This window comes from Pinus tabuliformis, chromosome 9, assembly GCF_031772625.1.
Source record: "Pinus tabuliformis cultivar Carrire ecotype Pingquan chromosome 9, CPIR1, whole genome shotgun sequence".
Lineage (NCBI taxonomy): Eukaryota > Viridiplantae > Streptophyta > Pinopsida > Pinales > Pinaceae > Pinus > Pinus tabuliformis.
In genome coordinates, this window is record NC_142307.1 from 333,227,551 (window position 1) to 333,299,639 (window position 72,089).

Consider the following 72,089-nt stretch of genomic DNA (forward strand, 5'->3'; position numbering starts at 1 on the left):
ATGTATAGGAGCAATATGGTGCTCAAAAACCGGGTTTTGGCCATAATGAGTAAGGTATAGCTCATGTTAGGATTTTTCCCATTTTCTAATGTGTATGTCTTGGATATCTTTTCCATTTTGATATTCCTTTGTTTTTTCTTTTGTGGCCATTATTTTCTCTTTCCTTTTCTTTTAGTGGCATCAACCTACCAATGCCAAGTTTTGGGCCTTAGGCTAGGTATGAGGATGTATGGGTGACAAATCCTAGAGAAATAATGGTAAATTGAACCCAAAGAATGGAGGTGGAATATAAGGCCTGTAATGTAAGATGGAAAGTGGTAAGTATTAAATTGGGATATATGGAACATGTTATCTCAATCAGGGCTTCCCAAGTAGTGCCCCTCCCATACCCTTTTGGCCACTAGGGTAGGTCCCGCTAGACTAGGATCAAATATTAACCTCCCATTTAAAATGTAGGAACACGATCACAATTAAAATGCCTCCTTCTTCCAGGCCCCCCCATGATCCATATCAAAACCCAAATACAAGAAGCATAAGGACCAGATTGAAAAATGAATAAAGTACCTTTTGATTGAAATCCCACCTTCATCCATGTACTCTTGTTGGATGGGTGAGAAGTCATATGATTGAATAGTGGAACATCATTAGCTAGTGGTGGTTGTCAGAGGCTACAAGTTAGTTGGTTGGATGTGAAATTTGGGAGAAAATTTTTCTCCTACAAGGTCACCCACATTTGGTGGGTAACATGGTGTTTTTTTTTTCTTGTCATCATATTTCTACTCTCATCGATGGAAGTTTTAAATTAATTACCTATGTGTGAACATTGTATTGTCCTGCCTTTTGTCATACATTAATAGAATCCTAATTTGGTTATCTATATCATATCTAGTTGCATTCTAACTATAATAATTGCTTATAATCCGACATGATACATTAGGGTTTCTCTTTCTATCATAAAATTCTATTGTTTTCCCTTTGAAACACACATTTTACATCATGTAAGGCTTGTTAAGAGTATTGTTTTTATAGGCATTAATGATTGTTAATAATTAACATCATGAAATAAAGAGACATTTAAATATTATTTATCCATTGTAGTTAAATACTCATCCAATAAAAATATTTCTATGCATATAGGGAGATTTGAACCTCAGAATATATTGTTATTGGATTTTTTTACCAATACCAAATTGGAATTGAACTCTAAATCCTTAAGTCTTATCAATACCATTTAGAATTCAACTATAGACTAAAATTTCTAGATTTGAATTCATTCAATTCATAATAAGAGGGCATTTGAATCTTAGTGATCTCTTTCATAGCACATATTTAAAGTATAAAAATCCTCCACTACATCCCTTAGTCCTCACCAACAATTTACGAATACTCAAGTCCAAATTTTTGATTGCTTGAATGAGATTTAATTAGCTACATTTTATACCATGAGTTATCATATTGTTTTATAGCCTTTTTGGGTTCATATGTGTAGATATCTCTAATCATGGATACTCATGAGTTACTTATCACCGATGGTAGTGGTTGCAATTATGGTAGATGCCATTTGGATGTGTCTATTGCATGTTGTGTATTGATGCATGATAATTGATTTTAAATTTTCTCAAAGTATATTTTGATTAAACAAATGGGTATTATATGGATTTAAGTTGAATTTTATATACACAATTTGTTATAAAACACTCAGAACTTAACCTACAGTTCATAAATTTCTTGTAGGAATTCCGTCAAACACTTTCTCTACACACAGGTGACTATTCCAATAAATTTTCGAATATTAAATTCCATAGTTGTTAGGATTTAATATGAGTCTAACGAGTTCATGATTATTCATGTAGAAGTGAATGACACCCTTGGGAACAACTAGGGGATCGAGGGGACTAGGGTTTTAAACAGGGGGCGACATGAGCGAGCTGGTAACAATGGAGGGGCACAAAGGGGGGAGCTCCACTCCCTCCTACAGTAATGTGGTTTCAAATAGAAGCAAGGAGGCGAGTCTGAACAATTTCCAGAAACCAATGGAGGCAGAGAAAAAGATGATAGACACTCAAAAGTCGGAAATTAGCAAATCCCTTGAACAGGAAGGGATCCATGAGGAAGTTAGGAGGGAAAGGAAATCAGGAGACAATAGTCAGAGAACCGAGAACACATCTACGACGGGACACTGCAAGCCCAAGAAAAACATTAAACCCCGGGTGGTCTTAAATGATCCTGCACTACAGGTGCACAGAGATCACATGGTGACTTATGCGGTCATATGTAAGTTTATGGGTATATGGCCCGAGAAGGCGCTGTACACATGGATAAGAAACAACTGGAAACCAAAGGGAGAAATAAATCCACATCTTGGGTCCAAGGGTTTTTTCATAGTGGTTTTCACTAACTTAGAGGAAAAATACAGAGTATTCGAAGGAGGACCCTACTTCTATGTTGCCGCAGGCCTTTACATGTGACCTTAGGTGATGAACTTTGTCCCGGAGCGAGAAACGTTCACATTGGTCCCGATATGGATTAGATTATACTCCTTACCTTTAGATTAATGGCTTCCTGAATCCTTAAAAGTTATAGGTAATAAATTAGGGCATTTTATAAAGATTTCAAAGGTGACTTTGCGAGGTAAATATAACTCCTTCACCCGCATATGTGTAGAAATGGACTTATCAGGAGCACTCCCGGATGAAGTTATCCTAGAAGTATATGATGAGGAATGGATATAAGCGGTCGACTATGAACACATCCCATTCAGATGCCGTAAATTTCATGAACATTGGCACCTCTTCAGAGATTGCCCACTCAAAAAAAGGGAGGAAAACCTGAAAACCAACATAGGAAAAGACCCTGAAGGTTTCACCAAAGTGGGAGGCAGAGGGGAAGGAGGGGAAAATAATACCAAAAGAAACCTAGCGAGAATAAGCTACCAAGTCATAAAAGTTTTGAGATTTTAGAAGAAGAGGGGGGAAAAATGGAACGAAGAAGGAACTGGAAGACAATCACGCAGAGAAGGAGAAAGAGGATAGCATGGAAATCATACAGGAAAACAATGAACAAAAGAAGGACCTACCAAGCACTATGGAGCTTGGTAGGGACCATGCGATGACCCCAAGTGAAGGCGGTATGGAGGACCACAACCTACAGGAGATTCTTGAGAGGGAGAATCTTCATCTAGAAAAGTTTCTAGAGAAGGGAACCAACAAAGGGATTGACTCTCTACCACAAGAGGAGTTTGACAGAGTACAACAGCTATTACTCCGAAGGTATCAAACAAATGCTGCAGGAGTCAAAAGGAACCACGACAACCAGAAGAATAGAGGGTTTAAATCAATGGAGATAACATTAGGATACTCCACCAAAAACCCAGGCAAGAAAAGAGGAAGAAAGAGACAGAATGAACTACTGACAGAGTGTGGGAAACTCATGATTAATTCAGGTAAGATGAAAGATCTCACCAGTTACTCTTTTACAAACCCATCATTATGAAGCTTACAACCTAGAACATTAGAGGTCTAGGAAGTAAAAGAAAACAAAGAAATCTCAGTAACATAATAAAAGAAGAAAAACCAGATATGGTGTTTATACAGGAAACAAAATGCTCAGTAGAAAAAATCAGAGAAATACATAGCAAATGGCTTATTAAATATGAGTACCTAGAAGTCAAAGCAAATAATACAGCGGGAGGAATTCTCACTCTATGGAATCCTCAAAAATTTGGAATCCTGGATGCTGAGGCATCCAGAAACCACCTTTCAATGGTTATCCAACCTTTGGGGGACAAGGAATGTTACATGATCACAAATGTCTATGGGCCTCAACATCTTGAATACAAACTCAGGCTCCTCACCTCATTGGAGGAGCTGAGAGAAAGACACCCAAAAATGCCCTGGATTCTGGGAGGGGACTTCAACATGATCAGATCTCTCACAGAGGATAAAGGAGGGAACATAACACTTAGAAGAGACTCAATTTCCTTCCAGAACTTCCTAAACAACATGAGACTGGTGGATATGGAAACAATAAATGGTACCTTCACATGGAATAATAAGAGAGGAGGAGCTTCTCAAGTTTCTTTGAAACTAGACAGATTCATAATCTCGGAGGACCTCCTTCTCATTGGCCGTATCATGATAGATTTTATCCTCCCTTTCGGAGGCTCAGACCACAGGCCCATTCAGCTAGAAGCTTCATTCATTGGCACTCCAAGGAACAGACCTTTCAGGTTTGAAAATTTCTGGCTCACTCACCCTGACTTCATCACTAATATTGGAAAATGGTGGGTGGAAGACATGCCCACTCAAGGATAAAAAATGTTCCTCTTGCAACATAGACTCAAACACATCAAGCTAAGGCTTAAAGAATGGAACAAAAATGAGTTTGGCAATATTTTTAAAGCCAAACGAGAAGTGGAAAAAAAATTACAGGAAACTAGCCAAATTCTCATCATAGAAGGCTTCACAGAGGAAAGGAAAATGCAAGCGGACTCTCTTCAACAAGAATGGGACAACAGATGCCAGCAGGAGGAAATATTTTGGAGACAGAAATAAAGAGTGCAATGGATTAAATAGGGGAAAGAAATACTAGGTTATTTCACAAGTCTACCATGGAACATAGGGCACATAATCGGATCACAAAACTCATAGATCCTCAAGGGAAAGAGCTAAATACTCACAAGGAAATGGAATCTGTTCTAGTACAAAATTTTCAAAGCATAGCAGAGGAGACCATTGCAAACAGATCTCAATTTATTAACAACTTCACTTAGCATATTCCAAAACTGGTAACCAAGGATGATAATTATAATCTCAACAGGCCAGTGACGGAAGAAGAGGTTAACGAAGTAATCAAAGAGATGCACAACGGGAAAGCTCCAGGCTCGGATGGTTTCAATGTAGACTTCTTCAAAACATGCTGAGAAACAGTCAAACATGATATTCTTGATGTGGTGGAGGATTCGAGAAAATCAAGAACAATTCTAAAAGTGCTTAATGCATCCTTTATAGCATTAATCCATAAACAGGAAAAAGCCATGACACCAGACAAATTTAGACCCATAACTTTATGCAATGTGGTGTATAAAATCATTTCCAAAGTTATTGCTAACAGACTCAAACCCCTTCTTCCAACGCTCACGTCAGAGGAGTAGACTGGATATGTGGAAGGTAGACAAATTCTCAATAATATCATTCAAGATCACGAAGTGGTTCATTCCCTCAAGACTAATAAGAAAGCAGGTATGATAATACAACTTGACATAGAAAAATCTTATGATAAGATAAACTGTTCGTACATCAGGAAAGTTCTAAAAGCGTATGTCTTTGACCACAACTGGATAAGATGGGTCATGGCCCTAGTTACCACAGCTAGTTGTTCAATCCTTCTTAATGGCTCTCCATCCAGAACCTTCAGGCCATCGAGAGGTCTCAGGCAAGGAGATCCGCTCTCCCCCTTCCTCTTCATTCTCATGATGGAAGGATTGGGCAAAGCGATCAATTCAGCCAAGGTGGAAGGAAGAATCCAGGGACTCAAACTAACTGAGAATGGGGACACATTGACTCATCAACAATTTGTGGATGACACTATGTTGCAGAGCACACCCATAGTCAAGGAAGCCAAAGATTTCAAACAAATCCTACATGATTTCATGATGGATGCTGGCACAGAGGTAAGCCTCACAAAATCAAAAGTTTTCTTTTTTAATACTGATATTTCTATTCAAAGAAATCTCTCCAGAATTCTTGGCTTTCAAAGAGATCATCTTCCCTCCAAATATCTGGGATTGCCTCTCACTGACAAACCTCTGAGTAAGGAAGTTTGGGAGCCAGTAACTAATAAACTGAAAGTCAATAATTGGACAAGCAAATCTTTGAATTTACCAGGCAAGCTAGTTCTCACAAAGGTTGTCCTACAAACCATTCCAATTTTCATGTTTTTAGCTCTTCCTATCCCAATAGCAGTTTCACAACAAATTAGGAACATCCAAAGAGATTTTCTTTGGGGTAAAGGGGAAGAGAAAAAGAAATGGGCTCTGGTAGCTTGGGACAAGCTATGCAAACCCAAAACCCACGGTGGTTTGGGTCCCCATGATCCAGAAACTCTTAGCAAAGTTTTGGGGGAAAAAATTTGGTGGAGACGGCTAAAGGAAACGAGAAACCCCTGGGCTAAGCTCTGGAAACATAAATATGCAATGGACTGGAAAGAAAGGGACCACATTCGAATGACAGGACACATCAGGGGTTACCATATTTGGAACAATTCTTGGGAGAACAGAGCCTTAGTTCAGAAACATAATTTCCGGGAGATCAGAAATGGGAATCTAGCCTTGTTTTGGGAGGATAACTGACAGCAAGAACCTAACCTATGCAGAGAAGGACCAGAAATTATCAAAAATGATACCATCAATAAAGGACTGAAAAGGGTAAGTGACTTCTGGGATCAGACAAGGGACAATGGTAAATGGAGAATATGGAAGGTACTAGTTTACAGTGAAGATACCCCTTTGAAGGCCCAAGCTGAAGTTCTTGAAGCGATTCTGGAAAAGAGAAAAAAATTGACTTCAACCTCGAATGACCAACTAAGATGGGGGAGTAACAATGAGGGCATATTCAACCTTAAAGAAGCCAAAAGAATATCCACTAGACTTAACTATCCAAGCCCTGATAAGATATGGAAGGACCTATGGCACAACCCACACTGGATGAAGATCAAACTGTTCATGTGGCTGGTACAACATAAAAAGATTCTGACTTGGGAAAATCTTAGAAAGAGAGGTTTTGCTAGTCCATCAAGATGCTAGTTATGTGGTCTACAGGAAGAAACTATGGATCACCTTCTCAACCTCTTCTCATTCACCTCCACCTTATGGAACTGGGTGGCCTCACTCTTAAATCAAATGGATAGGAATGAAAATGACATCACTGAAACTTTAAAGAATTGGAGGAAAGACTTCTCAGATAATGAGACAATCAACACAACCTGGACTCTAATTCCAGGATTTTTGATCTGGGATGTTTGGAAAGAACGTAACAACAGGATTTTCAAGGACAAATCTGGCTCAACCCAAAGCATCATGGCATAGATCTTAAAACAACTCAAAGAAACTGTTAATGCCCTTCTGAAGCAACCCCCTGAGAAACCCCCTTGTTACCAGGATACTCGCATTCTTGGACTATTGGGGCTCCAGCCACCTGTTCCTCAGGGAATAAACAAGATCACAAGGCACACATCAGAAGGAAATGCTTTCTGGCAACCCCCTCCCCATGGATTTTTGAAATTCAATATAGATGGAGCCTCAAAAGGAAACCTTGGGGATGCTGGTTATGGAGGAGTCATAAGAGATGAAGAGGGAAATATAAAATTCATCTTTCACAGTCATTTGGGGAATGCCACTAACAATATGGCGGAACTCATGGCCATTGAGAAATGCTTAGAAATTCTGATTGATTACAATTTACATAATACAATCATAGAGGCAGACTCGAAATTAACAATTAATTCGGTCAAAAAGATAGGCACTGGCACAACACTAGATAAAGTTTCGAACCACTGGAGACTTTTGCAGGTCTATCACCGAATTCAATCTCACCTAAGAATACTAAGAACACTTAGATTTGTTCATGTGCACAGAAATGCAAACAGAGTGGTGGACCGACTGGCTAATGAAGGGGTGCTCTATACAAGAGACAACAAGAGTTGCTCGTGGGAGTCGGTACCCGCAGGGAAACTGCGTGAGGACTGCCACACTCTGGCTAGCACAGACAGGGAGCATTATCAGTGCATGAAGGAGAAGCAACCAGTTGAAAATTAAGCAGATGGATGATAAGGTTCCGACAAACAGAAGACCCGAGAATTGGCACAATAGGGTCTCGCAGTTGGATGGTTGGCAGTGGGGGAAGAGCGTAAAGTTAAATCGCGGCACCAAGAGTTTTGCTACAATTTAAGTAGTTTTTGCTACAGTTAAAGTGGTTTTCAGGCATCCTCAATACCCCAAGTGGTTTAATAGAAATGCTCCCGATGCTACTAACCGTTCAACACGTGGCTTAAGGAAGAGAGAGAATACCGCCTTCATCGGACGGGTATTCCTCGCTCTTCTTTCCAGCCCGATATCCTTTACAGCCGTTGGATCTAGTATATGTAGATCTACGGCTAAGGTTTGTTGTGCAAGTTGGCGGGACTGGGATATCTTCCTTGCACATTTCTCCTCAGGGTTGGAATCAGGGAATTTCAGGCGGAACACCTGCTCGAGGGTTATCCCCCTAGCGGACCCAAAATCTTTTCACCACAGTCTCTATTTCCTCTCTGGGTCCACTTAAAGATTTCTTGAGTTTTTTTGATTTCATTTAGATTTAGATCCTCGTCCATTAGATAGATCGAACGGTTTAGAAGGTTGTTATTTTTTGTGAGCCCTTGGCCAAGAGCTCAATGTTGGGTTGTGTTATATTCTTTCAACGACTAGCCCACGTAGTTAACCAGGGGTTAGAGGGGGGGAGGTCATAGGGGGTTTGAGGGGTACCTGTAACCCCACTTTATGGGGTCCGGGGCAGCGCCCCGGAAAATTTTGGTTTTGGATCTTATGTTAGGATGGACGGACCCACCTATGGTTCTGTGCATGATTTTTGCACATGTTTTTAGACACGATGGTTTTCGGTCCATGGTATTGGACGCGATGGTTTTCGGTCCATGGTATTGGATGCATTGACATGTATAAATATGTATTATAACATTGAAAGGAACATAATGAAAAATCAAGTTAGTAGTCCCGCTTTTGGGATCCAGGGGAAAATCTCTGTGTATATGTGTTTTGTGTTATGCTCTCGCATCGTTTATTTTATGTGTTTTAGAATTCATATGCAGGTAATTTTTGTACGGGGTTAAAACCTACATTTGGTATTAGAGCTGTTGCGGCTTCAAGGGGATGCCTTTGTTGCTGAGGGGTTTCGCTCGGGCCTATGGTAGACCTTGTTCAGTGGGAGATCTGCGAGTTCAATTTTGTTGGTGAAAGAAGATGGCGAGCAGTGGAAAGATAGAGATCGAGAAATTTAATGGTCAGAGTTTTGAGTTGTGGAAACTCAAGATGGAGGATCTGTTGGTGGATAAAGATCAGTGGATCGTGGTAGATCTGGATACTAAACCAACGAGAGTGTCCGATGAAGAATGGAAGAAGTTGGATTAGAAGGCAAAGAGCGTAATACGATTGTGTGTCTTAGATTCAGTATTGCTGAATGTATTTGGGGAAGCTACGACAAAGGCTTTGTGGGACAAGTTAGGGACTTTGTACCAATCTAAGTCTCTGGTGAATAAACTGTTCCTGCGGAAAAAGCTGTATAACTTGAGGATGAAAGATGGAGACTCGGTGACAAAGCATCTGAATGCATTTAATACTGTGATAAGTCAGTTAGCATCTGTTGATATTAAAATTTCAGATGAAGATAAGTGAATCAGTTTGTCGTGTTCTCTACCAGATTCATGGAATAGTCTGGTTATTGCAATAGGTAGCAATGCAACTACCTTGTAGTTTGATGAAATAGTCTCATCCTTGCTGACGGAGGAGATGAGACAGAAAAATATGGAGAGCCAGAATGGTGATTCCTTGTCTGTATGAGGACGGTCCCAAAACAGAAACAAAAATAAGTCATCGAGTGGGAGATCTAAATCTAGAGGGAGATCTCAATCTCCAGGAAAACCTGTAAAGGTGGTGTGCTGGAAATGCGGAAAGGAAGGGCACTACAAAAGGGACTGTAAATCTAAAGCTCCCGACAAAGGAAAGGGATCTGATGATGCTCCTTCTGCAGAGCCAAAAACCACCTCAGATGAAGGTGGGGATGTGTACTTGGCTTCTTCAAGTACACATGTAGATCATGAGGCATGGTTGATTGACTCAGGTGCATCCTTTCACTTCACTCCCCATAGAGAGTGGTTTTGCGAGTATGAGAAATATGATGGTGGTGATGTCTTCTTGGGGGATGACAGGAAGGATAGAATCGTTGGTCATGGAAAAGTAAAGTTGAAGTTGCAAGGTGGAAGGGTTAGAACGCTTCCAGGTGTTCTACATATTCTTGCATTAGCCAGAAATCTGATTTCTGTAAGCAAGCTGGATGATGTAGGTGTAAAAATAGTGTTCGAGAAGGATACCTGCAAAATGGTTCGGGGAGCACTGGTATTGATGCGGGGAGTTTGAATTGGAACTCTGTACAAGCTGCAAGGTAGCACTGTTATTGATGGGTGCAACAGTTCTGTGGTTCTTGAAAGTGGAGCAGAAAATCTAGTGGTCTCTAGAGAGAAGACCATGTTGTGGCATCAAAGGCTTGGACATATTGGAGAGAAAGGCATTCAAATACTTCATGGTAAAGGTATGGTAGAAGGTATGAGTAATATCTCTATGGATTTTGATTTCTGTGAAAATTGTGTATATGGGAAGCAGGATCGGGTGAGTTTCCCCTCTGGTGGTAAGAGGGCGAAACATATATTAGAGCTTGTGCACAGTGATGTGTTTGGACCTGTGAAGGTTCCATCACTAGGTAAGTCTATGTACTATGTATCGTTTATAGATGACTTCTCAAGGAATACATGGATATATTTCCTTAAGAAGAAATCTGGAGTCTTTGACAGGTTTAAAGAATTTAAGGCTCTGGTGGAAAACCAGACAGAGAAGAAGATAAAGGTGCTGAGGACAGATAATGGTGGAGAGTTTTGCAGCAACGAATTTGAAGAATTTTGAAAGAAGTGTGGTATATCACGACAAAAGACTACTCCATATACACCTCAACAAAATGGAGTTGCAGAAAGAATGAACAAGACATTGATGGAAAGGGCAAGAAGCATGCTCAGTGGTGCCCGATTAGGACAAGAATTCTGGGTAGAGGCGGTGGATACTGCAGGTTACCTGGTCAACAGGTCACATTCATCAGCATTGGAGGATAAGACTCCACAAGAGGTATGGACTGGTAAGAAACCCTCTCTTTCACATCTAAGGGTATTTAGATGTGATGCATATGTACATGTTCCAAAGGAGAAAAGAACCAAGTTGGATAGTAAATCTGAAAAGTGCATATTTATTGGGTATAAGGATGGTTTAAAGGGTTATAAGCTTTAGAACCCAGTAACAAGGAAGGTTGTGTACAACCGAGATGTGGTGTTCAGAGAGGTGAAAGATATTATTAAACATGAAGTCCAACCAAAGGAACCTGAGAAGATAGAGTTTGAGCTAAAGGAGGAAGAATCAGACTCTACAACAGAGGAGGAATCAGAAGATGAAGAGCCACAAACTCTGGTTGTGAGAAGATTAGTTCGAGAAAGAAGGCAGCTTGAAAGGTATAGTCCATCTGATTTCTATTCAAATTTCTCTTTGTCTGTTACTGATGATGATCCCAGAACTGTGAAGGAAGCAGTGGATTCAGAGGATGGAAAACTCTGGAAATAGGCCATGGTTGATGAAATGGCATCTTTGCAAAAAAATGAGGCTTCGGATTTGGTGGAGTTGCTGGCTGGAAGGAAACCCAATGGCAGCAAATGGGTGTTCAAAAAGAAGACAAATGCACAAGGAAAAGTGGAGAAATACAAAGCTCGGTTGGTAGCAAAAGGTTATTCCCAGGTGCCGGGAATTTATTTTGGTGATATTTTTTCTCCTGTTGCCAAGGTAACTTCTATTAGATTACTTTTATTTGTTGTTGCTACTTTTGATTTTGAGGTAGAACAGATGGATGTAAAGATAAAATTTCTTCACGGGGATATAGAAGAGGAAATCTACATGAAGAAACCTAAAGGCTTTGCAGTGAAGGGTAAGAAATAACTGGTATGAAAGTTAAAGAAGTCTCTGTATGGGTTAAAACAGTGACCAAGGATGTGGTATCAGAAATTTGATACATTTATACGGGGACTTGGCTTCACCAAAAGCAAAGAAGATCACTGTGTCTATTTTAAATTAATTGGTGACCGTGTTATTTATCTGGTCTTGTATGTGGATGATATGTTGCTGGTTGGAAATGACAAAGAAATTATCCAGGATTTGAAGACCCAATTGTCCTCCAAATTCGACATGAAAGATCTTGGTGCTGAAAACTATATTTTGGACATGGAAATTAAAAGAGATCGGGAAAAGAGGAAGCTCTGGTTAAACCAGAGGAAGTATGTCGAGACAATACTGCAGAGGTTTAATATGCAGGATAGTAAGCCGATGAAGGTTCCTATTCCTGTAGGTGTGAAGTTATCTGCTGAACAGTGTCCCAAGACACAAGAAGAGGAAGAGGACATGTCTCGTGTTCCATATGCAAGTGTAGTCGGTAGCCTGATGTATGCAATGGTCTGTACTAGACCAGACATTACACATGCAGTGTGAGTATTGAGCAGGTTTATGTCAAAACCAGGGAAGGAGCACTGGATAGCAGTGAAGTGGGTTTTCAGGTATTTGCATGGTACTAGTGATTATGATTTGTGCTACAAAGGAAGATCCGGATTGGATTGAATGTTGGATATTCATGGCTTTGTTGATGTAGACTGGGCTGGAGATCTAGATCAGAGAAGATCTACAAGTGGGTATGTGTTTAACCTATTTGGAGGTGCAGTCAGTTGGATGAGTAGGAAACAATTTGTAGTGGCACTATCAACTACCGAGGCAGAATACATGGTAGCCACTCATGCAAGCAAGAAAGCAGTTTAGTTGCAGAGATTGTGTTCAAGTATGGGGTTAGTACACAGAGATATAAGGATAGACTGTGATAGCCAAAGTGCAATTTTCTTGGAAAAGAACCCCGCATATCATTCAAAGACAAAGCACATTGATGTTTAGTATCACTTTGTGAGGGATATGATAGAAGACAAAAAGGTGTTGCTGGTAAAGGTGGACACTTTGGAGAATAATGCAAATGCATTGACAAAATCTGTGAGCTCTGAGAAGTTCTCTTGGTGTAGAGAAACAATGGGTGTTGCAGGGCTGGATAAATGACTAAGCTCTCTTGTGGCCCCCTGTGGAAAGAAAACAACAAGTGGGAGAATGTTGGGTTGTGTTATATTCTTTCCAGGACTAGCCCACATAGTTAACCGGGGGTTAGAGGGGGGGAGGTCACAGGGGGTTTGAGGCATACTCATAACCCCACTTTATGGGGTCCAGAAAATTTTGGTTTTGGACCCTATGTTAGGATGGGTGGACCCACCTATGGTTCTGTGCATGATTTTTGGACATGTTTTTGGACGCGATGGTTTTCGGTCCATGGTATTAGATGCTTCGGCATGTATAAGTATGTATTATAACATTGAAAGGAACATAATGAAAAATCAAGCTAGTAGTCCCGGTTTTGGGATCCAGGGGAAATCTCTGTGTATATGTGTTTTATGTGTTATGCTCTTGCATCGTTTATTTTATGTGTTTTAGAATTCGTATGCAGGTAATTTCTGTACGGGGTTAAAACCTACACTCAAGCCATTGGCTCAGGACCCAAAGCTCAGGGCGCTATTTAACTCTATGGCACTCTTCTCCTCTGGGTTTGTTGTATTTTATGTAACCTATTTTTTAACTACAAGTGAATAGAAGGATCGATTTGTGCTTCAACAAAAAAAACTATTTCGATAAAATTACTCTAAAATATTGCATACTACTCAACAAAACAAAGGTTTGATTTGTATGAACAACAACACATAAGACAAATATGTACTTGAAATCAAAAAATTATAACCAACAATCTCATCAACAAAACTTAGAATTTTGGACAAATTTTCCCTGGAAAACCCCGGAGAGAAAACCAGTGCAAGAAGGAGATTTTATTATTCTTAGGGATCTCAAAAAATTCTTTACAGTAGATAAATTCAATAGAATTAACAAAAGATTATCTCAACCAATTTGTATCCCCTTTTTCTCAAAATTCATGCCACAAAATCTCCTTGAATTATGTGCCAAAATCTTCCTAGAATTTCATTCAACAATACATCTTGATATAGAAATAAGTGCAGCAAATCCTCTAACTTTGTTCCTAGAAAGAAACTCAAGTATGCCTTAAAAAGCATGACAATCCCACTCAGAAATCTGGCTTAATTTCTATGCATAAAAAGAAGACTAAATTGAAAGTACGATGTACAATAAATTTGTTGATGGTGTTGTACTTTTCTATTAGGGTAATACTTCTTCCTCTATTTGCGTTCCACTTGTATTGATGGAAAAATAGTGCACAACTACCTTGGAACGTGTGCCTCTTGTTGTCTTCACCTTTTACTCAACTCGACCTCTCCTCTTTGCCTCATCTGTATCTCACCCCAAATGGAGAATGAGATATCCTTGGGATTTGTGCCACTTAAAAAATCAAATGGGTTTGTTTGTTGACCTTCCATCTAGCCTCCAAGATCAACGGTTGAGATTTGATCTTAGCCTCTCATGATCCACGTCTATGTTTTATTCTTTCACTGACTTCACTTAAAGTGCACTTTATCTCATAAAGTTGATATATTTCCCAAGTCACTTTAGGATGTTCTCCCACATGTTAGCCCCAAGCCAATGTGGAAGACACTTATCACAACTAACTTTATCACTCCATTTTAGCGAGGTGTTAGTGTCAGTCAGTTCTGCCTGTCTCCAATGATCAAATATGCTCTTACAAGGTTTTGTTAGGGGCCCCATGTAAAATTTTAATCATTTCATTAGGTTATCAGAATAAAATTTGGTCATTGGTTAGTGTTGGTCTAGGTCATCACTACTCCTTTGGTTTGCAAAGTCACCACCCTCAGAATGGTCAGATCATTCCTTTTTGAAAGAGTGTCATGGTCATAATTCATCTCATAAGTCTATGCTAGGTCACCACTAGGTCATAGGGTTAATTTCCTGAAAATTAGTCATATCACCATTAAAATCATGTTATAAAGGAGTAGTGGGAGTCAAGTTGTCAATAAAAGGTTTTAAAAGCATATTTTTAATCTCATTCATCATGTAATATTTTCATAAAGTTATGAAGCTGCATTATAAATTGTTGAAGCCCCGAAAATCGGGTCGACAATAAGGGGGATACCCACCCGGTCCAGAGCTTGGTTGGCAGCTCCTTATCCGTTTGGTATAGCGGGTCCGACTGGGGATAATGGGTCCATTTTCCCAATCTAAGGGTGTGTGTGTGTGCAGAGTTGGATGATGCTGATCTAAGAGTTCTAATCTAAGCTACTTTAATCTAATTCTATGCTATTGTAATCTAATGAAAACAACACATCTAATCTATGCTAACCCAGGATGTATTTCTTCTATTATGCGATCTAAAGAGATTTCAAATAATAACTGGTAATAAAGATCATTCAGCTATCATAAGAATGGAAATCAATTAAGATGAACCACTTTGCATAAAAAGTTAGGCAAAACAGTTGTGAACAACATATCGCATAATAAGTTATTCATATATAAAACATAAATAAATGGCTCCGCCGTACAAAAGTGCCAAATGGTAACTCAAACATTCATGCAATAACATATAAACAACTAAAAACTGTATATCACTTTAAAAATATAAGCAGAAATGGCCAAGAGATAAAAGTACCATTTATGACTGGTCCTACTCATAAGCTTCAAGCAACAATGATTTATCTCTCCTTGTTCTAATATCTACCAAGAGTACAGAAGTGCAACATCAGTAGCAGATATCAAATGCAAACATTAATAAACCTTGATCCATTCATTCATCAAAACCTCCTCTGAGGGTGCAAAAGTGCATGTTCTGAGAACAAGTTTTTGACAAATTTCTGGACCCTTCTCTAAATGCATGAGAAGGGTTTCAATACTGCTAACTAAATAACTTAATTACATAAATTTAGGATACGGTTTAAATGACCGCCCTTTATCTAAGCAAACTTATTTCTAAAAATTGAGTCTAATTCCTAACTATTTCTGCATTTGCTCCTTAATGTTGCGAGCATGCAACATTTGCCTGGGAAGAGTCGGCTGGTTGTTTTTTGCTTTTTCTTGGGCTACGCAAATAGAAATGGCAAGCGCTGGAACCACTTTTTAGAAAACTAGAAGATATTTTTGGGAATCATCCTCTGGCTGGGCGAATTTACTGTGTATATACTTGGTAACAACCCAAATTTCTCTCAAATTGCCTCTTCTTTTGCTATCTCGGTTTCTGGATTCGTGGATGACTAAGCAAATCAGGGACTTTGCTTTCTGAACAATTTTCTTAGCGATGCGCGATTAGCGCTAGGCGCTAATCGCGTATCAAAACTACCTCCGTTCTTTGATCCGGGCCTTTTTGGTGCGTTTTCCGCCTTTAGCGCTTTTTCCTTTACTGGGCATAAGTTTCAGAATTTTGTAAACATGTTGCTTTTGTGAGATTTTGACCTTGAGTGTCGGATCACCTATCGATATCAGCATCTGTTCAGTAATACTCTGAAATCTGCGTTTCTGTTGCATGCGGTATCCGTTCATGAGGACATCTCTTCTCTGTTCTCCAAGCATTGACGCTTTCCCTTTTTCCTTAGATGTTTCCTGCACGTTGCTTCATGTTGTTTATTCCTGCTGTTCACGCAAAGGAAAAGAGTAATGATAATAAATTTTGACACAAAAGTTCTAAGCTCTACGAATGTATAAAATCATGACACCCATAGTGAACTGACTCTTCGAAAAACACAAAACTATCCTTCATGAATACCTTGGTGTACATTCATTAATTTCCTTTAAGGCGCGCGCCCAATTTTTGGTTTAGGGACAGCTTTTCTTGAATGTTGAGCCGAGGAAAATTTGCGATGGGTGATTTCTGCGACTCATATCGCAGCATCGCGGATTGCATTATCAAGATGTGTCATCGCAGAGTTTCCTGATCAGTTTATCACAGAATCGCAACATCGCGTTTATCGCAAGATCGCAGATCGCACTTATCGCAAGATCACAGATCGCACTTATCGCAAGATCGCAGATCGCAGATCGTTACAATTTGTTAAGTTATTGTGTGTTGTTTATGCAATGTTGCGATATGCGATGTCGCATATCGGCCATCGGAGATTTCTTAAGATCTTCATTTATGGGCGCTTCTTAATGTATGCGATGCGATGAATTTCGTGTCGCTTCTTCGCAGTTTTTTATTGTGCTCATAAAAAAATGTTTTACTCTTCTCCATGCGATGTATTTTTAAGGAGTATAATACAAAATTTTTTTATAAAAGTTTTTTTGAATTTTTTACTAAGGGTCCCCACTTGTTTAGTGTTATTGCTAATACTAAAGAAGGAGGGGGGTTGTTGGTGGCCACAACAATGGCGATTCACTTGGAAGAACCAGTTATCTCTGCTTTTCTATTGAATTTTTTTTAAACTTCCAAAACGGAAAAATTTTCATAAATCTAAACTTTGTTATGGACAGATAGAGTACATTATGCCTTATTCTATCAATGATATTTTGTTTCAACCTTTTTCTATTCCAATTGTTTGCTTCCTCAGGCTTGTCCTTGTATTTATATCAGCCATTACTTGGTCTTGTAAAGATAAAATAAAGTCTTCTATGTGTGCTAGCTTTAAAATATGCTCGTTTGTCGTAGGTAGAGCCTCTGCTGTCAGCATGCGTCCATAGCCTCGACAGGGTTACCTGTTACCCAGCAATGATCCTTTATCCTGCTTAAGGTTATCTACAACCTTCAAAGAAAAATCCACATTGACACTTTTTCCTTTTTTATTCTTAAAGAACAATGTCTTTCTTTGGTAGCCAAATTATGACACAGTCATTCACTTGATTTACACTTTTGCTGAACAAGCTGGCTCGTGATGAGACCCCTTGTCTTTTGATTTCAACAATCTTGAGTCATTGCCCTGTTTTGATGGACAGTGTTTGGCAAAGTCAGCAAAGTTATAATATCTGTGATCATGATAAGCGGCTCGTGATGAGACCTCTTATTCTTTGAGATATAGTGTTTCTTGGATTGTCCCTCTGAATGCTGCGATTTTCTTTAACATGGAGGAAATCATTGTTTTCCTTAAGAAAGCTCTGGATGACAATAATAGAGTTTGAAAACAACAGTTTTACAGAGAATCTTTATTTTGTTATTGATACCTTTCATTGTGCTGATATAAAACAATTTCTTCGCTAAAGGTTGCTTTCATCAAATTTTTTGAAGTTGAAACTAGTATCATATCTAGGCTAAAGTTTTTAACTGTATCTGTCAATAATAAAGATCATATTTTCAAAAAATTTCTATTTATACAAGTGAAAAGCTCAAAATATGAAAGAGAATTGGTGTCTTTTCGTGAATACTGGTAGTAACCATTTACAACTGGTTTTATTATGAAAAAGAAAAAAGAAAAATAAAGCTATTCTACAAAATAGAAGAATAATCTTCTATGGAAAATATATTTTAAGGATTTGTCCATTAACAGGCAAAGAATCCCTTCTACCTGCTGTTAGCGCTTGAAATTTCACCTCAGGCTGAGAAAGGTAAACCTCAAGGCTACATCAAACCATTTAGCCTCGTAGCTAGCCCTACGGGGCAGGAGAAGGCTCTCTCCGGTCAATCGCGGCAGATCTTCAATGGGATGAGATGACCAACAAGGTAACACTGATATTAGGCTAGTAAAATGATTAAAAGGTTGATTTGGGGTTTTTTGGGTTTTTGGTGGCAAATTGAGGAATTGCAATTTTGGGTGCGGGGATTGGACACAGTTTCTGCAGGGGGTTCCTTGGGGCGAGGTAGGAGACAGCGTTGATGCTTTTAACTGAAATGAATGGTCAGGAATGAAAGATGAGGAGCTAAAGAGAGCAAACATTCACTTTGAATTCTCTTTAGACAGACGAAAACATTGAAATTAAACAAATTTAAAAGCAGAGCATGGCTAGCATGAATTCATACTTTGACACTTCATTTGTTTAATGTGCAGCAGTAAAGAAAGGAAATGAATCACATAACAAAGCTTACAAGAAAATTGAGAAACACACCATCAAGACATGAGTCCACAAGAATCCCAAAGAGGACTGCAAAACCCTGGTCTTCCTTAGCTAAAAATTGCAGAGATACAGTGAAAATATACAATGATAGCTTCTCCCTCAAGAGTCCAACCATGAAAATGAGCAAGAAAGTACATAATATAGATGATCTAACCTCTTTCCATGCCTCCATGGGTTGAGCTCACTATCCTAGGAGCTGTTTGAACCACTTCTAAACTAAGCACTACAAAATAGGCAGTTAAAACAACTTGCCTCTATAAACTTGGAAATCAGTTCATACATTCAATTTTTACCCTTTACAAAAATGAATCTTCTAGAAGTGTTAAGCAAGAGTAAAAGTGTCTTAGAGTTACCAAAATTGCATCAAAGATAATCATTTCAACCCCAAAAAGTCAAACCAAGTCAAACTGTGCTTTTCCGAGCTGTACAGTGAAATCTGGCAAAGTCTGCTCAACGGGTCGCACACATCTTCTCAACGGGTCGCGCACATTGGGAGCTCTGTTTGAGGCACTTTCAGGTGTCAGAATTGGGTGCAGGATAGCTCGTTGGAAAGGTCTGCGAGTCTAATTTCCAACCCAACTAGAATTTTTGAATTTGGAGGTCATTTGCCCAGTCAAAACTCAATTCTCCCAAGACTGCTTTCTGCAACTCAAAAAAGGGGCAGAAAGTCAAATTTTGCATGTATTTTGACCTTCTGGAGGCCCAAAACCCCATAAAAACTCAAGTCCATCCATGGGCATATGTAATTTTGCATGAAAAATCTAGAAATACTGAGTTTTTGCAAAAAGAAGCTGCCATGACAAAGGGTCTCACCGGGGGTGAGACCCGTTGAGGAGCCAAAACCTGTATATTTCCAAAAACTGCCAAAATTACCCAAAATTCTCAAATTTTTTTGGGATTTGTGCTATGGCTGAGCTAGTGAGTGCCATGATCTTTGAGGGATGCCTCAGCCAAGATACGGAGTGGATTGGTCTTCTTCCTCCGCCTAAGAGCCTCGGACAACCTCCTTTGGAACATTTTCATTTTGGCCTTGCATACATGCATCCTTGCCCAATAGTGATTCTTCATGTTTCTCAGCAGCTTTTTCTCTTGGTTGGCCTTAGCCAACAGCCTCTCCAAGTGGGCATTCTCCTGAATGATCATAGACTCTCGGTCAGCAGGCAATGGATCACCGGGTGTTCAAGACTCGGTCGCTACGAATCCTCCATAGCTCATCAAGTGCTTTCTCCTCCTCCAATTGTTTGTTCCGCTGCTCCAGGTAAGTGATAGTCCATTGGGCACCCTCAAGTCTCCTCTGCAAAACATCATTTTCAGCCCTGAGATGCTAAATGATCTCTTTCGCTTCTTGGCTAGGAGAACTGGCCTCAAGATCAATCACCGGACCCTCATGAATCATGGGCTCTTTGCCCCTCTGTAGTACCTGTGCTGGTGAAGAAAGCGAGGCCCCTTCCACCTGATGTGGAGATAACACTCGCTGAGCTGAAGATGAAGGCGAGACCCCTTCCACCTGCTGTGGAGATAGTACTCGCCTAGCTGCTGCAAATAAGGCCCTCTAGCCTTTCTGATATGTGAGCTGAGGTGAAGAAACAACATGTCTAGTGACCGAAATATCAGGCTGCTGAGACGGTCCACCCTCCTCATGAATGACCTCGGGATGTGGCTGGGGTGGTGCTGTGAAAAACTCACGGGGGATGAACTCCTCCCATGAGATGCCCTGCTGAGTCAACTGATTTGAGACTATGAGCTGAATCAAACCATAATGACATAAGCTCCTGTATTGCTGGGCCGGGTTCTTCTTCTGCAACATGGACACCATCCTCTGAATGTTATGAAAGAAGAAGACCGGGATGTTCATCATCCTCACTCGGGTGAAATGCATCAAAAGGCGAATGTGATATGAGTACACCTGTGAAAATCTGCCCTCACAGGTAAAATAATGCATAATAAGCCTCATGATGGGAGCATACTCGCTCCGGAGAAATCTAAATGGAAAAACACCCGCCAAATGTCTCACAAATGGTGGCCGGACATAGGGCTCAAAGTGAACAAAATCTAGCAACCTGCGCTTAGGCCACACCTCACCCACATTCGGTATCCCTGTAGCCTGTGAGATCACCTCGGGTGTCAATGTAAAGTTCACCCCTGCCAGAGTGACATGTCCATCATGGAGGTGTAAAACAAACAAGCGGGCCAACTCTCTATGGTGTTGAATCCGAGAAATCCTCTCACAGAACTCATAACAAGACATGTACTGAAAACAAGTCACTGCCATGGGACAAGCCTGTAATTCTGCCAAAGAGGTGGGCTCCTCTCGCTTATGATGTCCACCCTTACCTCCCCTACGGGGCCTCCTCTGTACCTCAGCCTCTGTAGATGATGAATGGTCATCACTTTGCTCATAAGTTTCAGTTTCTGACATGGTTTAGGAGCAAAGTGGACAAACTGAACTGCTGTCTCTGCCTGCAAAAAGTGCTGAACTCTATGCTGTTTCAAGGGGAAAAAGACATGAGGGAAATGTTAGGGGAGGGATCTTTTAACAAGGAATGGGAATATATAAATATTACAGGGAATTTTTAAGGGAAATTTTGCAAATCATTATGCATATAGGAACACATATTTGTAATTGGGAAATCATTTGCAAAGATCATTACATATGGGAAAAAACATGTATGAAAGTGAACGTGGGAATATGCATACATGTATAAATAGGGGAAATAGGGAAACCATACACAAAACCTGCTGATATATTCATCAACATTTTCTTTTGTTTTCACATGAATTTTTACACATGTATATGGTAGGGGGAAATGAGGGTTTTGTATGCTTTGGGAAAGGGGTAGGGTTTACATTTTTAGTCATTAAGGATGGGGAAAGATTTGCATTTTATTTGTAAAATACAATGGGAAAAGAGAAGAACATATAAATGTGAGTGAAAGGGAAAGGAGGGAAACAAACCAAAGGGAAAAATAACTTGAAACAACATAAACCCTAGCACCATTTGCTCATTAACATTGCAGCCATATAAGGAATTCCACTTGCAAAATTTTAATCATTTTAACATGTTCATGACACCCACCATCATAACCAGCAATTAATCCATGTTTAGAGCACCTACCTCGAGCAAATTGATAGCTTGGAAAGAGTTTGAGGTAATTGGTTTGAAGTTTGCAGCAAGGCGGTTCAACGGGTCGCGCAGGCCGCCCAACGGGTCGTGCACGTTGCTTTTCTGAACTGCGGAAGAGCTCTCAACGGGTCGCGCACCACCCAACAGGTCGCGCACCTGGTTCGACGGGTCGCGCCCCTCTCTGCTGCCCGAAATTGCTCCTTTTTCGCTCCTTTCTCTCAATCACTCTCTCTATCTCTCTTGCAAGCGTTAGAATGCACAATGAGAGTGAAAGGAGGGAATTTGGGCTTTTATAAGTCTCATTCGAAAAAATTTCATTTACAAACCCACTTTCTAATGTTTTTCTTTTGACACTTTATAACATTGATTTTTGGTTTCCTTTATCCTGAATTTGACTCATTGAGTGCTTTGACTTGATTCTTTTTGTAGGTAGATCATTTGAGGGACTTTGGCAAGGGGACCAGGGTTACTGCTGCCCTTTTGAAGACTTTTTGGAATTTCATTCTTTTTACAAAAATTTAACATGACCTTGGCTTTAAAAACAGAGTTTTTAAATCCAAGGTTAAAAATGAACTGTACATGATGAAAATATCAAAGAAACATGTTTACAATCCTCCCTCTGGCTTGCTGGGCACTTAAGGACTTTAAAAGACATGAACTTGCAGAGATAAATGACAAAAACCCTAGACCTAGGACCTTTGACCTCAAGACAAAACAAGACAAGCTTGAAAGAACTTAATGACTGATATGACCTGATCCAGCAAAACCAAGAGGGGTATAAATAAACCAGCTCCTCCATCAGGGTTATGGCATGCCTAACGGGATGCAAAATTTGACACTGATGAGACACCTACCTATGCAAATGCAAAGAGCTTTGATCACTGATGGAGGGCTTCAAGACCGACACTAACACCTGCTGAATCCTGTAAGACAAACGTTGATGGACCTATGACTTCAACAATCTGAAAAGGACCAAGCCACATCTTTTGAAATTTTGTATGTTTGCCCTTTTCTTCATGAGCCTTATCCCATTTTAAAACTAAATCTCCCATCTGAAATTTTTTTCTGATCATTATGTTTGAATCAAAAGAGGATTTTATTAGCGCTTAATGATGAGCATGGGTTTTCTTAGCTTGTTCTCGTTGCTCTTCTAATTTAATTATTTCCATTTGTCTTAGTTGTATGGAGGAAGTAGGTACTTCATCAATGTATTGTATTAAAGACAAAGAGGGAATGACTAAGTGAGTTGGAAGAACCACTTCTTTCCCATAAACTAAATTAAAGGGGGAAGTGCCGATCGAAGCTTTTTTCGTTATTCTATCTGCCCATAAAGCATTTACCAAAGCTTTATGCCAATTCTTTTGGTTCTGGTCAACTGTTCTTTTAATAATTCTGATTAGGTTTTTATTTGTTGACTCAGCTAACCCATTACCTTGCAGGTAGTAATTGGTAGAATATTTTAGTTTGAACCCTCTTTTAAGTGCAAACTCAGTCATTGCATTTCCAGAAAAGTATGATGCATTATCAAACATTAAAGCCATTGGCAATCCAAACCTAGTGATTATAAATTGATCTATGAGTTCGATAATATTTTCAGAATTAGCTGTCTTAAGAGGAATTTCTTCTACCCATTTAGTAAAATAATCTGTTTCCGTGAGGATGTATCTATGCTGCTTAGAAGAGTGAGGAACGATCTCACCTATTATGTCCAAGCCCCACTGACTGAATGGTTGCTCGATGTTTACCGGTTGTAATGGCAGGGACGACTTCTTTTGTCTTCCAGCAGTAGTTTGGAAAACTTGACATTTCCTCACGTAACTATGTGAATCTTTGAATAGCGTAGGCCAGTAATATCCTGCACGTAAAATTTTATGTGCAGTAGCATCTCCAGCATAGTGTCCGCCTGCTGGTCCATCGTGGAGTTCCTGCAAAACTTTTTCAGCTTCAGTTTTTTCAAGACATCTAAGAAAAACAGAATCATAATTCTTTTTAAAAAGAATATCATTTATGAGCTGATATTGTTTAGCTTTCAATCTCAGAGCTCTTTTCTTAGTGTGATCCAGGTGTGATGGAGCATACCTGTTCTTAAGATAATAAATGATATCGGCATACAATGATTCTGCATCGTTTAGGCTTACCTCATACATTTGTATCTCTTTGGATGAAATTTCAGAGATTTGCGATGCTCCAGCCAACATTTTGCAGAAGCCTTGACCTCTTACAATGTTTGCTGGTTTGATCTCAAGGTCGTATTCCTGTAAAGCAGTGATCCAATTTGCTCTTTTCTCGCCCACATCCTTCTGTACTAGAAGATTTCTTACCACTGGAAACGGTACTATGATCTGAGTATGGGTTTTAAGCAAGAAAGGTCTGAAATATTTGACCGCTTTGAAAACAGCATAGGCCTATTTTTCCACGTCTGAATAATTGAGTTCAGCACCTTGTAAATTTGAGCTAAAAAACGCAATTGGAGCTTCCGTTTTTTCTTGATTTGCTTGAGTTAGAATCGCAGCATATGATTTCTCTGAGGAAAATGTGTATAAAACAAAGGATTCTGAAAAATTCGGGGTTGCTAAAGATGGAGCATTAATAATAGCTTGTTTGATCAGGTTGAATGCTTCATGTTCATCTTGACCCCATTTGAAATTTGAATTTTTTTTAATCATGGTTTGCAAAGGAGACACAATTCGTGAAAAATCTGGGACAAATCTCTTTACAAAATTGATTTGACCAAGGAAAGATTGCATGGCTTTTTTATTATGAGGTAGAGATATTTCAGAGATTTCTTTGATTCTGTCAGGATCAATGTGAATACCGGATTTTGACACTATGAATCCTAGAAGTTTTCCTTCACTTAATGCGAAAAAATATTTCTTTGGGTTAAGTGAAATCCCATACCTTAAACATCGTTGAAAGATTTGTTTTAAATCTTTGAGATGGTTGCTTCGCTTCTTGGAGTACACTGTTATATCATCCAAATAAATTACTACAGATTTATTGACTAAACCCTTAAATGCGATGTCCATGGCTCTTTGAAATGTAGCGCCGGCATTAATCAAACTAATGGCATCTTCTGATATGCATATGTGCCCCATTTAGTTCTGAATGTGGTTTTCAACTGATCGTCGGGATGCACTAGCACTTGATTATATCCTGAAAATCCGTGCAAGAAAGACATCACTTCTGAGCCTGCTACTGCCTGTAATATCTGTTCCATAGGTGGAAGAGGAAAATTATCTTTTTGACAGGCTTTGTTAAGATTCCGAAAATCGATACAGATTCTAATATCTCCGTTTTTCTTTCTAACGGGTACCATATTGGAGACCCATTTGGAATGTCTGACGGGGAAAATTATTCTGGCTTTTAATAACTTATTTAGCTCAGTTTTTATCTGATTTTCTAAATTGGGGTGGATCTTTCTCAGTTTCTGTTGGACAGGTTTTTCGTTGTCAATCATAGGAATAGTATGTTGAATGATAGAAGTGTCGTACTTCTTCAGCTCATCGTAATTCTAGGCAAAAACATTTTTATATTGTCTCAAAAGACGAATATACGCTATTTTTTCTTTAGGGACTAGGCCGATGCCTAGATTAACGTTTTGTGGTTTATCATCGGTTCCTAGGTTTACTAATTCGTAGTTCAGAGTTGGACTGTAGAGCTTTGAATTGGTAGACCTTTTAAACCAATTTTTCAAATCGTATAAGTCTTCTAACTTAACCACCGATTTAGGTATAGCATTATCAGTGCTATGTTATTGTATTTGTCGATTGTGATGGTCTTCGTCAATTATCTGATTGGAGTAGGATCCTTCAGAAGTGAGGAAATTTACAATATGGGGATCTTCATTGAATACTCTCCAATTTGTAATGTTGTCAGGGATGGACGGTCTAAATATTAATTCTATTGAGAATCTATTTGGACTAAAATATTCAGAGGGAATAAGCCTAGAGGCTACGTTAGCCAAAAGATCTGCACTCGCGTTTTGGAGTCTCGGGATTGAAGAAATATTAAATGCTATGAAATGCTCAGTCAGATCTTGTACTAAAGATTGATAGTGTTTTAAATGACCTGATAGGCAATGTATAGTGTTACGTACCTGTTTGACGATAATCTCAGAGTCTCTGAAGACTCGAAGATACTTGACATTTAACCCGATTGCTTTGTATAGGCCTTGCGCCAAGGCCTCATATTTTGCTGTATTGTTTGTGCAATTGAATTCGAGTCTGCACATAAGCATGGTCTTGTTTCCTTCTGGATTAATCAGAACGCATCCTGCTCCTGCTCCTTCGTTAGATTTAGAGCCATCAAAATATAATTTCCAAAACAAATATGTATTTACAGGTTCATCTACAAAAGTAACACACTTTGAACTATCAGTTTGGGAAAAATTTTCGACTTGGGACAAAACTGAATTTTCTAAGTAAGGTGATGTGTGAGCATTGAAATTACCGAGGAAAGAATCTACCGAGTAATTGCCTATGATACTACTGTTATACGATACTGCTTCATTTTCTCCCTCTAATTCCGTTACTATGTACTTCTGGTGTAACTCTCGTTCAACCTTTATTTGATTCGGTTTACCGTTGTAGGGTAACCACATGTGCGACCAGTCAGTTGCAAAGTATCCATGGAGTTTCTCGGACCAAGCCCTACTAAGAATTAAGCCATAGAATTCTGGGATATCAGCCACTAGAATGTCAATAACCTGACATACCTTCGGGTTAGATGACAATCTTATGGTTACTTGATTATTTTCACCAATCACTTCGACTTGAGATCGATCAAGCTGAACTATGCGCACTGCGGATTTTTGTGGTTGAACATTTAACTTAGCACATATTGATCTGGGTAAAATATTCGATGAATCACCGGAATCTACCAAACAATTGTGCACATTTTTATTGAAAATTTCATAAGTGAGAAGAAACGGGGGAGTGTGAGATCTTGATCTTCCTCCAATTAAGGCGATATCATTTGGATCAATCTTATTGATCGCGTTAGTTGGAGGTCTTCCCATGTTGTGGGAAGCTTGAGAGAGTACAGCGGTAGGCAAAGGTACAATAGGCACGACATGTAATTCTTTCATCATTATCTTCTGTTGATGCTTCAATTTGCTCAATTCATAAAAGGTAATATTAGCCCTAGTCTTTTTCATGTCATCAATAATATTGTACTCCATTTCATCTAACACTATCAGTGTTTTTGATGGAGTTGTTTGATCTGCTCAGATTGGGCTAGATTGAGTCGCTTTAGTGGTTGTTTTCTTTGTTGCGACTTTATCTTTTGTTGTAGGGCTTGCGCTCTTCTGCTTAGGGGTAGTTTGGGGAGGATCAAGCTGATTTTTGCTTCGTGTGCTAATCGGAAATACTTCTTGATCTTCTTCTTGTGGGAGGATGAAATCCCACATTCCTTGTAATTCCACAACTTCTTCGTCATCAGTCTGCCCTTTAGTGGCACTTTCTTCTTCTTCCTCTTCCTCAGTTTCAGCATTGGAGATGGCATTGGGTGGTTTTGCATCCGTTGAAGGACCTCTTTTAAAAGCTTTGTAGGGATTTTTTAAAGAAGTTTCAGCTACTTGTTTTTTTATGTCAACCATCTCATTAGACATGGTCTTGAATACTTTCTGCAATCCTTCCAAATCGAAAGGATCTTTTGTTTGTTTCTTCTTGGAGTCTTCCTTGAAAGTGATTTTTTTAGACTTGCGTTCTTCTATCGTGGATCTCTTTTCCAGGGCTATTACGCGTTTCTCTACTGCTATCGCCTCTGTCATGTTTTCAACTAAGGTTGTTTTATTTGCTCTATCCACGAAGATTGCTATGTTTGATGGTAAAGCAGTAATATACCATTCACATTGTACTTCTTCGCTGGGTTGGGAAGCAGTGGGAATTTTGTTGAGAATTTTATTGAACCGTAAATCGAAATCTTTGATAGATTCTTTAGCTTGGGCCTTAAGATTGGATAGGTCATTGATTAATGTTGCCGTTGATCTGTCATCACCAAACTTGATAAGGAATTGATTCTGGAAGATATCCCAACTTGTGATAGACCCGGAGGGTAATGAAAAATACCATGACCCGGCTGTCCCTTGCAGTGTATAGGGAAAAAGCCGAACAACAACATCTTCATTAGTAACTCCGTTGAGATTGATAGAAAGCATGAAATTGTTTATGTGTTCTTCTGCTAGCATGCCTGCTTCTGGATTGAATTTGGGCAGCCATTTCTCAGGATGGGCCGGTATTTGACTCAAGGGCACGGGCATTAAAACTGCCCCAGGGTTGTTCCATGGAGACTGGGCCATCGTTAAGCCGCTAGTAGAGAAAAGTGCAGAAGATGATCTCTGTGGCTGGGAAGATGAGGATACTATGATCGTAGATGATCGAAGAGGGGTTGTGGGAGTTCCAGTAAACGGATGGATGATGGTTTTGGAATGGAGGTGTGGGTGGTTGACTTCGTGGTGAGGTAGTTGAAATGGGCGATGTAGATGAAAGAGTCTCACTGTCAGACTCTTGTGGTGATTTCCTCGCTCTCTTCCTGGTGGGAAGAGGCAACTCAGTTGGCTGGACGCCAAATTTTTTACTCTTTAACCTGGTTAGGGGATGAGCAGGATTGTACTACGAAGTCACATTGCTTTGAGATTTATCAGACCTCTGAGGAGAAATGGAAAATTCCTGAAGTTTGTGAAGCAAAGATTCAAATCCAGGAGGTTTAATGGTAGATTGGTCTGAAATATCAGGGTGTGTAGCAGCGATTGATACTCGAGTGACTTCTGACTCTGGATTTAAATATACTGGAGAAGTCGGGGGAGATGATGAGGGCGATTTACTCTCAGAATGGTATTTAGATTTTGATTTAGGTGCCATTCATAGTTCAGGCCCTCCTTCTAGCGCCAAATATGTTGAAGCCCCGAAAATTGGGTCGAAAACAAGGGGGATACTCGCCCGGTCCAGACCTTGGTTGGCAGCTCCTTATCCGTTTGGTATAGCGGATCCGACTAGGGATAATGGGACCAGTTTCCCAATCTAAGGGTGTGTGTGTGTGCAGAGTTGGATGATGCTGATCTAAGAGTTCTAATCTAAGCTACTTTAATCTAATTCTATGCTATTGTAATCTAATGAAAATAGCACATCTAATCTATGCTAACCCGGGATTTATTTCTTCTATTATGCGATCTAAAGAGATTTCAAATAATAACTGGTAATAAAGATCATTCAGCTATCATAAGAATGGAAATCAATTAAGATGAACCACTTTGCATAAAAAGTTAGGAAAAATAGTTGTGAACAACATATCGCATAATAAGTTATTCATATATCAAACATAAATAAATGGCTCCACCATACAAAAGTGCCAAATGGTAACTCAAACATTCATGAAATAACATATAAACAACTAAAAACTGTATATCACTTTAAAAATATAAGCAGAAATGGCCAAGAGATAAAAGTACCATTTATGACTGGTCCTACTCATAAGCTTCAAGCAACAATGATTTATCTCTCCTTGTTCTAATATCTACCAAGAGTACAGAAGTGCAACATCAGTAGCAGATATCAAATGCAAACATTAATAAACCTTGATCCATTCATTCATCAAAACCTCCTCTGAGGGTGTAAAAGTGCATGTTCTGAGGACAAGTTTTTGACAAATTTCTGGACCCTTCTCTAAATTCATGAGAAGGGTTTAAATACTGCTAACTAAATAACTTAATTACATAAATTTAGGATACGTTTTAAATGACCGCCCTTTATCTAAGCAAACTTATTTCTAAAAATTGAGTCTAATTCCTAACTATTTCTGCATTTGCTCCTTAATGTTGCGAGCATGCAACATTTGCCTGGGAAGAGTCAGTTGGTTGTTTTCTGCTTTTTCTTGGGCTACGCAAATAGAAATGGCAAGCGCTGGCACCACTTTTTAGTAAACTAGAAGATATTTTTGGGAATCATCCTCTGGCTGGGCAAATTTACTGCGTATATACTTGGCAACAACCCAAATTTCTCTCAAATTGCCTCTGCTTTTGCTATCTCGGTTTCTGGATTCGTGGATGACTAAGCAAATTAGGGACTTTGCTTTCTGAATGCGCGATTAGCGCTAGGCGCTAATCGCACATCGAAACTGCCTCCGTTCTTTGATCCAGGCCTTTCTGGTGCGTTTTCCGCCTTTAGCTCTTTTTCCTTTACTGGGCATAAGTTTAAGAATTTTGTAAACATGCTTCTTTTGTGAGCTTTTGACCTTGAGTGTCGGATCACCTATTGATATCAACATCTGTTCAGTAATACTCTGAAATCTGTGTTTCTGTTGCATGCGGTATCTGTTCATGAGGACATCTCTTCTCTGTTCTCCGAGCATTGACGCTTTCCCTTTTTCCTTAGATGTTTCCTGCACATTACTTCATGTTGTTTATTCCTGCAGTTCACGCAAAGGAAAAGAGTAATGATAATAAATTTTGACACGAAAGTTCTAAGCTCTACGAATGTATAAAATCATGACACCCATAGTGAACTGACTCTTCGAAAAACACAAAACTGTCCTTCATGAATACCTTGTCGTACATTCATTAATTTCCTTTAAGGCGCACTCCCAATTTTTGGTTTAGGGACAACTTTTCTTGAATGTTGAGCCGAGGAAAATTTGCGATGGGTGATTTCTGCAACTCGCATCGTAGCATCGCGGATCGCATTATCAAGATGTGTCATCGCAGAGTTTCCTGATCAGTTTATCACAGAATCGCAGCATCACATTTATCGCAAGATCACAGATCGCACTTATCGCAAGATCGCAGATCGCACTTATCGCAAGATCGCAGATCGCACTTATCGCAAGATCGCAGATCGTTACAATTTGTTAAGTTATTGTGTGTTGTTTATGCGATGTTGCGATATGCGATGTCGCATATCGGACATCGGAGATTTCTTAAGATCTTCATTTATGGGCGCTTCTTAATGTATGCGATGCGATGAATTTCGCGTCGCTTCTTCGCAGTTTTTTATTGTGCTCATAAAAAAATGTTTTACTCTTCTCCGTGCGATGTATTTTTAAGGAGTATAATACAAAATTTTTTTATAAAAGTTTTTTTGAATTTTTTACTAAGGGTCCCCACTTGTTTATTATTATTGCTAATATTAAAGAAGGAGGGGGGTTGTTGGTGGCCACAACAAAAATATACATCAAAGTCAAGTTATGAAAAATGATGGTGGGTCCACTACCATATGTGAGGAAAAATTGATTTCCACAAGCTATAAAGGAGTCAAAGTCACTCTTAATTTTCTCATTTCATTTTCCAAGGCATTACTCTACCAAGACAAATCACATTTCCCAGCTAAAGATCAATCATTGCATACCTGCAACTCAGTTTCTCTTCAGCGCTGCGCATATCCTCAGCTGTGCTACACATTTCCTTGGATTGCTGTATCTTTCATCAAAGAGCTGAAAAATTGTTTGCAATGGTTTCTCTCATTACATTCAGGTTCTGTCACATTCAATCTAGTTGGTGACCTCTTATTTTCTCAAGTAATCTCTTAGTTGTGTTGCTATGTTTCATTTCCCTCTCCTAGGGTTTTGAAGACAGTTTTCATGATTTCATGATTTCCATGGTAGAATTATTAGAAAAACTTGTATATAGATTCTTATACACCTCCTCCTACCCTAATTACACATTCCAAAATATCCCCTATCAAACCCATCCCTAAATTTCATCATTTTTACACAAACCCTAGCCTAGAGTACATTTTGCTAGGTTGACTGTGTTTTCCCTCTTTAAAGCCCTTTCCCTCACCCAAATTTCGAAATTCCACCTTCCTTAGCTCCCTAACATCCCTCACTATCCTCCCAATTTTTCCCAAGAAATTAAAAGCTCCTTGTTCCTTTCATTTCCCTTAATTCCCTCAAGCTATTGAATTCGCTATTTTCCTACAAGTAAAACCCTAATTTCTCCCCATAGAGCTAGGTTTTTCCATGGAGTCTGAATCATCTGAAAAAAAGAAGCATAAAGGAGGGCAGGTCATCAGATATGAGCCTACCTCAACCCAAGAGATCATATCATCACCTTTCATCAAAAAATCATTTGAAGATGCAGGTTGTCTTGCCTTTTGCCAGAGAATTGAGCAACTTAGGTTTCATGACAAACTAACCAGTGATTTTGCCACCAAGTTGAGGAGGGATAAGGTGAATATAGCAGGAATTGAGTTCACTCTTTCAAGGGAAGTCATCTCTATAGCCACAAGGATTCCAAACACTGGAGAAACTTGGTTTAAGAAAAGAGACATTGACCTTCAAAGTTACAAGATGTACTTGAAACCACCATATAAGACAACTCCAAAACATGTTTTTCCATTCAAAAATTTGCTAGACAGATATTCCCCTCTCATGAGATTGATCATGAAATATTTTACATGTGAGGGCAGGTATTCAAGGCTGTATCAGTACCACATGAGGCTTTTGATGCATTTCACCAGTGTGAATCTACTCAACTTGCCTTACTATCTTTACAAAAGTCTAACATAAATGACAGAGAAGGTACAAAAAGTGGGAGAAAATCACTATTTCATCATGGCTTGGTAAAAATTCTAGTTTTCCATTAATCGACATAGGTAAATTTGTCTTGGGATGGCTTTGCAAATTCAGCTTTTCCCCTAGCTTCTCTAGCTACATCTAGTAATGAATCAACACCTCTAAACTCACCAGCACAACAAGAAAAAGCTTCTTTAAGCAGACATATCAAGATAATTTTTAGGGCACAATTGACTAAGACTTATTCTAGAGGCAAAAGGCTTGTGTTTGCTCCAGATATTGTTGAAAGGGCCAAGCCTACAACAGGTGAACAAAGAACATCCCCACAGCATGAGGAATTCACTCATTCAGGCACCAATGTGACAGATTTGGAGAAAGGTCATGAGGACAAAGTTGCAAAGAAAATCATAATGGACAAGGAAGCTGAGATAAAAAGGTTGGAAGACAGGTTGACAGAGGCAAATGCTTTGATAGCATGCTTACAACAAGAAAACATGCAATTGAAAGTAAACCAAATTCTCCAAAACAAGCACATAGAAAATTTGAAGAAGGATTATGTAAAAGGAAAAGAAGTGGTTCATTTGGATGATTCAAAGGATAAATAAGAGAAAATCGCACCAGGGAAACCAAGAACAAGAGGTCTCAAGAGATCCCTTGAGCTACAAAAAGAAGTTTCTCTGCCTAGAGGTCAAATCACTATGGATGACTTAATTTATAAAGAGATTAATGCAAACATGGTATATTGGCTTGACAAGGTCAATGGATACTTATATAAGATCGTCAAGAAGGCAAGGAGGGACAATAACTTTCAAAGACACATGGCCATGCATTACTACACAAAAAATAGGGTATCCCAAGTCAAAATCAAGCAATTGAAGAAAAAGCTAAAGGAAACCCTAATTAGCCAAAAGGACAAAGAAAAGCTTGATATACTTGCTGAGGCTTCTCTCATGGCATGAAATATCATATGATGAATTCACTAGGAAATTTTGAAGAAACTTTGAGAACTTTTTTTCATTTTTTCATTTTTTGTAGTTTTTAACCTATTTTGAAACTCAGAAACAGCGATATGCGCAACGCATATGTGCTACGCTTTTTCCTCAGGGATCCTTTTTCCAAAAAATCACCATAATTAGATAAATAATGGCCTAATAATCTCATCTATCCACTTTTTCCGACTTTTCAGCATACAGATTGAGAGAAAATGTCAAAAAAGGGGCCAAAAAGTCACTTTCTGCCATTGTTTTGAAATAGGCGTTGAGCATATCGGAGTAGTGTTGGGAAAATAAAATTTTCTCCCTTTTAGAGTGTCCAAATAAAATTCTTTATGAGTTAAATGACAACTAGAGATCTAGATATTTCCAATGAGATATCAAGCTCAAAATTTGGGGCACAATAAGGCCTCCAAAATCCTCCTGTAAAACAAGCGCTGCGCATATCTCCGTGAGAGATTTTATTCAGCTGTTTTTAAACAGATTGCGAACTATGATGTAATTTTGTTATTTTAATGTTTTAATGATTTAAATATGGGTAAATAGGCTTTGGTAGAATAATTTTGACTCATATCCATGCTCTTAAAGGTTGATTTGAGGTCAAATGTATCAGTTTTTCTAAATGGAGGGTTTGTTTGAACCTCCCTAGTCTTTAGGGTTTTGGTTGAGATTTTCATGTAACTAATGCCACATTGAGCGATTTGACCCTTGAGAGTGGGGAAATGGTTTCTTGGTCATATGAATGTCTTTTTCAGTCATAGAACATGTTGGATATCAGAGAAGAGAACACTTGTAGCTTGTACTTGGATATTTTACTCAAGAAATCAAAGGAGAAGTTTGCAACTATTATCTAGGAATTCATGTGGACTGAGTTTGTGATGATGTATTTTCTATGTTTTTGTTTTATTTGAATGATATACATCTCTCCTTTCCATATCTTATTTCTTCAGTGGTTTTCCTTAAATTTTATAAGCAAAATTCTTTGCATAAATCTCTGTTTTGATGGGAATAACATTTGGTGTAATTTTCCTTCTTACTTAATGAATTTATGGTGCACATTCTCATTTAGGCCTTTTTCTTCTTCCAAACACTACACTACACCGAAAAACCCTAAATCCATCACAAAATTATTGCTACCTTTCTCCTCTATATCTTTGTTGCTGTAACCCTTTAATCATTTGACCTAGCTACATGGTTTTCATCCCTTATCCAAAATTGAAACATAAACTTTCAAAACCCTACCTAAGCCTAACATATCTAGCCTAAAGTCCTTTTCCATTCCATTCATCATTGGCTGTGAATTCATAGAGAGATCCCTCCTTGGTTTAACACGACTAGCTGCTGAATTGTAAGTGGTTTGAGGTTACCTCCTTCGATTTCCCTTCCAGCCTTCGGATATTGTGGAGGATAACACGAGGAAAGAAGAACAAAGTGTTCTTCACCATCCCATATTGTCCTTGAAAAATACAAACTTTCCCTTCATAAGGGACTTCATAAAAATGTTTTTTACTTGCCCGTCAGTGGAAATGTATCTTAGCTTCATTGCTCCCTTTGGAATATGATCTCAGATGAAATGATATATGATGTCAATATGTTTGGAATGGTCATGAAATAATGAATTATTCGAGAGTTTGATGCAACTCTAGTTATCACAGTAAATAGTGATGGTCTTCAACCTCTATCCAAACAAACCCACCAACAACTTGCAAAGCCAGATGGCCTCACAACTCACCTAACCAGCTTCCATGTATTCTGCCTTTGCATCACTTAGTGGCACTGACTATTGTTTTCAATTGACTCAAGACACAAATACCAAGCCCAAATTGAAAGAAAAATTGAAAGTTCTATTTGGATCCACTACACTACTTACCCAATCAGAATATGTGTAGCCAACCAGATCGAATCCATCCCCTCGCACATAGTCTAGTCCATTGTCCATTGTCCCATGTAAGTATGTCAACACATTTTTTGCTACAATAAAAAGAACTATCCTAGGCTCCACCTAATACTGACTAAGAGTGTTAGCAACAAAACATAAGTTTGGCCTAGTGTTGACCAGATAGATCAATGACCAGATGAGTTGACGATATAAGGTGGGTTCCACCAACTCACCCTCATATGTGTTATGTTTCTAAAAGTCAGTGATCATGGATGTAGCCATAGGATTTAAACCCACCATCTTCAATAACTTTAGAATATCAGTTGCATACTTTCCCTGTCCCGTAAATATATTCACATCATCCTGCCACACCTCCTTCCCCATAAATAACGTATAAGTATAAGGTTCTTCATCTTGTACTTTGAATCAAGAGCTTTCTTGTAAGTAGTTATTAGTCTCTCCTCTCCTATCATGAAAAATTCATGTATGTACAAAATAATAATGAGGGGCTCTCCTCCAATAAAAATGTGAGACATGTTTGGATCTACCTCACTCTTCTCGAAAAAAATCTATTGCAAGTAATATCTATCCGTGAATACCAAGTTCGTGGAGGTTACTTCAGTCCATGTAATGTCTTCTCCAATCGACACACATGAGACTCTCTACCATGAATCTCAAAGCCCTATGGTTACTCAATGTACACCTCCTCTTGTAGATTTCATTTTATAAATTTAGCCTTGACATCCATCTGGTGGATCTTCCACCCCATCTTTGTTGCAATCGAGATCAGTGGTCTCATCGAAGTGTATCTGGAAAGAGGTGACAATTTCTCATCATAATCAACTCCCTCCACCTGTGAAAATCCTCTCTCCACAAATTGTGCTTTGTACTTCTCTATGATGTCATTCACCGATACATGATCATATACAACTACCTGGAAGTCACAAATAATTTCCCCTTTAGTCTTGGTACCACGTCCCAAACACCGTTATTCATGATGGAAGCAAACTCTTCCACTATGGCATCTTTCCATACCTATTGATATACTGCCTCCTCATATGAAGAAGCCTTTTCTTCTTAGATGCTGCTGACCATAGTCAAATAAATACAAAACCTCTCTGGTTGTATACACTCCTTGGTAGCATTCCCGAGACTCCCCACTAACTCCTTAGCTTCTTTCAAGAGCTATTGTAGCCTCTTGAAATTCTTATTCAATGGAGTGGCATAATATTTCTCATCCTCCTCATCTACCAAAGGTGTAGACAAAGACTATACATCGTAAGAATTTCCACCAGTTCTTTGAGATGTTGAACTTGGTGTGTTAGTGCCATGTGAACTAACAATTGGGGATCCAATGACAACTAAAATTGGTGTAGAACCAATTTCAGATGAACTCATAACTCCTAAACTGTATGGACCTATGGTCTAAGGAATGTGTCTAAGGTCCCTATTTCTCTCCCTCTAAAGATCTTTGAAAGGCTCTGTCCTCCTCAAATCTCACATCCCTCCTCACAACAAACTACCTCAAGGAAGGGATGTATATGCAGTAACCCTTGTAAGTCTCATTATATCCAACAAGGATACCCATTTCCAACAATGGGTTCTAGCTTCTTCCTCTTCTCTAAAGGGACATGTGACCATGTTAGGCGCCCAAAGATTTGAAAGTTTCCAACCTTAGTTTTATTCCCAAAGAAATTATCCTTAGGAGTTTTCCTCCCTAATGCACAATGAGTACTCTTGTTCTAAACATATATCAATGTGCTACAATCCTTATCCCAAATAAATAATGGGAAAATTTGGTCATGAAACATGGTTCTAAATGCTCCCACAATGGCCTTGTTCTTCCTTTCAACAACCCCATTTAGCTACAGGTCATAAGGAATTATGAACTATCTCTTAATTCATTCCTGTGCATATAACTTCTTGAAGGCATTGGAGATATACTCAACCCCATTATGTAGAAATTTTGAATAATATGACACTTATTCACAGAGATTATCCTGATTATACACTATCTGTGGAATGCATGCATAATACATAACCTCCTCTACGTTGATCATCTATTTTGCAGAATTAAAAATAATGAAACATCAATCGCATGCGCACATTAACACAATATGTAACCGGGGAAAGCATACAGCTGAAAACCCCCAAATATCTGTATATTATAATGATAGAGAACATGTAACAATACTCCTCGCAAGTACTGAGTACTATCTCCACCTGTTACACACAAACTAGGTCAGATCTGAATCAATCACAGGTTCAAATCTCCTCCGTTGGTTGCCTGCCTCCATTGCGCAATCCTGCATGAGAATAGATGAGAATTGCTGATCCAAACTCATATTTCCTTTGTTGAACCACGCAATCCTCATTGGCAATACTCAATCCATTGATTGTGCAAATCTCATGCACAACTATAGTCACAACTGACAGCTGTCTTGCCCTTTCACTCACCTCTAACACCTATCTCCACTGAATTGTCCATGCACTGAGTTAACTGATGTATTCTTTAGTTGCTTTATGAGTTAATAATTAGTGAATTAATTAATAATTAATTCACACCACTCATCACTAGTGTATTTGTAGTTAAACTAAATACAACTAGTTCAACCAAGTCAAACTGAACACAACTCCATCAACTCCTCAATCAACTCCACCAAACTCAATCACTTGAGTTCTAACTGAAGTCCATCATGCAATAGCTCAACTGACCCATAAGAAAAGCGTATTTCCTTCTGACAGCTACATGTGCCACATCCGTAGCTCGAACTGAAGTGCTGCAAGAGGATAAGATAATGTTTATAGTCCAAATATTATTAAGAGCTAATAATATTCGATTGTTCTATTTTTAGACTGGCAGTCTAAAAATAGACTCCACCCATATGTCTAAAAATAGAAGTCCATCTATTTTTACCAACATTACCAATCATCCACAAATAGCATCTTGCAACTCATAGACCATGATCCATATGTCTAAAAATAGACATAGTCTAAAAATAGACTTTGTGCCAAAAATAGCCTGCGGGCCCACTTAGTGAAGGCGACTTCTTTCCACTAAGCTCCATCATCTTGTTGCATTTTCATCACATTATTTGACTGCAACACATGGATATTCCTCCTTGTTTGGTTATCCACAAGAGCCTTGAACTCTTCGAACCTCTTGAATACCTCATTCTTGGTCTTCATGAAGTAAATATATTGAAATTGGGCAGCTTCGAGATCAATTTCCATTGGGAAACCCTCCTTCCCCAAACGAAAACCCTATTTCCCCAAAGAAGATCTCAATTTGGTCAAAAGAAAATATTATTTAATATGGTAAATTCCTCATTGGGCAAGCAATTGTTCAAGAGAGATAAAATATTATTTTCGAGATAAATTTGAATTTCAGATTTTCCCTCCATGTTTTGGAGTCGACTTCTCAAATGTAAGGGGTTATGGTTGACATAAATTAATATAAAACATAGAGTAATGATATCCCATGTAATATCATTGAATCAATATAAATATTCTATGGTTTGGATGGCTTATGTGACTCTAAGGTTTCGAGGATTCTTCCACAGGTCTCACATCTCATGGCATAGGTATTTCACTCATGATGTGTGGCTCTATTATATCTCAAATAAACAGATCTCACACTTTGCAATGGATTCACATACTCTCTCTGGTGTGGATTTGATTTATCTCTGTAATAGATATGTTGTCTGTGTTGGATGCCACCAACATACAGGGGTCTCCTTATGTGAATTCCAAATTAGACCTCACACTATTTGGTGTAGGCACCCCATCCAGATATAAGATCTAACCACCATTGCAAGTGATCTTAAAGGAGTGCCTCGGCTACGAAACATACACAAGAGATCATGCACATAATGATGGGGTAGCAAGTATGTAAGTTTTGTGAGGCATAAAGTGTAAGGTATAAAAGGAGTTTCCACATGAGAGAGATAAGAGACGAGCCTCTAATAGAAAAGTATTAGTACTATCCCAAGAGATGTTGAAAAATGTAACTAGTGTTGGTATTCATAATTGTACTTGAGTCATGATGTAATGTAATTGTCAAAAGAAAAAAAAAAAATAATTATAAAATAAAACTACTTATTAAAGCATGGGTTTCATGCTTGGGTCAACAATTTCTAGGTCAAAGCCTCCATTAAAGGCTTCTAGGTTTTGTATTGATTCAATAAATTCATTGTCATTTTTATTAGAACCTTCTTGGGTTTTTGTACCATGTAAAAATAATTATTTTTGAATAAGAAAGATCATTTGTCACCTCCACACCAAGTTGGCTCTATCCTCAACGAGTTGTCCTGGATTAGGGCTATTCAACCTAATTGGAAGACTATATATAAGATGCAATTCGACCTATTTGGCACACTCACTCAAGAAGTTCGATATACAAGAAAGAGGAGCAAAAAAAGAGAGAGAAATTGATGGAAAAGGAGAAGATTTGTTGGGAAGACCTAAATTGAGATTTTTGGCATTATATCTCTCACACGTGAAAATTTACTAAGTTTTTGTTGGGGAAAAAATTATGAATCTACTACAGGTTTGAAGTACTGAAGTAGGGGGTTGAAAATCTATAGCTGGGGGCTGAAATTTTAGATTGAAGTTTGTACTTGAAGATTTTGGCAAGGATCGTCTGCAAGAAGGAAGGGTCGACTTGATGTTTGGATGAGGTCTTTGTCTAGTCTAAGAGGTCTTGGATTTCCTTATCTTGATTTGAATCTACTAGTGTAAGATTTGACTAGGTTTTCCCCTATACAAGGGTTTCAACCCTAGTTGATTTCCTATATCCTATTTCCACGATCTTCATGTTTTGATTTGATGATTTATTGATTAAAATAAGACAAAAGATGAACATTAAGAAGATAATAAGAACACAAGTAATTGTCAACATAAGAAAATATTTTTGCCTTTTTGATTCTCTAACATGGTATCAAAGCCAAGGTGAAGAAGGAAAACAAGGAAACTTGAATATCTATTGAAGAAAAGGGGATCAATGGAAGGTCATTAAGGAAAAGGATGATATAGGAAGAAAAAACTACTATCTATAGAAACTATGTCAACTACAATGATGGGAGGAAAACAAGATAGAAGGAGATTACAACTACAGGGAATGGAAAAAGAGGATAGATCTTATCCTTGCTAAGCACAAATTTTGGATCTTTTTCAAGAAAAAGTCAAGAAACCTACAAATGATGCAGGAAAGTAGAAGTTCAGAGAAACCAAAATCTTGGAAATTAATATGATAGTAGATGGACTAAAGGACAATCTTATTACATACATATCCAACGTAGACCCTTCTTAAGAAATATGTGAAGCTCTTTCCAAGTTATTCACCATCAAGAACAATGGTCAGATAGCTAGTCTCAAGAATGAATTAAGGACAATAAGGATGACAAGAGACAATATTGTGTCATCATATTTTTTAAGGATATCTAAAATAAGAGATGAACATAAAGAAATAGATGAAGTTGTACCAGAAAAATAATTCATAATTGTTTCTCTTCTAGGACTACCAAAATCTTGGAGTGCTTTTGCATAAGGAATTAGCAGTTGGAAGGATAATCCAACATTCGAACAAATGTGGAATGCATGCAGTCAAGAAGAAGCCTGAATATCATTAGTAAAAAAAAAAAAGGAGGATGAAGAAGATAACACTTCTAATGCCTATTATGCTCATCACAAGAAGAAAGGAACATTCAATAAGTTCAAAGGAACAAAGAAGAAAGTTGAACTATCCAAGATTGAATGCATCAATTGTCATAAGATGGGTCATTACAAAAATCAATGTCTTGAGAATGCAAGGAATAAGAAGAGAGATAGGGAATAATAAAATATTGTCGATGAAGCTCCACTCAAGAAGAACAAGACTAAATAATCTAAATTCAAAGACTTATACTATGAAGGCTTCTCTCGCATATCCTTATAAGTCTAAGTTTTGTAATGTTTTATGTTTTGATTTTTAGGATTCATAGATCTAATATGTCTTGTTAGGTATTCTTGATTTTTTTAAAAGGTTGTAGGTATCCCTCAAAAGGATTGGACTAAGAGGGAGTCTTCACTATTTTACCAAAATATAAGTATATCATACTTTGTTTCATCTTTCATGTTTCGTTTCTTCATCACATCGAGATTTCTTTGTATTGTATACTCATAACCCTTTTCTTTATATTTTCCTTATTAGGAAAGCTTGCAGAATACACAAAGGTTATGGAAGAAACTTCAAAGTAAATAATTGAATCAAGAAGGAGGTTTTGTTTCAAAGGAAAAGCGCCAAGAGATAAAGTCCTACAAGGCTTGTTAAAGAACAACTAAATGTGTCTTAGAATATAAGTTGTGTTACAAGGTTTTCTCCATATAATAGATATGACCACTCTCTTTTGAAATTTACTTTATATTACTAACATCTTTATGTCTAGGGTTTTGAATCAAAAAGATTCATGTTAGGGTGATTAATCATTAGATTGAATCTACCCTTGTTATTCTGTCATTTGATCATTCTTGTGAAACCATAACCCTTAGGTTTCACTGTAGAACCCTAGCCTCTTATTACTAAGGGTACATTAATGTTGATATGAAACCCTAATCTGCTTAGGGGTTGTTGATAAAGTCTAGAACATATGAAGAAATCTTATTCTTTTGAAGTTTAAGGTTTTGACAATGATGTGATGAAAAACACTAGTCCCTTAGGGTTTTTTTGTTAATGTCTAGGTTATATATTGAAACCCTAGATCTTTAGGGTTTGGTGAATTACAGTTTATGAACCAAACCCTTGTATTAACTATAGTAAGATCTTAGGAATGAAACCCTAGGTGTATATTCTTTCATATGGCTAAAACCCTAGTCTGGTTAAAATTGTTGTATATTTAACTTTGATATATCGATATGAGATGCTAGTGCATGATAATCCTAGATATGAAATTTTGGTATGCTAACTTAAGTATTAATATCCATGATTTAGTTTTTGAAATATAGGGTATATAACAAAACCCTAGTAGATTCTGACATATAAATTCTAGAATCATATTGTTGAAATGTTAGATGTATATGACTGGATTGATATTTTATTTAATCTAAGGTTTTGTGTCTCAAAGATGGAGTCTAGGGTTTATGAAAAAACCTTAGCAAGTTGTTGAAGTATAGTATATAAAAGATGTGACCCTTGATAGGTTTAGGTATTTGCTGTCTAACTATCGAATATTTTGATGATTTATTGTAATAACATGATTTTGATATAGTTGAATTCATGCTTTTGTATATTTGTATTTGGTTATACTTTCTATTAAAGTTTTGTAGGTACATAATATTCAAGATGTTGAAGATGATAATAATGATGAGCATGATGAAGGAATCTATAAGAATGATGACATCAAGATGACCTTGATGACATAAGAAAGAATGAAGTATATTCAATGTTGTTGTTCTCGCTAAGTTGAAGGGGGTGCATGGTTAGGAGAACAGGTACATATCCCTACCTGAGAGGGAGGGCATATTATGACAGTCATGATGAATGCCCTGAAGAAATAATGAAACCGAAAATTAACTACAAATGGATGTTCGTGAAAAATACTTGAGAAATACTAAAGTCATATTTGGTGCTACGGAAGGAGTGAAAGAAGAAAGATTCTGAAAAGTTGTATCTGGATAACTTGATGATGATTTGAGTAGCATCAAAGTGATTAAAGACCCCGAAGGTTTGTGTTTACTTGTATATATATTTGAAATTTTATTACTAATTAGGGATGTGGTTGTTCATGATATCTCCGTAAAAAAGTTGAACGTTTGAAGCATGCTCAAAGTGGTGGATATATATATGATTTAGTTTTTAAGGAGAGATGTAAGAATTTGGGGCTAGGTGCTTTATGCTTGGGAGGATATCTCGCCATCTTCTATGTTGATGTGTAGATATCGAAGTAGGGAGGTTGGCATTGATCATGGAGCTCTGACCTGGATACGCACCTAGATCCCTAGGTTGGTGATAGAGCTTAAAAACCCGATGGTACCTAGAGTGGCTAAAGCTTGAGTTCACCTTAGTCCCACCCGATTAGAGTACCCTGGTTAAGTACCTAATCTATAGCATCATGTGTGTGTTTTAACTCTTCATATCTCATATCATTTTGAGATCTTCCATGTACCTATATATGTAATTATGAATACCTCCCTAGTTAATAGGGAGTGTTGAAAAATGTAACTAGTGCCAGTCTTCATAATTGTACTTGAGTCATGATGTAATGTAATTGTCAAAAGAAAAAAGAAAAAAGAAAAAAAAAAAAGAATTTTTATTATGAAATAAAATGACTTATTAAAGCATGGGTTTCATGCTTGGGTCAAAAATTTATAGGTCAAAGCCCCCATTGGAGGCTTCTAGATTTTGTATTGAGTCAATAGAGTCATTGCCATTTTTATTAAACCCTTCTTGGGATTTTGTATCATGTAAAAATAATTATTTTTGAATCAAAAAGATCATTTGTCACCTCCACACCAAGTCGACCTAGATTAGGGCTATTCGACCCATCTGGAAGACTAAATAAGAGGCAATTCAACCTATTTGGAACACTCACTCAAGAAGTTTGAACTACACGAAAGAGGAACAGAAAAAGAGAGTGAAATTGTTGGAAAAGAACATTAGCTGGGAAGACCTAAATCTAGTTTTTGGGCATTTGATCTCTCACAAGTGAAAAGTTGCTGATTTTTTTTCCAGGGTTGAAATTTTGAATCTACTGTGTCTAAATTACTGAAACAAGGGGCTGAAAATCTATAGTTGGGGGCTGAAATTTTGGATTGAAGTTAAAACTGTGAAGTTGATAATTGAATATTTTGGCAAGGATCATCTACAACAAGGAAGGGTTGACTTGGTGGTTGGAGGAGGTATTTGTCTAGGTCTAATAGGTCTTGGGTTATCTTATCTTGATTTGAATCTACTAGGGGAATAGTTAACTGGGTTTTCCCCCATAAAGGGGTTTTAGCCCCAGCTATGTGCCTATATCCGGTGTCCCTAATATTCATGTTTTGATTTGATGGTCACTTGATGAAAAGAAGACAAAATAAAAACATCAAGAAGATAATAAGAACACAAGTAATTATCAACATAAGAAAATATTTCAGCCTTTCTGATTTTCTAACAAGAGATACATGCAAGAGAAATCGAGAAAGAATCGTTGATTAACCTACAAATTAGTTCACAAGATAACAATGACCATACAAAACACATGAAAACACCCTTTAAAAAAATTCATAACTAAAGCAATGATATAATTCATTTTATTTAGTATATGTAACACAACATATATCACAAACATCTAAAGTATATCCTTACAACGTTTACGATACATGCATGAAAGAGTGTCGGCTCTAAGAGCTTCTAATAATTAATTAAAGATCCAAGTACATTGTTACATTGATGAAACACTAGCTCCAATAATGGAACTTGACGCTACAACTTGCTTCTTCAAAAGAATGATCTTCTCCCTTATGCATAAGTAGAGAAGCCAAGGCCAAATCTCTAAAATTCCAAGCCCTTTGTTTGAGTTATGAGGGCTTATTTATAACAAATGCTAATGACCTTTGAGCTTCCTCATGACTCTTTTACTTCCACAACTTATGTACTTCTATGTGACTCTTCATATTCCACATGTGTCTCTTGGAATTCTTTTATATTAAACTTCTTATTCATAAAATAAAAATACATGAAAATGGTGGCTATATAGGACAAAACTATAATAAGACAAAACTCATCATGTAGGAGAAAAAGAAAAATCAATGGCTTGAGAATGGATTTCATCAGTGATGTAGGAGTGCCATGCTCTGAACTCTATTGTGCTAACTTTAACTCTGATTGGTATCTTTGCAATGTACCACATCTTTACCTCCAATGCATCTGATAATATAGATTTGGAGTTTGATTTTATATTACTCCATGACATGGATAACTTCATGTGAATCTTAGCTAGATCAAATATTACATATTGTAGAACAACATTCTTGGTCACCTCCAAGCTTTCTTGATTTACTTCTCGCTGGATTTGTTCAATGAACTCTTTTAACTCCTTCATGGTGATATCCTTACCCCTTATTTCTTCAAGTGAACCCAAAAAATGTATTCTATGTTTCCATACCTTGGAATACCAACTACTATATAGTCGAACATAAGTAGTTATGGTGTTGGTAACATGTTCACCAACATGTGTGTAATTATATGTAACAACCCTGGTCAAAAATCCATGTAATAAAGTTAATAAAGGAAAAATAATAACCAAGGTCATGGGACACGTATTCCAAGCCAAATTTTGGGAAAAAATCCTAGTGTGGGTGTTCATTTGGTTTATTATGGCTAGGGAAATTGGCAAAGGAAATGGAAAAGGATTTGGAAAGGCAAGTGGCATTAATTAGCATTTTATTTATGAAAATAATGGAAATTAGGAAAAAAGGAAGGTGAAAGGTCACAGTTTGAATGTGAGGAGGAAAATTGAAGGAAAAATAATGGAAAATGAAGAAAATAGAGGCTTCATTAATAAAAAGGCTTCTGAGGATCAATTCACAACCTTTTGTCAGTTTATTTTTTTGTCAGTTCAATTTTGGAGCTTTCTCTCTATTCTCTCTCTCTCATACTCTTGGGCACTTAGAGAATTCTTGGAGCATTTTATCATTGGGAAAAGAAGGCAAATAAAAGACAAGAAAGAAAGAGGAAGCAAATATCAAGAAAGGAAGAGTAGGATCAAGCGACTGCAGTGGGATTACTTATAGGTATCGAATTGAATGTATGATTTTCTTGCTATTTTTTGGCATGCATGCATGTGTTTTTTGTTCTCTTGTTATCATTGGCATGGGTCTGGCTAAGTGTGACAATGATTTTCAGCCTTGCCTTTCCATTTCTGGATAGACATGGTGTGATGGGGTTCTCTTGTTTTGGTTGAGTTGGATTGCTGAATAGTTTTTTGAAACTGAGTGGGGTGGTCTCAGGGAATAAACACAAGGCCTAGGAATCCCTAGACTGGTGAAGGTGGGATTGCAGTAAAGCCTGATTTTGTATGCCCTTGTTAGGCCTAGGAATCCTCGACCGATGGATGGCAGGATATACAATAAAGCCTAGGGGGTGGAACCTCGTTGGGCCTAAGAATCCTCAACCGGTGAATGGCAGGATATATAGTAAAACCTAGAGGTGGAGACAAACAAATTCCTCATGGTTTAGGTGGAGAGATTTGGAGGCATCCTTGCTTGTTTAGGGCCTAATGATCCAATGGGATTATAGTAAAGCATGGTTGTATTGATGACGGTTTCGGGCCTAGGAATCCCTTGGTGGGATATACGGTAAAGCCTCAGGAAGACTTGGATGGTTTTGTTGTGAATCCCACATTCATGCTTGGAATATGGCATGGGGGTGATTGGTTGAAATAAACATTTGGTTCAACCTAATCTATGGTTGGTTGGTAGGTGGAAGTCCCTGACTTGGTTGGATTTTGCATAAGTTAAAAAATAGTTCTTTTCTTCTTTTGTTTTATGTGTAAATGTATTGGTTAATATGTGGTTTTTATGGTTGTTCTACTCTTGTTATTCTGTTGGATATATGTTGGTTATAGGCATGGTTTAATGACATATCTTAATCATGGCTTTCATCATGTTTTTTTTTGGTAAATGAATGAAAAATTAATATATGACCTAATAAATGATATTGTAGCTATTGTGATAAGGCATCAATCATTCTTGACGTTTCTCAGATAAGTATGATACCCCTATACTCATATCTATGGATATGACATGTAGATTACATGTTTGTGATATGTTTGACGAAATGCTTGTCATGGCTAGTAGGGGTCAGGTCAAGTCCTTGTACCAATGTTTGCTTTAATAGCTTTAATTCATTGTTATTTATCATTTCTATATGTTTCATGAAGTCCTTGGCAGAGGCCTGAGACCTAGCCTTGAAAAGGTGGCACAAAATATGGGGTTGTTGGCTCAGAACTGCCTGAAAAATGCCACGGTCACATGCATGCCTTGTTTTGGGAGTGACTGGAGGGCCTCAGTCACATGCATAGCTTTTCATGGGAGTGACTGGGGGTGTTTCTCAGCAAAATTAAAAATTGTCTCAGGGGTTGGGCACCTGGAAGGGTTGGTTGTCTCATGAACGTTTTGTAGCTCCTGAGAAAGGTGAAATTCGTTTTGTCGGTTCCACTTCCTTAGCTACACATGGGGAGTTGAATCACATAATAGTAACTCTTCGTCACATGTTTACCCCAGTTGACTGGTTAGCTTGGGTAAATGTGGGAGGAGGGTGTTACAGAGTGGTACCAGAGCGGGTTCTGTTCTCTTTGGGTGTTGTCTAGTTCATGTTCTCTTTGGGCGATATATGATACCACATAGTGGTATTGGAGCATGGTTCACCCCTTGGACTAGATGGGAATAATGTGTTGGTCATGCATACATGTCGGTTGCATACGTGTTCTTGATGCTTGTGGCCTATGTACTTATTGTGTGGGCATGGTTGCAATTGTGTCACCATGTGAAAGTTGATGGTGTTGTTGTTGGATGTATTTTTCATGAGTGCATGTCAGTTATGCATTTGTTATGCATGTCTGTGTCTATACATCATTTTGCATACATTGAATTGGTTATTATTATCATGCATGAGGTCATGGTAAGCGATTGGTATAGTCATGCATGGTAACTAGTTGATGGTTGAGATGATGTTTATATAATGATATGATTATGTTTATACATGTATTGCCCTAATCTAGTTGATCTTGCAGGTGAGATATCATCCATTGAACTATACTGAGTTATGTTGATTATGTTATGTTTTGGTTTAAGCTGACATGGTATACTTGCAGGAAGAAGATCAAAAATGACTAGCAAGATTTTAGACTATAGTTCATGAGACTCTCCCTATGGATCAAATCAACAACATGGTGATGAGAACTCTTATGGGTTAGTAGAAACACTAAGAAGTTTGAAGGAAAAAATAATAAGTTACAAATAAGATAATGATAGAATCATGTTGGGACAGGAGAAACACGCATAAGTTAATGCAGTTATCCTTCAGAGTTTGTCAGACTTGCAGAGACAGGGACCACTTAGGATTAGCCATGGGAAAGAGGATAAGACTCATGGGGAATGTGGTAGTAGATCTCATGGTGGGCACATGTTAGATAGATATGAAACGGTGAAAGATGGTAGGTTCTTGGATATGTCGGATAGGAGAGGTGATGGACGCAAGTTTTATTCTAGTTTTGGTTCTGACATGTACCATGGTCATCATCGTTATCATCCTTATAAGAGGAGTGACAGGTGATATTTTCCAGATGAGTTCAAGAAATAAAAACCACCTACCTTTGATGGGGATTTGAAGAAACCAGAAGATGCAGAGGCATGGCTGCTCAGGATGAAGAAGTTATTTGAGCTACATGATTACACAGAGAATATGAAGGCCATACTAGCTATCTTCATCCTCAAAGGGAAATCAAACATTTAGTGGGAAGATGTGAAGCGAGTTAGAGACATCATGAAAAAGGAGTTGTGTTGGCATCAATTCAGGAGAGTTTTCAAGAAGAAATATTTGTTAGAGAGGTAATACAACAACAAAGCCAAGGAATTCTATGAGCTAAATATGGGTCAATGATGGATGAGGAGTATACAACCAAATTCCTAGAGTTTTTGAGGTATGTACAATATCTTAAGGATGAAAAAGAAAAAGTCCAAAGATTTGTTAGTGGATTGCCATCATAATTTAGAGATTGAATTGAGTATGATGAGCCTTGGTCACTTGAAGAAGTCATTGGAAAATTGAAGCACTTTTATGAGCAATCAAAGTGTAAGATAGAATCTCAGCAAGGTTGGAAAGGGAAATACAAAGCTAAAGGTAAATCGCAACCAAAGAGAACAAGAACTCAGGATGTAGGTGAGAAAGAAAATGTTGCACCTTACAAGAAGTTTACTGGACCTCAACCTGAACAACAACAGAATCAAGGTGATGGTAAGGGACAGTTGTTTTGTTAGACATATGGTAAGGCGTAAACAATTGGGGATGTTGGGAAATGATTTCCATGGATTTATGAAACAATACATAATAGGCAGGTGGATCACCATGCATCTATTATTGAGATGGTAAGCTTTGTGATCAAGTTGTTTCTATTTTGATTGACTCTGGATCTAATTATAGTTATGTAAATATTGACCTGGTGGATAAGTGCAGTTTGAATAAAGAAGTGCATGCAGAATCTTGGTTAGTGTAGTTGGCTATAGGTACAAAGAAGAGAGCTCATCATTGGGTAAGAGCTTGTGTGTTCAAGTTGAATGGTATGCCTGCCTCAACACATTTGAATGTATTGTCGTTGGGATCATATAGTATGATTTTGGGTATGGACTGGTTGTATCTTCACAAGACTAAGGTGGATTTCTATGAAAAATCTATTGAATTCTTAGATGACATGGAGAATAAAGAATCTTGCAGGGTAAGAAGAAAGCTACATCAGTCAGAATGGTGACAATTATGCAGGAAAAGTGCAGTCATAGAAAAGGGTGTGTGTTATTTGTAGTGCATATTTCTAGTGATAAAGGTAAGGATGTTGAGGATGCAGATATTATGAAGAGGCACCCAGATTTACAACAATTTTAGGATGTGTTTCCTGCATATATTTCATAGTTTCCGCCTCATAGAGAAGTGAACTTTTCTATTAAGTTGGTACTAGGGTGTTATGCAACCAACTCACAAAATAGAAGAAAATATAGATCAACGACTTCAAAATCGACCTCTTCGAGGGGACAACCTCCTTTACATTACACAAATGAACAATTATTTGATGATACAAATGACAATACCTCCTTTCTATATAGAGGAGTCTAAGGGGTCCCAATACAATCAGAGCCTACATAACAATAATATTGTAGGGGCATAACAATAATAATAGTGGGCTTCTATGGGGCACAATAAGAACAACATGGGGACTATATGGGAATAATAATACAATAAGGGGGTTTCACTAATAACAATAAGGGGTTACATTAGTACTATAGGGACCTAACATGCCCCTCTCCTTCAAAAAGTGTTTTCCTCAATGCTTGAGTAGTTATGGATGCTTCTGTATAAAATTATAATCCTCCCATGTGGAACCTTCAACGGGTAAGTTCTTCCACTTGATGAGATACTCTGAAATTGATCGATTTCGTAGCTGTCGATTTTTTGTTTCTGTGACTGATTCAGGTTCCAATATGCTTTTTCATTCCTTGTCAAGTTCTGGTAATATTGTTTGAACTGGGATATTCTCACCTATAACCTCCTTTAAGCAGGAAACATGGAAAATTGGGTGCACTCGGGAAGATGCAGGAAGCTCCAATTTGTATGCCATAGTACCAATATTTTGTAATACCTTGTATGGACCATAATACTTTGGTGATAATTTATTATCCTTCTTAGCTTGTTTGAGGGACATTTGTTTATATGGTTGAGTCGTAGAAATAACTAGTCCCGTATATCGAAATTTCTTTCGCTGCGATGTTGATTTGCCTATTGTTTCATTCTATTCTATGCCAAAGTGAGGTATCCTTTAAGAGTTTGAGAACTTGTTTTTGATGCTCGATGTGATCTTCCACTACTTGAACCTTAGAATTTTATTTTAAAGATGATGTGATGGATGGTGGATGATATCCATAAAGTGCCATAAGTGGGGTCATTTTTGCTGCAGTATGGAAGTAAGTTTTATACCACCATTTATCCAGAGGCAAACACTTGACCCGTTGTGTTTTTTTATTAGATACAAGGAAACACAGATATCCTTCCAAACATTTGTTCACTATCTCAGTTTTCCCATCAGATTGAGGATGATAAGATGAGCTATGAGCTAACTAAGTACCCAGAAAAGAAAATAATTATGTCCAAAAATTTCTAGTGAAAATGGGATCTCTATTGCTTACAATAATAATTGGGTTTCCATGTAGATTTTGAATTGTTTCCATAAATGCAATAGAAATTGTACTATATTTAAATGGATGAGATAATGCACAAAAGTATGCATACTTGGTAAGTCTATCAACTACCACCATGATGCCACTCTTTCCTTCGGACTTGGGTAAACCTGTGATAAAATCCATTGAAACCTCCTCCCAAAGTTGACCTGGAATGGATAAAGATTGTAACAGACCTGGGGTCTTAATTGTCTCAACTTTATTTTGTTGGCAAACCAAACATTCTACCACAAACTTTTGAATATCAGATTTAAGGTCATCCCAAAAAAAATATTTCTTAACCCTGTGGTAAGTTTTTAAAAATCTCGAGTGCCCTCCTAAGGGAGAGGTGTGTAATTCCAAAAGAATATTTTGTTTTATTTGGGAATTCTTACAGAGGTATAAGCGATATTTGTACCATAACGAATCATTTTTCCAGCTAAATGTATCAGATGTACTGGGATCTCGCTGCAACTTTTGAATGAGTTCCCACACTTCTTCTTCATTCTTCCATTCATCCCATGCTTTGTTTATCCAATCTAGTTGGATAATAGAAATGGCACAAAAAAATTCTTCCACACCCTCATCCTTTCTTGAGAATGCATCTGCAACAACATTTTTCTTCCCCCTTTTTATAGATGATTTCAAAGTCATAACCCAACATCTTTGTGACCCATTTTTGTTGTTATTTTGAAGATAATATCTGTTCTAAAAATTATTTAAGACTATCGTGATCTGTTTTTACCTTGAAGTGTCTTCCCATTAGGTAAGGTTGCCATTTCTTAAGTGCATGTACTATTGCCAACATTTTCTTCTCATAAATAGCTTTGCGTAAATACTTTCCTTTGATTGGATGAATTTCGAAAGAAATGGGTATTTCTTCTTGCATTAAAACAACACCAATTCCATTTCTCGAGGCATAACATTCCAGAATAAAGGTTTTTGTGAAGTCTGGCATAACTGAGGCCGGTGCTTGGCACATTGCCTCTTTAATATGTTCAAAGGCCTTCGTTGCTTCTGGGGTCCAAGAAAATGCATCTTTCTTTAGTAATGTTGTTAGAGGTGCTACTATTCTCCCATAATTCTTAGCAAACTTGAGATAATACCCTGTCAACCTGAGAAATCCTCACAGATGCTTTATGGATATGGGAATTTTCCATTCCTTAATAGATTTAATTTTGCTAGGGTCTACCTTAACACCTTCATGAGATACAATATGACCCAAATATTCCACCTCTTGTACTCCAAAGAAACATTTGGAGTTTTTTTCATATAACTGTTTCTCCTCTAATGGTTTGAGCACCATGTCAACATGTTGAACATGATCCTTCCAAGACTTGATGTAGATTAGTATATTATCAAAAAATACTAACACAATTTTCTAAGGAAGGGTTCAAAAATGGAGTTCATAAAACCTTGAAATGTAGAAGGTGCATTGGTAAGGCCAAAATGCATGACCAAAAATTCATAACGACCCTCATGAGTTCTAAATGTTGTTTTTGGAATGTCTTTAGTCTTAATTTTGATTTGATGATATCCTGAATGAATAACCAATTTGGTGAAGTAAATTTATCCATGTAATTCATCCAATAATTCATAAATGACATGAATGGGAAATTTATCTTTAATATTAAGCTTGTTGAGCTCCCTATAATCCTGACACATGCTCCATGATCCATCCTTCTTGTGTACCAATACCACTGGAGTAGAGAAATAACTTTGACTAGGTTATACCAACCTCTAGCATTTATGCAACCATACGTTCTATTTCACTCTTTTGGGCATATGGATATCTGTAAGGCCTGATGTTTGGGGGAACACTTCCTAGAATCAAATGAATAACATGATCATGATCACGAATAGGTGGGAGGCCTTTGGGAGTCTCAAATACCTTGGAATGATTGTGTAAAACTTTTTGGAGATCTGGAAAAATACATGATTTCGATGTGGGAACCTCTAGTGAGCATAATTGTGCAATTATGCCCTGTTGTTATTTCTTTAGAAGCTTTGTCATGCTGTTAGAGCTGATTATCTTTCCCGGTTTCCCTACGATACCCCTTAATTCAACTTCCTTTCCTTTCCAAAAATATTTCAAGAAAAGTTCTTGAAAAGTAAAAGCTATCGTACCCAAAGATTGTAGCCATTGGACTCCTAGTACAACATCAGCACCACCCATTGGAATGGAAAGCATAAAACTATTCATTACATATTCTCCCATGGATAACTTGATATTATGGCACTTTCTAGAGAAATTTATGATTCCAACATTTGCAACCATCACTTGACACTCTGGTGTTGGATATAGGAAACAATTCAATTCCTTGGCTATCTTACAATGAATAAAGTTATGGGTACTACCCAAATCAATCAACACTATTACCTTTTTCTTCTTGATGTGTCCTTCTATCTTGAGAGTTTGAGGAGTGGTAATTCCTGCCAATGCATTACAAGATATGGTCGGATTCATTTCTTCTTTCTCTAGGGTTGGTTCCTGGTGTATATCCTCTTCATTTGACATTTCTTGTTACTTTTCTTCCTCCTCTTCAAAATATATGTAAAATAATTTCTTCTCAGTGCACTTATGACCTTTAGTGTATTTTCTATCACAACTGTAACAAATCCATTTTTCTCTTTTTTCTTCCAATTGTTGCGGCATCAACCTTGTAGGTTGTGGAAGGCTAGGGGAAGTAACACTTCCATATTTATAGTTGTGAGTGGTAGGCTTCCTTGTTGCCATAATTTTTATTTCAATTTTTCTTGCCAACCTAAATGCCTTCTCCAATGAATCAGGTTCCCAAAGTTAGAATGAATCAAGTTGCCTTCTCCAATATTGAATAAGGTTTTTCCAAACTTGATTCATTAGAGAAGGCATTGGAAAAACCCTAACTTCCTTGGATCATATATTCAAAACTATAGCGAGAAAAGATCTGAAATTCAGATCCAAGGTTCATCAAGATTTCGTCTAAAATGGGTTTTAATTTTAGCTTCTGAAACTTCATAGAAAAACGTTATAGTGACAATTCCACAATGACCTGTTTGAAGTAGTGAAACCCTAGAATCCAAAGCTCTGATACCAAATTTTATGCAACCATCTCACAAAATAGAAGAAAAGATAGATCAATAACTTAAAAATCAGCCTCTTCGAGGGGGAAAACTCCTTTACATTGAAAAATTATTAGATGATACAAATGAAAAGACCTCCTTTCTATATATAGGAGTCTAAGGGGTCCCAATACAATCAGAGCCTACATAACAATAATATTGTAGGGGCACAACAATAACAATAGTGGGCTTCTATGGGGAACAATAATAACAACATGGAGACTATATGGGCACAATAATACAATAATGGGGTTACACTAATAACAATAAGGGGTCACAATAGTACTATAGGGACCTAACATAGGGGAAACACCAACATCAAAGGAACCATACATGATGAGAACACTAGAGTTAGTAGAGTTGAAGTTGCAGTTGAAGGAATGATTGACAAGGGATACATCAGGCCAAGTGTATCGCCTCGGGGTGCACCAATATTGTATGTGAAGAAGTAGGATGGTACTCTCAGGTTATGCATTGATTACATGCAATTGAACAAGGTGACCATGAAGAACAAATATTAGTTGTCGAGGATTGATAATTTGTTTGACCAAGTTGAAGGGAGTAGAAGTGTTCTCGAATATTGATTTGAGATCAGGATACCATCGGGTCCACATCAAAGAAGAGTACATCTACAAGAATGATTTCTAGACCAAGTATGAGCATTATGATTTTGTTGTAGTTCCATTTTGTTTGACTAATGCTCTAGCTACTTTCATGTGCTTGATGAATAGTGTGTTGCATCCTTATGTAGACAAGTTTTTCATTGTATTCATTGATGATATATTGATATATTCTAAGAATAAGGAAGAGCATGCTAAACACTTAGCAACAATGTTGAGATTGCTAAGAGAGCATCAATTATATGCCAAGCTTAGTAAATGTAGTTTCTTTCAGACAGAGGTACATTACTTGGGACATGTTATTTCCAAGGAAGGCATAGAAGTGGACCCGGAGAAGATAAGAGCTATCATGGAGTGGGAAGTTCCTAGAAATGTGGATGAGGTAAGATCATTTATGGGACTAACATGTTATTATAAGAAGTTCATCAAGATTTTTTCTTATAATAATTTGACACATGATCTTGAGTTGGAAGTGATCATCCATGAATTGAATATGTTGAGGCACTATCTTCTTGGTAGGATGTTTGTATTGATGAGCAATCAAAATGGATTGAGGTATTGTTGAGGGCCCTGAAATCGGGTCAACAACAAGGGGGATACCCACCTGGTCGGGAACCTGGTTGGCGGCTCCGTGCCCGTTTGGTGTAGCGGGTCCGACTGGGGATAACGGGACCAGCTTCCCGTTCTAAGGGGGTGTGTGTGTGTAGAGTTTGGTGATGTGTGTGTGTGTAGAATATGATAATGAAAATCTGGAATTATTTCTAAGCTAATTTAATTCTAAACTCTGAGACTGAATTTTATACTACTTTAATCTATCAAGAACAACACATCTAATCTACGCTAACCCGGGATAGAACTTTTTCCATTATGCGATCTAGAAAGATTTCACACAATAACTGGTAATGAAGATTATTCAGCTATTATGAGAATATAAATCAATTAAGATGAACCATCCTGCATAAAAAGTTAAGCAAAACGGTTGTGAACAGCATATCGCATAATCAGTTATTCATGTATTAAGCATAAATCAATGACTCCACCGTACAAAAGTGCCAAATGGTAGTCCACTCATTCATACGTTAACATATAAACAACATCAGCTGTATATTACTCTAAGAATGCAAGCAGAAATTCGTCAAGAGATAAAAGTACCATTTATGACTGACTTTATACTCACAGACCTGAAGCAATAATGATCTATTTCTACTTACTTCTAATGCCTACTAAGAGTACAGAAGTGCAACATCAGTAGCAGGTATTAAAATGCAAACATAAATAAATCTTGATCCGTCCATTCATCAAAAACCCCCTCCGAGGGTGCAAAAGTGCATGTTCTGAGGACAAGTTTTTTGACAAATTTCCGGACCCTTCTCCAATGCAACGAGAAGGGTTAAATACTACTAACCGACTAATTTTAATTACACAAATTTAGGGAACGGCTTCAAATGACCGCCCTTTTACTAAAACAAATTTATTTCTAAAACTGAATCTAATTTCTAACCATTTATGTATCTGCTCCTTAGTGCTGTAAGCGATGCGCTGTTCGCCGTGAAAGAGTCAGCTGCTTGTCCTTTCCTTTTGTTCAAGCTTGAAAATTAGAAATAACAAGAGCTGGCACCTCTTTCTGACAAACTAGAAGATATTTTTGAAAGTGTTCTTCTGGAGGAGTGTCTTCACGGCGTGTATACTTAGCACAACTCAGATTTCTTTCAAACTGATTGTGCTGTTGCTATTTCGGTTTCCGGCCGTGCGAATGACTCAATGAGCTGGGGATTTTGTTGCCTGAATGATTATCTCAATTGAAACTTGTTTCCATTCTTTTTTCCAGGCTTTTCTGAGACGCCTTTCCACTTAAGCGTTTTTCTTTTTGCTTTACCCAATTTGGGACTCAGGATCTTTCATAAACGCTTTGCTTTTGTGCGCCTTTGACTCTGAGTCCTAGATAGCCTATTTCCATCAGCATTTGTTGAGTGATACTCTGGGATCCGCGGTCCTGCTGTATGCGGTATCCATCTGCGAAGTCATCTCCTCTCTGTTCTTCTAGTTCTGGCGCTTTTCCTTAGATGTTTCCTGCATATAGATTTATATCAGTTGCTGACTTATAGTTCACGTAAATGAAAAGAGACAGAAGAAAAGATTGACATGAAAGCAATTAAGTTCTAATGAATGCATAATCATGTCACCCATTATGACTTGACTCTTCGAAAAACGCAACATAATCATTTTTGGATACACAGGCGTACAATCATTAATTTCCCGTAAGGTGCGCGCCTAATTTTAGGCTCACAAATCATGCCGAGGAATGCCTGCGACGAATGGCTTCTGCGATTTGCATCGCAGGATCGAAGATTGCGATGTAAATAAGTGGTATCGCAACAATTGATGGTTTTATTTGTCGCACACCATAGATCGCAGGTCGCAGCTTTGCATGGTCGCAGATCGCATATCGCAATATCGCAAGGTCGCAAGGATTTTCGCTTTGTCACTTTGTGTTGCTTATGCGACATCGCGATGTGCGACGTCGCATATCGGCCGTCGGCGGTTCTTTAGGTTTTCCCCTTTTGAGCGCTTTTAATGCATGCGATGCGATGAGTTCTCGTGTCGCTCCTCCTCAGTGTGTTTATGCGCTTTGGGGAAGCGCTCCTTTTTCCTTTGCGACGCGATATAGGTCTTAGGGAGTTAATACAAAAGGTTTTTTAAACAAAAATATTTTTTGGATTTTTTGGTTAAGGGTCCCCCTTTGCTTAATGTTATTACTAATATCAAACAAAGAGGGGGGTTGTTGGTGACCACAACAATGGCGATTCACTGTGAAGAACCAGTTATCTCTGCATTTCTATTGACCGTTCACTTCCGAAACAGCAAAATTTTTTATATGTCTAAATTTTGTTATGGACAGATAGAGTAGATTGCCTCTCACCTTGTCGACGATATTTTGTCTCAACCCTTTTTATATCCCAATTTCTTGCTTCCTCAGGTTTTTCTTGCATTCGCATCAGACATTACTTGGTCTTGATAAAAGATAAAATAAGGTCTTCTCTGCGTACTGGCTTAAAAGTATGCTCATTTGTCGTAGGTAGAGCCTCTGCTGCCCGCAAGCGTCCATAGCCTCGACAGGGTTACCATGTTATCCAGCAATGATCCTTTTTCCTGCTTGAGGTTACTCGCAACATTCCAGAGAAAAATCCTTTTTGACACACTTTTCCTTTTTTAATTCTCTAAAGAACAATGTCTTGGTTTGGTGGCCAAATTATGACACAGTCATTCACCTGATTTACACTTTTGCTGAACAAGCCGCTCGTGATGAGACCTCTTGTCTTTTGATTGCAACAATCTTAAGTCGTTGCCCTGTTTTGATAGACAGTATTGGCAAAGTCAGCAAGTTATAATATCTGTGATCATGATAAGCCGGCTCGTGATGAGACCTCTTATTCTTTGAGATATAGTGTTTTGTTTGGATTGTTTCTCTGAATGCTGTAATTTCCTTTTAGCAGGGAGGAAGTCATTGTTTTTCCTTAAGAAAGCTCTGGACGACAATAATAGAGTTTTTGAAAACAACAGTTTTGCAGAGAATGCTTATTTTATTATTGATGATACCTTTCATGGTGCTGATACGAAACAATTCTTTTACCAGAGGTTGCTTTTGTCAAAGTTTTTTAGAGGTCGAAACGAGTATCGTAATCAAAGTGGAGTTAACTCTATTTGTCAATAATAAAATTCAGATTTTCAAAAATTTTGCTATTTGTACAAGCGAAATCAAAATCTGATAGAGAATTGGCGTGCTCTTTCATGAATCCTTTTTAAATGATCATTTACAACGGGTTTTATTCATAAAAAGAGAAAAACAAAATAAAATAAAAAACTAAAAACTAAATCTATCCTACAAAAAATAGAAGATTTCTCTTCTATGGAAAGTATAATTTAAGAATCAGTCCATTGACAGGTAAAGAATCTCTCCTTCCTGCCAGATCCTGCAACACGAATGTAGACGGGCCTACGACTTCTACAATCTGAAAAGGGCCAAGCCACAGCTTCTGAAATTTCGTATGTTTGCCCTTTTCTTCATGAGCCTTATCCCATTTCAAAACTAAATCACCCATCTGAAAGTTTTTTCTGGTTATGATGCTTGAGTCAAAAGAAGATTTTATCAGCGCTTGGTGATGAGCATGGGTTTTCCTAGCTTGTTCTCTTTGTTCTTCTAGTTTGATTATTTCCATTTGTCTTAATTGTAAAGAGGAAGTAGGTACTTCATCGATATATTGCACTAAAGACAAAGAGGGAATGACTAGGTGAGTTGGAAGAACCACTTCTCTCCCATAAACTAAATTAAAGGGAGAAGTGCCGATTGAAGCTTTCTTTGCCCATAAAGCATTTACCAGCGCTTTGTGCCAATTCCTTTGGTTTTGGTCGACTGTTCTTTTGATAATTCTGATTAGGTTCTTGTTTGTTGATTCAACCAATCCATTACCTTGCGGATAGTAGTTGGCAGAATATTTCAGTTTGAAACCTCTTTTAAGCGCAAACTCAGTCATAGTATTTCCAGAAAAATATGAAGCGTTATCAAACATTAATGCTGTTGGCAATCCAAACCTAGTGATGATAAATTGATCTATGAATTCAATAATATTTTCAGAATGAACTGTCTTGAGAGGAACTGCTTCTACCCATTTGGTAAAATAATCAGTTGCCGTAAGGATATACTTATGCTGCTTAGAAGAGTGAGGAACGATCTCACCTATTATGTCCAAGCCCCATTGACTGAATGGTTGGTCGATGATGACTGGTTGTAGCGGCATGGACGGTTTCCTTTGTTTTCCTACAGCAGTCTGGCAGACTTGGCATTTCCTTACGTGATTGTATGAGTCTTTGAACAGCGTGGGCCAATAATATCCTGCACGCAAGATTTTATGTGCAGTCGCATCTCCGGCATAGTGTCCGCCCGCTGGTCCATCGTGGAGTTCCTGCAAAACCTTTTCGGCTTCAGTTTTCTCAAGACACCTAAGAAGCACAGAATCGTAATTCCTTTTGAACAAGACATCATTTATGAGCTGGTATTGTTTAGCTTTTAATCTCAGAGCTCTTTTCTTGGTATGATCCAGACGTGATGGAGCATACCCGTTCTTAAGAAAATAAATGGTGTCAGCATATGATGATTCTGCATCGTTTAGGCTTACCTCGTACGCTTGTACCTCTTCAGATGAGTTCTCCGGGATTTGCGATGCTCCGGCTAACATCTTGCAGAAGCCTTGACCTCTTACGATGTTTGCTGGTTTGATCTCAAGATCATATTCTTGTAAAGCGGTAATCCAATTAGCTCTCTTTTCGCCCACGTCTTTCTGCACTAAAAGGTTTCTTACCACCGGAAACGGTACTACGACTTTAGTGTGGGCTTTAAGCAAGAAAGGTCTGAAATATTTGATCGCTTTGAAAACAGCATATGCTTGTTTTTCTACGTCTGAGTAATTAATTTCAGCACCTTGTAAGTTTGAGCTAAAGAATGCGATTGGAGCCTCCGCTTTCTCTTGATTTGCTTGGGTCAAAATCGCGGCATAGGATTTCTCTGAGGCAAAAGTGTATAAGGTAAAAGATTCTGAAAAATTTGGGGTGGCCAAAGATGGAGCATTGATGATAGCTTGTTTGATTAAGTTGAACGCTTCGTGCTCATCTAGACCCCATTTGAAATTTGAATTCTTTTTTATCATATTTTGTAAGGGAGAAATAATACGTGAAAAATCCGGGACAAATCTTTTGACAAAATTGATCTGTCCAAGGAAGGATTGCATGGCTTTCTTGTTATGGGGTATGGATATTTCGGAAATTTCCTTGATTCTGTCGGGTTCTATATGAATACCAGATTTCGACACTATGAATCCGAGCAATTTCCCTTCGCTTAACGCAAAGAAAGATTTCTTTGGGTTGAGCGAAATCCCATACCTCAAGCATCTTTGAAAGATTTGCTTCAAATCTTTGAGATGGTTGTTTCGTTTTTTGGAGTACACTGTTATATCATCCAAGTAAATCACCACTGATTTATTGACTAACCCTTTAAACGCGATGTCCATGGCTCTCTGAAAGGTAGCTCCGGCATTGATCAGCCCAAATGGCATCTTCCGATATGCATAAGTGCCCCATTTGGTTCGGAACGTAGTCTTTAACTGATCATCGGGATGCACCAGTACTTGATTGTATCCTGAAAATCCATCCAGGAATGACATTAATTCTGAGCCTGCTACTGCCTGTAATATTTGCTCCATAGGTGGGAGGGGAAAGTTATCTTTCTGACAGGCTTTGTTGAGATTTCGGAAATCGATACAGATTCTAATGTCTCCGTTTTTCTTCCTAACAGGCACCATATTGGATACCCATTTAGAATGCCTGACGGGGAAGATTATTCTGGCTCTCAACAACTTATTAAGCTCAGTTTTTATCTGATTTTCTAGGTTAGGGTGTATTTTTCTGAGCTTCTGCTGGACAGGTTTTTCATTTTCAATCATAGGGATAACATGTTGAATGATAGAAGTGTTGTATGTTTTTAGCTCATCGTAATTCCAGGAAAAAACGTTTTTGTATTGTCTCAGAAGACGGATATATGCTGATTTCTCTTCAGGGGCTAGGCCGTGACCTAGGTTAACGTTTTGTGGCTTCTGATCGGTCCCTAGGTTTACTAATTCATAGTTCAGGGTAGAACTGCAAAGTTTAGCATTGCGGATTTTTTAAACTGACTTTTCAAATCATATAAATCTTCTAACTTGACCACCGATTTCGGTATAGCATTGTCAAAGCCATTTTGTTGTATTTGATGATCATGATGGTCTTCGTCGATTATCTGATTTGAGTAGGATCCTTCAGAAGTAAGGAAATTTACGATGTCAGGATCGTCGTTGAACACTCTCCAATTGGTGATATTGTCAGGGATGGATGGTTTAAAGATTAATTCTATTGAAAACCTGTCAGGACTAAAATCTTAAGAAGGGATAAGTCTAGAGGCTACGTTAGCTAACAGGTCTGCGCTCGCGTTTTGAATTCTTGGAATTGACGAGATGTTGAATGCTACGAAATGTGCAGTGAGATCTTGAACTAATGATTGATAATGCTTTAAATGACTTGACAGGCAATGTATGGTGTTACGTACCTATTTTACGACGATCTCCGAATCTCCAAAGACTTGAAGATACTTAACGTTTAATCCGATTGCTTTGTATAGGCCTTGAACCAAGGCTTCGTACTCCGCTGTGTTGTTCGTGCAATCGAACTCAAGTCTGCATGTGAGCATAATATTATTCCCGTCTGGGTTAATCAGAACGCATCCTGCTCCTGCTCCCTCATTTGATTTAGATCCGTCAAAATATAATTTCCAAAATAAAGACGTATTTACAGAATTATCTAAAAAACTAAAACATTTTGAGTCATCAGTTTGGGAGAAATTTTCAACTTGGGATAAAACTGAATTCTCTAAGTATGGCGAAATATGAGCATTGAAATTAACTAGGAAAGAATCTATTGCGTAATTGCCTACAATGCTGCTATTGTACGTTATGGCCTCATTTTCTCCTTCCAGTTCTGTCACTATGTATTTTTGGTGCAACTCTCGTTCAACCTTTATCTGATTTGGTTTACCATTGTATGGTAACCACATGTGCGACCAATCGGTTGAAAAATATCCGTGGAGCTTTTCCGACCAATCCCTGCTAAGAATCAAACCATAGAACTCAGGGATATCAGCTACTAGAATGTCGATAACCTGACACACTTTTGGGTTAGACGAAAATCTTATGGTCACCTGATTGAGTTCACCAATCACTTCGACTTGGGATCGATCAAGTTGAACTATACGTATTGCGGATTTTTGAGGTTGCACATTCAATTTGGCACATATTGACCTGGGTAAAATATTTGTTGAAGCACCAGAATCGACCAAGCAATTGTGCACGTTTTTGTTGAAGATTTCATATGTGAGAAGAAAAGGAGGAGTATGAGATCTTGATCTTCCTCCAATCAAGGTGATGTCATTTGGATCAATTTTATTGATCGTGTTGGTTGGAGGCCTTCCCAGATTGTGAGAAGCTACAGCTGTAGGTAAAGATGTAGTAGGCACAACATGTAATTCTTTCATCATTATTTTCTGCTGGTGTTTCAATTTACTCAATTCATACAGAGTGATATTAGCCCTAGTCTTCTTCATGTCATCAATGATGTTATACTCCATTTCATCCGACACTATTAGTGTTCTTGATGGAGGTGTTTGATCAGATTGGACTGGGCTAATCTGGGTCGCTTTAGCAGTTGTCTTTTTTGTTGCGACCTTTTCTTTTGTTGCAAGGCTTGCGCCCTTTTGTTTTGGGGTAGTTAGGGGAGGATCAAGTTGATTTCTGTTTCTCGTGCTAACAGGAAATGCTTCCTGATCCTCTTCTTGTGGGAGGATGAAGTCCCACATTCCTTGTAGTTCTACGACCTCTTCCTCGTCGGTCTGCCCTTCAGTGGTATTCTCTTCTTCTTCGTCTTCTTCAGATTCAACGTTTGAGACAACACTAGGTGGTCTTACCTCCATGGGAGGATTTCTTTTAAAAGTCCTAAAGGGCTTTTTCGAAAAAGTCTCTGCTACTTGTTTCTTGATATCAATCATCTCGTTTGACATGGCTTTCAACACTTTTTGTAATCCTTCCAAATCGAAAGGATCTTTCGTTTGCTTCTTCTTGGTGTCTTCTTTGAAAGAGATCTTCTTATATTTGCGTTCTTCTATAGCGGATCTCTTTTCTAGGGCTACCACGCATTTTTCCACTGCTAATGCTTCTGTCAAGTTGTCGACTAAGGTGGTCTTGTTTGCCCTATCTACGAAGATAGCCAAGTTTGGAGGTAAAGCCGTGATGTACCATTCACATCTTACTTCCTCGCTGGGTTGTGAGGCAGCGGGGATTTTGTTGAGGATCTTATTGAACCGTAAGTTAAAGTCTTTAATGGGTTCTCTAGCCTCAGCCTTAAGATTAGATAGGTCATTGATCAATGTCGCCGTGGATCTGTCATCACCAAACTTGGTGAGGAACTAACTTTGAAAAATGTCCCAGCTTGTGATGGATCCGGAAGGTAACGAAAAGTACCATGACCCGGCTGTTCCCTGCATTGTATAAGGGAAAAGCCGGACAACAGCGTCTTCGTTAGTGACTCCGTTGAGATTAACAGAAAGCATGAAATTATTGATATGTTCCTCGGCTAGCATTCCTGCTTCCGGATTGAATTTAGGCAGCCATTTCTCAGGATGGGCCGGTATAGGGCTCAGGGGTGGAGGCATTAAAACCGCCCCAGGATTGTTCCATGGAGACTGGGCCATCGTTGAGCTGCTAGTTAATGGAAGTGCAGAAGACGATCCCTGATGCTGAGAAGATGAAGATATTAAGATCTTTGATGTTTGAAGAGGAAGGTTTGTAGAAGATGGGTGAGTGAGTTGGAATGAAAGAGTGAGTGGTTGACTTCGCGGTGAGGGAGTTGATATGGACGAAGTGGATGAAGGAGTCTGACTTCCAGACTCTGGTGGTGTTTTCCTTGCTCTTTTCCTGGTAGGGAGAGGGAGTTCACTTGGTTGTATGCCAAATTTTTCACTCTTTGATCTGGTAAGGGGATGAGCAGGGTTGTACTGCGAAGTCACGCTGCTTTTAGATTTATCAGACTTCTGGTTAAAAATAGAGAATCCCTGGAGTTTACGAATCAAAGTTCGAATTTCAGGGGGATCAATGATAGATTGGTCTGATATATTCGAATATGTAGCAGTGGTAGGTACTCGAGCGACTTCAAATTCCGGGTTTAACCGTGTTGGAGAAGTCGAGGGAGTTGATGAGGGTGTATTACTCTCAAAATGGTATTTTGATGTTTCTTTATGTGCCATTCATAGTTCGTGCCCTCCTTCTAGCGCCAAATATGTTGAGGGCCCTGAAATCGGGTCAACAACAAGGGGGATACCCACCCGGTCGGGAACTTGGTTGGCGGCTCCGTGCCCGTTTGGTGTAGCGGGTCCGACTGGGGATAACGGGACCAGCTTCCCGTTCTAAGGGGGTGTGTGTGTGTAGAGTTTGGTGATGTGTGTGTGTGTAGAATATGATAATGAAAATCTGGAATTATTTCTAAGCTAATTTAATTCTAAACTCTGAGACTGAATTTTATACTACTTTAATCTATCAAGAAAACACATCTAATCTACGCTAACCCGGGATAGAACTTTTTCCATTATGCGATCTAGAAAGATTTCACACAATAACTGGTAATGAAGATTATTCAGCTATTATGAGAATATAAATCAATTAAGATGAACCATCCTGCATAAAAAGTTAAGCAAAACGGTTGTGAACAGCATATCACATAATCAGTTATTCATGTATTAAGCATAAATCAATGACTCCACCGTACAAAAGTGCCAAATGGTAGTCCACTCATTCATACGTTAACATATAAACAACATCAGCTGTATATTACTCTAAGAATGCAAGCAGAAATTCGTCAAGAGATAAAAGTACCATTTATGACTGACTTTATACTCACAGACCTAAAGCAATAATGATCTATTTCTACTTACTTCTAATGCCTACTAAGAGTACAGAAGTGCAACATCAGTAGCAGGTATTAAAATGCAAACATAAATAAATCTTGATCCGTCCATTCATCAAAAACCCCCTCCGAGGGTGCAAAAGTGCATGTTCTGAGGACAAGTTTTTTGACAAATTTCCGGACCCTTCTCCAATGCAACGAGAAGGGTTAAATACTACTAACCGGCTAATTTTAATTACACAAATTTAGGGAACGGATTCAAATGACCGCCCTTTTACTAAAACAAATTTATTTCTAAAAACTGAATCTAATTTCTAACCATTTATGTATCTGCTCCTTAGTGCTGTAAGCGATGCGCTGTTCGCCGTGAAGGAGTCGGCTGCTTGTCCTTTCCTTTTGTTCAAGCTTGAAAATTAGAAATAACAAGAGCTGGCACCTCTTTCTGACAAACTAGAAGATATTTTTGAAAGTGTTCTTCTGGAGGAGTGTCTTCACGGCGTGTATACTTAGCACAACTCAGATTTCTTTCAAACTGATTGTGCTGTTGCTATTTCGGTTTCCGGCCGTGCGAATGACTCAATGAGCTGGGGATTTTGTTGCCTGAACGATTATCTCAATTGAAACTTGTTTCCATTCTTTGTTCCAGGCTTTTCTGAGACGTCTTTCCCCTTAAGCGTTTTTCTTTTTGCTTTACCCAATTTGGGACTCAGGATCTTTCATAAACGCTTTGCTTTTGTGCGCCTTTGACTCTGAGTCCTAGATAGCCTATTTCCATCAGCATTTGTTGAGTGATACTCTGGGATCCGCGGTCCTGCTGTATGCGGTATCCATCTGTGAAGTCATCTCCTCTCTGTTCTTCTAGTTCTGGCGCTTTTCCTTAGATGTTTCCTGCATATAGATTTATATCAGTTGCTGACTTATAGTTCATGTAAATGAAAAGAGACAGAAGAAAAGATTGACATGAAAGCAATTAAGTTCTAATGAATGCATAATCATGTCACCCATTATGACTTGACTCTTCGAAAAATGCAACATAATCATTTTTGGATACACAGGCGTACAATCATTAATTTCCCGTAAGGTGCGCGCCTAATTTTAGGCTCACAAATCATGCCGAGGAATGCCTGCGACGAATGGCTTCTGCGATTTGCATCGCAGGATCGAAGATTGCGATGTAAATAAGTGGTATCGCAACAATTGATGGTTTTATTTGTCGCACACCATAGATCGCAGGTCGCAGCTTTGCATGGTCGCAGATCGCATATCGCAATATCGCAAGGTCGCAAGGATTTTCGCTTTGTCACTTTGTGCTGCTTATGCGACATCGCGATGTGCGACGTCGCATATCGGCCGTCGGCGGTTCTTTAGGTTTTCCCCTTTTGAGCGCTTTTAATGCATGCGATGCGATGAGTTCTCGTGTCGCTCCTCCTTAGTGTGTTTATGCGCTTTGGGGAAGCGCTCCTTTTTCCTTTGCGACGCGATATAGGTCTTAGGGAGTTAATACAAAAGGTTTTTTAAACAAAAATATTTTTTGGATTTTTTGGTTAAGGGTCCCCCTTTGCTTGATGTTATTACTAATATCAAACAAAGAGGGGGGTTGTTGGTGACCACAACAATGGCGATTCACTGTGAAGAACCAGTTATCTCTACATTTCTATTGACCGTTCACTTCCGAAACAGCAAAAATTTTTATATGTCTAAATTTTGTTATGGACAGATAGAGTAGATTGCCTCTCACCTTGTCGACGATATTTTGTCTCAACCCTTTTTATATCCCAATTTCTTGCTTCCTCAGGTTTTTCTTGCATTCGCATCAGACATTACTTGGTCTTGATAAAAGATAAAATAAGGTCTTCTCTGCGTACTGGCTTAAAAGTATGCTCATTTGTCGTAGGTAGAGCCTCTGCTGCCCGCAAGCGTCCATAGCCTCGACAGGGTTACCATGTTATCCAGCAATGATCCTTTTTCCTGCTTGAGGTTACTCGCAACATTCCAGAGAAAAATCCTTTTTGACACACTTTTCCTTTTTTAATTCTCTAAAGAACAATGTCTTGGTTTGGTGGCCAAATTATGACACAGTCATTCACCTGATTTACACTTTTGCTGAACAAGCCGTCTCGTGATGAGACCTCTTGTCTTTTGATTGCAACAATCTTAAGTCGTTGCCCTGTTTTGATAGACAGTATTGGCAAAGTCAGCAAGTTATAATATCTGTGATCATGATAAGCCGGCTCGTGATGAGACCTCTTATTCTTTGAGATATAGTGTTTTGTTTGGATTGTTTCTCTGAATGCTGTAATTTCCTTTCAGGGAGGAAGTCATTGTTTTTCCTTAAGAAAGCTCTGGACGACAATAATAGAGTTTTTGAAAACAATAGTTTTGCAGAGAATGCTTATTTTATTATTGATGATACCTTTCATGGTGCTGATACGAAACAATTCTTTTACCAGAGGTTGCTTTTGTCAAAGTTTTTTAGAGGTCGAAACGAGTATCGTAATCAAAGTGGAGTTAACTCTATTTGTCAATAATAAAATTCAGATTTTCAAAAATTTTGCTATTTGTACAAGCGAAATCAAAATCTGATAGAGAATTGGCGTGCTCTTTCATGAATCCTTTTTAAATGATCATTTACAACGGGTTTTATTCATAAAAAGAGAAAAACAAAATAAAATAAAAAACTAAAAACTAAATCTATCCTACAAAAAATAGAAGATTTCTCTTCTATGGAAAGTATAATTTAAGAATCAGTCCATTGACAGGTAAAGAATCTCTCCTTCCTGCCAGATCCTGCAACACGAATGTAGACGGGCCTACGACTTCTACAATCTGAAAAGGGCCAAGCCACAGCTTCTGAAATTTCGTATGTTTGCCCTTTTCTTCATGAGCCTTATCCCATTTCAAAACTAAATCACCCATCTGAAAGTTTTTTCTGGTTATGATGCTTGAGTCAAAAGAAGATTTTATCAGCGCTTGGTGATGAGCATGGGTTTTCCTAGCTTGTTCTCTTTGTTCTTCTAGTTTGATTATTTCCATTTGTCTTAATTGTAAAGAGGAAGTAGGTACTTCATCGATATATTGCACTAAAGACAAAGAGGGAATGACTAGGTGAGTTGGAAGAACCACTTCTCTCCCATAAACTAAATTAAAGGGAGAAGTGTCGATTGAAGCTTTCTTTGTGATTCTATCAGCCCATAAAGCATTTACCAGCGCTTTGTGCCAATTCCTTTGGTTTTGGTCGACTGTTCTTTTGATAATTCTGATTAGGTTCTTGTTTGTTGATTCAACCAATCCATTACCTTGCGGATAGTAGTTGGCAGAATATTTCATTTTGAAACCTCTTTTAAGCGCAAACTCAGTCATAGTATTTCCAGAAAAATATGAAGCGTTATCAAACATTAATGCTGTTGGCAATCCAAACCTAGTGATGATAAATTGATCTATGAATTCAATAATATTTTCAGAATGAACTGTCTTGAGAGGAACTGCTTCTACCCATTTGGTAAAATAATCAGTTGCCGTAAGGATATACTTATGCTGCTTAGAAGAGTGAGGAATGATCTCACCTATTATGTCCAAGCCCCATTGACTGAATGGTTGGTCGATGATGACTGGTTGTAGCGGCATGGACGGTTTCCTTTGTTTTCCTATAGCAGTCTGGCAGACTTGGCATTTCCTTACGTGATTGTATGAGTCTTTGAATAGCGTGGGCCAATAATATCCTGCACGCAAGATTTTATGTGCAGTCGCATCTCCGGCATAGTGTCCGCCCGCTGGTCCATCGTGGAGTTCCTGCAAAACCTTTTCGGCTTCAGTTTTCTCAAGACACCTAAGAAGCACAGAATCGTAATTCCTTTTGAACAAGACATCATTTATGAGCTGGTATTGTTTAGCTTTTAATCCCAGAGCGCTTTTCTTGGTATGATCCAGACGTGATGGAGCATACCCATTCTTAAGAAAATAAATGGTGTCAGCATATGATGATTCTGCATCGTTTAGGCTTACCTCGTACGCTTGTACCTCTTCAGATGAGTTCTCCGGGATTTGCGATGCTCCAGCTAACATCTTGCAGAAGCCTTGACCTCTTACGATGTTTGCTGGTTTGATCTCAAGATCATATTCTTGTAAAGCGGTAATCCAATTAGCTCTCTTTTCGCCCACGTCTTTCTGCACTAAAAGATTTCTTACCGCCGGAAACGGTACTACGACTTTAGTGTGGGATTTAAGCAAGAAAGGTCTGAAATATTTGATCGCTTTGAAAACAGCATATGCTTGTTTTTCTACGTTTGAGTAATTAATTTCAGCACCTTGTAAGTTTGAGCTAAAGAATGCGATTGGAGCCTCTGCTTTCTCTTGATTTGCTTGGGTCAAAATCGCGGCATAGGATTTCTCTGAGGCAAAAGTGTATAAGGTAAAAGATTCTGAAAAATTTGGGGTGGCCAAAGATGGAGCATTGACGATAGCTTGTTTGATTAAGTGAACACTTCGTGCTCATCTAGACCCCATTTGAAATTTGAATTCTTTTTTATCATATTTTGTAAGGGAGAAATAATACGTGAAAAATTCGGGACACATCTTTTGACAAAATTGATCTGTCCAAGGAAGGATTGCATGGCTTTCTTGTTATGGGGTATGGATATTTCGGAAATTTCCTTGATTTTGTCAGGTTCTATATGAATACCAGATTTCGACACTATGAATCCGAGCAATTTCCCTTCGCTTAACGCAAAGAAAGATTTCTTTGGGTTGAGCGAAATCCCATACCTCAAGCATCTTTGAAAGATTTGCTTCAAATCTTTGAGATGGTTGTTTCGTTTTTTGGAGTACACTGTTATATCATCCAAGTAAATCACCACTGATTTATTGACTAACCCTTTAAACGCGATGTCCATGGCTCTCTGAAAGGTAGCTCCGGCATTGATCAGCCCAAATGGCATCTTCCGATATGCATAAGTGCCCCATTTGGTTCAGAACGTAGTCTTTAACTGATCATTGGGATGCACCAGTACTTGATTGTATCCTGAAAATCCATCCAGGAATGACATTAATTCTGAGCCTGCTACCGCCTGTAATATTTGCTCCATAGGTGGGAGGGGAAAGTTATCTTTCTGACAGGCTTTGTTGAGATTTCGGAAATCGATACAGATTCTAATGTCTCCGTTTTTCTTCCTAACAGGCACCATATTGGATACCCATTTAGAATGCATGACGGGGAAGATTATTCTGGCTCTCAACAACTTATTAAGCTCAGTTTTTATCTGATTTTCTATGTTAGGGTGTATTTTTCTGAGCTTCTGCTGGACAGGTTTTTCATTTTCAATCATAGGGATAACATGTTGAATGATAGAAGTGTTGTATGTTTTTAGCTCATCGTAATTCCAGGAAAAAACGTTTTTGTATTGTCTCAGAAGACGGATATATGCTGATTTCTCTTCAGGGGCTAGGCCGTGACCTAGGTTAACGTTTTGTGGCTTCTGATCGGTCCCTAGGTTTACTAATTCATAGTTCAGGGTAGAACTGCAAAGTTTAGCATTGGCGGATCTTTTAAACCGACTTTTCAAATCATATAAATCTTCTAACTTGACCACCGATTTCGGTATAGCATTGTCAGAGCCATTTTGTTGTATTTGATGATCATGATGGTCTTCGTCGATTATCTGATTTGAGTAGGATCCTTCAGAAGTAAGGAAATTTACGATGTCAGGATCGTCGTTGAACACTCTCCAATTGGTGATATTGTCAGGGATGGATGGTTTAAAGATTATTTCTATTGAAAACCTGTCAGGACTAAAATCTTAAGAAGGGATAAGTCTAGAGGCTACGTTAGCTAACAGGTCTGCGCTCGCGTTTTGAATTCTTGGAATTGACGAGATGTTGAATGCTACGAAATGTGCAGTGAGATCTTCAACTAATGATTGATAATGATTTAAATGACTTGACAGGCAATGTATGGTGTTACGTACCTGTTTTACGACGATCTCCGAATCTCCAAAGACTTGAAGATACTTAACGTTTAATCCGATTGCTTTGTATAGGCCTTGAACCAAGGCTTCGTACTCCGCTGTGTTGTTCGTGCAATCGAACTCAAGTCTGCATGTGAGCATAATCTTATTCCCATCTGGGTTAATCAGAACGCATCCTGCTCCTGCGCCCTCATTTGATTTAGATCCGTCAAAATATAATTTCCAAAATAAAGACGTATTTACAGAATTATCTAAAAAACTAAAACATTTTGAGTCATCAGTTTGGGAGAAATTTTCAACTTGGGATAAAACTGAATTCTCTAAGTATGGCGAAATATGAGCATTGAAATTACCTAGGAAAGAATCTATTGCGTAATTGCCTACAATGCTGCTATTGTACGTTATGGCCTCATTTTCTCATTCCAGTTCTGTCACTATGTATTTTTGGTGCAACTCTCGTTCAACCTTTATCTGATTTGGTTTACCATTGTATGGTAACCACATGTGCAACCAATCGGTTGAAAAATATCCGTGGAGCTTTTCCG